Source organism: Antennarius striatus, chromosome 16 (assembly GCF_040054535.1).
Source record: "Antennarius striatus isolate MH-2024 chromosome 16, ASM4005453v1, whole genome shotgun sequence".
Lineage (NCBI taxonomy): Eukaryota > Metazoa > Chordata > Actinopteri > Lophiiformes > Antennariidae > Antennarius > Antennarius striatus.
The window spans coordinates 9,977,607-10,049,695 of record NC_090791.1 but is presented as its reverse complement, the minus strand read 5'-3'; the positions used below and the strand labels follow the sequence as shown (position 1 = coordinate 10,049,695).

Here is a 72,089-nt window from a genome sequence, read left to right as displayed (position 1 = left end):
GACAGCGGCATCAATGACAGTAGGATATGCAAGATATGAGTTAGCACAAAGAAGGCTTTGAGATATCATTTAGACTGCTCTGCACATCAGAAGCACATGTAATAATAACCCTTTAAAACCAGGGATTGTGATTATTTATAGTACCTGCGTAAAATCCTCATAAAAGACCTTATTTCCTGTTGTAACCCCAAAGTTTATGTTTTGAATTCTTGGGACAGAAGTCCAGATTTAATGTATTGGGATCTCATGTGCATGTGTAGGAATCTGTATGTAGAAAGAGTACACGGGTACATACATTTGTAGAAACGTTATCTGATCAAAAGGTATGTGCTAACGCCACTTTACGTTGAAAGATGAAGATAAATTTCCTGTAAAACTAATCCTGTTTGTGATGTTTGTTGACAGGATCTCAAGACCTTTTTGGGTGGAGGAGTGATTCTGGTACGGGACCCTCAGACGAACATGGTCCTGTTGGCTTCATCAGTCCTCTATCTTCATCTTGCACTGGAGTGGGTTTCAGCTGAGTGTGAATACCACATAAAGGTCTGATGGTCATATTGATGAGCAGCGTCAGCAGTAATGAAGGCACTGTTTCTGACCACTGTGATGAAGAGGGAGCTGAACCTGATGGGAAAGCTCTCCATTTACAACAAAAGAAGCCAGTTGAGGTAGTTTACCATCTTGTTAGTACGCCTCTTTGGGTCCTACCTGTGGTGTTTTTATGGGAAGAGTGTGGTAGAGCCAGACCTTATTGGGTGAATCTTCTGGTCTGTGAATGCATCAGTATGCTGGAGATGGAAGTCTGAAATACCGTGCTTAGTGGATGGATGGATGGATGGATGGATGGATGGATGGATGGATGGATGGATGGATGGACGGATAGATGGATGGATGGATGGATGGATGTTGGATGGATGGGTGGATGGATGAACCAAGAATATGCCCATTAAAAATTACACTGATGTGGGAATATTCCTGTCAGGATTCTCATCTGGATTGTTGTTTTTGCCTCCCTCTATCTGCTCTAGTGTGACAATTCTGGACTTTGTTTGTTTTAGTGTATTTCATGTGCCAGGAGTCACGCCCGTGTCCTTTTTTGGGCAACTTCCTGTCTCTTCACTGTTCCCTTCATTTTCTTTGTTGTCGTGTCTGCAATTCTATGTTGATTGGTTGAGTATTTAAATCCTGCCTTTTGAGTTCACCTTGTCAGACTGTCATGTTGTGAACTGTTTGCGACCTGAGTGCCACTTGAATGAGACTAGCATGTAATTCTTTTGTGAGGATTAGGCGTTTATTGCTTTTCACAGTTTTGATGAAGTCTTCTGCCTGTCGGATTTGAATTTTCTGCCCGTACTTGTCCAGGTTAGCTAAAGAGTAAAGAGTACAATTATTTGCTTAGTTTCTGTTACTTGAGAAAAAATAAATGTAATATCAGGTAGTGCATTCTGGGTAGTGAATTCTGGGTATTTTACATTTCCCATCAATCTGCACAAATCAAATTACATTAAAATTGGTCAGAATGTTCTACAATATATCCCTCAAAACTGAAAACACTTTAATCACAAAAGCAGGAGAAGCAAATTAGAGGGAGAAGACAGCCTGGTTAAGATTTTGGGTGATGATTGGCAGCTGAACATGTGACTGTTTTGCTATAAGGCTTAAATCCAAGTCAATGCGAGGTTGTGTAAGTGAAAAAAGTGCGTGTGTGAGTGTGGATACAGATGCATCATGAAGCTGGCCAGCCCAAGAGTCTCATTTCTTTGTCTTTCACCTCCCGGTGTGTAAACACCCTAACCCTAAGTCTGTGTAGTTATCAGCTAACAGTTGCAAGCTGGAGATAGGCCAATAAATTATTTAGATTCTGCAGTGAATTTTATTGTGTTGTTGTGAGCTGTATTGTGAACTTATATCACTGACTCTCTCCATCTACGCTAAACCTCCCTAGTCCCTCTCCATCACTTTCTGCCTTTTCTGTTTTTAACATCCCCACATAAATTAATGTGTCCCTTGACCTGACGCACATATTTGTAAAGGCGGGGCCAGATCTCATTATTCTCCATGGTGACCTGCTCAAATGTTGGGCACATTTTGCAAACATCACAAATTTCCAATGTGTGTTTTAGTTTTTCCTGCAAAATAAATGAAGGCATTGATGAGAACGGAGAGGAAGGTTTACTGCTCAGTGACACCGCTCAGCAAAGAGATTAAGTACACTGTTCTTGATCAGTTATTTGATATCTCATTGATTCTGGGTCATGTGGGATCAGATATAGAAGTAGAAGATGAAAGCAATACTACTCAGAAGTACACACAATACAAACAACATAAAACCTATAGTAGAGGGGGAAAAAACAATACCTGCCCACATGCTCAAAGATGAACTCCTTTATTCATCCTGGTTTACTACAGACACATTACTTGTACTATATTTCAAATTGAACTGATTGTTGCTATAGATATCCAGATGATGTACGACACTGCTTGCTTCTGTATTTACAACAGCAGGAGGAGACACGTTTGCTGATGACGCAGACATTACCCTATGGTGTGTGTTGTGTATGAGGGACTGGGTGAATATGGGTACATGTCTTTTTGTATTTATATATTCTCACTGGTGCCGAATATAGTGCCTTATAAAGATGTGTAATGCACAACTGTAAAAAGCAGATACGTAAGACTTTGCTATAAGTCCAACACAACATCTGATATGGAATAGACAAAGTCAAATGGCCATTTAAGGTCAAAGGTTAGTATGACTGCTCATGACGATTTTATTAATAAGCTGAGTATGTAACAAGGTGTGCTATTTCTGAGCACATCAGAATTGTAATGGTGGCATCATTGTAATGGTCACATGGTGCATCTGAATTCTTCTTCAGAATGCAAGGTTAAGTAACCGACTGCTAACTTTAATATGAATCTTTTCAAATTGCATTCAGAGCTTTATTTCATTGGATAACAAAATCCCATAATGGGCAGCAGAAGCAGTTTTCAAACAAAAGATGGATATTATGTTTGTGGAGCTAATTCACTATTGGGATAAGGCAAACATCATACATAATCCCAGTAGAACTAATTGATAATTAAAAATTTTGGAATGTTATTTTGGGAACGGAAACATGTCAAATCATTCTACTCCAAAGTAGATCCCTACTTGCTTTACATTTTTTCACATTTATGCAAGTACAACAACATTATCGCTATTTATGTTGCATAATATACAGTATCTTCTGCGCAGTAGTTCTTGAGTTGAACTCATAGCACAGTATATTTTTTCCTCTTATATTTATTTGCCCCTGATTTTTTTCAGGGGCAGAACGGGTGGCACAGTGGGTCACGCTGTTTCCTCAAAACAAGAACAACAGTTCCTAGGTTCAATTCCACCTGGGACATTTCTGTGCAGAGTTTGGTTGCTCTGCCATGTCTGTGTAGGTTCTAAAGAAACAGAAATTTTAATCCAATTAATGAATTTCAACTGCAGACTGTGAGTTCTAATGAATCCCTTACACTTATGACCTTTTGCAATTAAAGACAGCTGTTCAAACGTTATACTTTGAAGGAACATCTAATTTCCAGATTCAAAATCTACCTTCACTCATGCGGATATACATTTTCTCTCATTACGATCTGTCGGTTTCATTAACAACTACCTTACTACATTTGACTTCTGTTGTTTTTTTGGTCTGGCATTGATTAAACATGCATGAGAGCACATCAGCTGATGAGATGCCGGGCATCTTGACACAGTCAACAGTGATGCAGTGGAGTATGGAGTTACCTGAGATGAACTTAGGATTGATAATGGCATTGTCACTCCACCTCCTTCCTCGGCTATCTAAAATATTAGAAACTGGATCATTTGAACTATAATCCAGTAAAAGAACAATACACATATATAATGGAGAAGCTGGTGTACTTAAACCTTAAGAAATACATGTCTTAATATCTGATTATTGATGAAATTTATTGCTGAAAGTGCTTTGACTGACTTCAAGACTGAGGCTTATGAAAATCTTGACGTGACATTTTAGTCTCATTAGCCTCAGCTTGGTTAGCTTTCCTTCATTAAGCTACACAAAATCATTTCTGCCTCAAAGCTAGCATTCTCTCGAGAGAAGCATATAATGCTTCACTACATAGACCTCACGATTTATAACAATCCAATAAACACCAAAACCCTAAAGCCGAGCTTCACAAATACCAGTAAATTGAAACAACACCCGTACACAATCTCAACAAATATTGAACATTATAAGATTGACAAAGGTGTGTGACAGTACAGATATGCTGTGCTAGATTACAGTAGATTGTACGATTCATTTTGTGCCTCCATGCTTTTTTGGGGAGACAATGCAAATATGCTGTAGCAGGTTTTGAAGCATCACAGACTGAGCTACTTGAAAAACAACTCACAAGAATTGGCAGAGCACAGACACCGTAGTATCACATAAAAATGATCAACCTCACAAGTTTTGTGAAACGGAAAGTTCAGATAACAAGGTGTGAGGATACTTTTATCTAAACATTTAGAAAAAAACCCCAAAATATTTAGAGCTCTGAGACGATTTAAGAATTAATTAACCTTAGACTTTAGGGTTTCTAAATACAAAACACATTGTGGTACTTGCATGTATACAGTTATGATAGCCTGCATTTCTATTTAGAGCACTTCAACCCTATTAATTAGGTTTTCTTTCATCCACCAGAATCATCTTTACCACCTCCATCATGCAATGTGACTGCATCCAATATTGGAAATAGGAAAAAATATCTGTAATGAGGACAAAATTGTGCACTCATTAAAAGATGTTTAAAGCTATGAGAGACCAGGTACAGGAAGTCTGTGCAGTGAAGCACAGCCCTTTCTCCTGACCAGACTTCTGTTGACCGTATGGAAACCAGGTGATGACATCAGCAATAGCTGTAAGTTATTCATGTGTTCCAGTAAGCCATCAGTGTGACAATGAGTCTACACACACATCACCAAGACCTTGAAGCAGCTAAAGGGAATTATGTGCTATTTCTACAGTGACATGTCGAGACGTCTTCTGAAAAATGGTCCACAGCAAATGGCCATTTACTAAAAAGTCACTGTGAACTTTAACTTAATGAGATCCTGTTTAGTCTCTTTTTTTAAAATGAGAGTAAAATGAAAACCTAAGAACTAGACATCCTAGATCAAGTCAAAGTTATAATCTGTGAAAATATTTTTTCGCAGTCAATACAAAGTTTAGTTTCTTTTTTCTTTGTAGATATTTATGGTCAGCATCTTTTTACAAAATGAGACGTTGATCCCATGTCTTCAACAGTCAAACTGTTCCTTGTATGTAAGGAACACAAGTGGCTGCAGTGGCTCAGTGGTAGAGCAGATGTCTTGTAGACAGATCGCCCCAGCCATCCCGCTCGGATCCCGCCCCTGCCAGGATATCACTGGAGTATGAGCTGACGGTGGGAGGTGTCAGCTCACCTCCCAGCCACTGCCGAGGCGCCCTTGAGCATGGCGCCGTCCCCCCTACAAGCTGCTCAATTGGGGTGCGTTCCGAAAGCCGCTGCCCATCACTCTGCCTCCCGATGTGTGTAGTTTGATGTTGTATATTAACTGCATGCTTACAGGCCCCCTTGTGTGCTGTGTTTCACGGGCCTGTATACAATGACTGATAAACTAACACAAAAATGTATATACCTGAGTGAATATGTAATTTCCCCTTGCGGGGATTAATAAAGTATACCTCTTCTTCTACAATTACCTAACTACTGTTCTTAAGTAGATTTTTCAGACACCTTGTCCTTACTTGAGTATTTCGTTTTCCATGCATAATGCATATAAATATTTCCTGATATTATTTTCTGACCTGGAAATCCACTACCCCATCAAGTTTCAAACAATGGTTTACAGACATGTTCCCTATCACACAAATGGAAAAACTGCAATGACACAAACCCAACAAGAAGAGGGAATCTGAGCAACTCTGGGGACCATTTTTTGGATTACTGCCAAATCATTCATCTGTCATAGGTTACTGCCACACTAATGAATGTTGTGTTTAATTATTATATGTAAAGGACTACACTAATTCCAGCGATGTTGGTACAGAGATGATTCTTTTGCGTCTTTGATTACTTTTGCTTCAGGCACTATAATAATTCTGGTGGGCAGTCTTCACTGAGTATTCATATTAATACTTTACTTATTTATTGAGTTGATTATTTATTTTTTTGGCAGGGTCTCCACTGTTGCTTGTCAACTTGTTTATGCTGTGACAGGAACAAAAACTCATTCACTTTGCTTATTTACACACACACACACACACACACACACACACACACACACACACACACACACACACACACACTAAAACTATTGCTATTGATGCATTAATATATTTAAATGACATGAGATTCAGTTGGATTTTACTAAACCAGCAAAAAGAAAAATGACTCCTATTTACTTTTACTGTATATTTCAGGTACTCCTCAAAGTACTTTTGTACTTGGGTAAGGGTATTGATAGAATGCATTATTTTCACAAGAAACTATTTTAACTTGAGTGACAAATAAGTATACAAGTACCTAAAGTACAAGTGACTAGTTTCAAGCAAACAATGATTTCCTGCACACACACCTGTCTTGTTCACCAACACACATATCTGTCACTTTGATGGTGAATAGATGTGATACATAAGCCGTGTGAGTAGATCCTGCATATCACTAGTTAGTGTGTGTCCAATTAGTGTGTGTAGTTATGTCATGGCTCAAACATCAGCCTGGATCAATGCAATCATTACTCCAATTTCCCTTCTTGCCTCGACCTCAGAAACGTTATTTCGGATTTAAATTATAACATAACATACAATATATACAGTATTTGTTTTATACCTTATTAGATATTATCATACCTGCAAGTCAACATACACATAAACAAATGCTGAAAATTAAAATGGTAACTGCTCATTTTTCTCTTTCGAATGGTGCAATATACTATATGCTGCTTTCTTAAAAGATGGAAATGCTGGAAATTTAACACCGTCACACTCCAATGGGTGTAGTACAAACACAGTCACAGACACACATCACACACATGCACAATTTAAAATTGTGATAACCATTTAGTTACACCTGCTAAATTAATAACCTTCTACCTTTCTCGATCTCTCGCCTTCTCTCTCTCTCTCTCTCTCTCTCTCTCTCTCTCTCTCTCTCTCTCACACACACACACACACACACACACACACGTACACACACATTACCTAGAAAGACACCTGCATCTTGCTGATACTAGAGCTTAGGTGCGCATCAATGTAAACACAAACACACACACACACACACACACACACACACACACACACACACACACACACACACACACACACACACACACACACAGTCATAGCTGCTTATTTCCATGTCTCTTCAACCATTCTCCGGCACATGCTGACATCAGCAATCAGCAGCGCCCCCTAGACACCCCCACTCCTCCATCCACACACGCGCGCGCGCGCGCGTACACACACACACACACACTCACTCACACACACACACACACACACACACACACACACACACACACACACACACACACACACACACACACACACACACACACACTTTAAGAGAGAATCATACATCAGCCAAGTCCCGCGCTTCTCCTACTGCTATAACAAATGTGATTGGTCGTGATCAGCAGCATCATACACGGAGCATGCCCTCGCTTCCTTATTAAATAACGAAATACCCGCAATTTAATTTGTCTACCTGTCAAAAACTCGTGTTGATTTATTTACCTGCTACACGTTGTCGTTAAAAGTCTGCAACTCGTGGAATGATAAAAACGTGAGCCATCCCCTCCCACAGATGTCTGCGCTCTGGCCTACCTGGCTCTGGGAAAAGGCCTCGGTGGCACTTTTTACTCACTGTACACAGCAGCGGGAAAGGATATGGCCATTCGGTGATCTTTTTGGCGTACTTTCTGACGAAGTTATCCTCACTGAAAATGAACAACGAACGATTGACTGTGAAGCAGTTCTGGCGCACTGGAATGGGGTTATAGAGAGCCATAGTCCGGGCTCTCTGCGCCATAGACTGCTTATACATTCTCTGGGCCCCGGGCCCTCCAGGTGGACCGTGGCCGTGTCCGTGTCCATGTCCATGTCCGTGCCCGTGACCGTGTCCGTGGGGTCCTCCTTGCCTGCTACCACCGCGGCCACCCATTCCACCTCCGCCGGGCCCCCCACCATACCTGCCCGGTGCCTCATCTCCGAACCGCGCCATTCTACGGACACCGAAAGCCAATCTTCACGAAGCAGCGGAGAAGGAGACCAATGCTCAGCTGTGCAGCCACACAACATTACATCCCATCTGGATCAAAACGTCTCATATGCACAACGGGTTGTCTTGTAAGCGTCTGCTGAGCACCTGCAGCGGGCCAGCGGTTCTATGCTGGTTTCAGCAGACGGGGCTGCCCATCCACAGTCTCTTCTCTATGCGTCTCTGCTGTCTCTGTGAGGAGATTAAATGTGTGGTGGTTCTGCTGAATGGTTACACCGTGGGGTCGAGCTGTGGGGTGTCTCCGTCTTCGTTCTCGTGTCCATTTAAAGCAGGTTTCTCCCCCAACATGAAATCCTGGGTAGACTGTAGCGAGTTAGCGTTTCGTGTTCTCCATGGTTCATGCCTACATCAGAGCGCACCACAAGCCTAATGCACCTTTCCGGGCCATTTATTTCTTTACTTTCACCAGAGCATGCATGATCATCTAAAACGCCTCCTATTTCACACAGGCCTCAGCGAAACAGATTGTGAAAAATAAATCTGAAAGCAATTAACAAGCCAATACTACGGGTGTCAGCGGCGATCAACATGGCATTTTGGAGAAGCTTGTGCTCTCGATTTTAAATTTCATTGAAAATGGAAAAGCCATTATTTATTTATTTTATTTTTGAAACATCCGCAATATTTGGCACAGTGTATGGCAAATATATGGCTCCAATTTTTTTTTTTTTTACCAGTGCGCCCTGACAAGCCTCTAGACCAGGGAAATTGTGGCATTTGTATCAATGCGCATTAATTGAGAGTTCACAAGAAATACAGAAAAAAATACCGTTTTCCTTTGAAATGTCGGCGTCATTGCTGTCGAGCGTTGTAGATGAAGCAATTTTCTCGAACGAATCCGAATGAATCTTCCCTCGTTGGAACAACCATTTTCTCTCTTGTCACCTGCGAGACCATTCGGGGACTGAGTAAGGGACGCAAGGACGGTGTCGTCAAAGACAAGGGTATGACGGCCGCTTCTCCGCCGTCTTGCACCCTCTCATGATCTTGGTTCGGCTGGTCGTGGTACAGCAATGCCGAGAAAGTCCCTCACCATCCCCGCCCCGATAAGTCTACCGTCGTCCGCACTGATAACCCCAAATGTCCAGGCAGAACGTCCGTTCTCTCTCTCTCTCTCTCTCTCTCTCTGCCTCACATTGGAGTAGAGCGTCCCTCACTGCCTCCTCTCTCCTTCCCCAGCAGCCCCGAGGGAGGAGACAGACGGATGGATAGATGGATCGATGAATGGAAGGAGACGTGTATCAGAATGCTCAGACCCGCTGGCCCTTTGTGGTATTCAGGGGAATAGTGAATTAAATAAATCACTGGCGCGGGAAATCGTTGCGTTTTAATATGTGGGAACGAGATGCTTGGCTCTGCAGCCGCAGCACATGACGCACGTAGCGCGCCCAACTTTCATACATATGCCACGGACATAGTGATAGCTTTTCGTCATTTCTATGGTGCTGCGAAGTAGTCCTGTTGGATTGGAATTAATTCAACCTCGAATCATTTCCAAATAATGTGTAACACAGCCTGGTGGCTTAGATGATCAGATGACTGTGTTTCGCACTTTTTTTCATCCGTGTGTGTATATTTCATAATAGCACTGCGAGGATATGTGTACAGTCATGCGAACGAGTGTGTTTGTGTGTGTGTTTGTGTGGCGGGGAGGCAGGGAGGTGGCATCGTGCAAAGGTACAGCCGCAACACAAGCTGACAATGACTGCGCGCACACGACAGCACGAGTAGAGTAAATGCGCGTCAGAGTGTGCGTGTGAGTCCGTGAGTGTTTGGTAGAGAAGGTGGAGGAAGAGGCTATTCTTAGCACCAGATATTCGAAAATTAATGGACGAAGAGAGCCGCTTTCCTCCCTCCCTGTCCGCACAGAATTCAGGATGATCTCCCCTCCCCTCCCCTCCTCTCCCCTCCTCTCCTCTCCCCTCCTCTCCTCTCCCCTCCTCTCCTCTCCCCTCCCCTCCTCTCCTCTCCTCTCCTCTCCTCTCCTCTCCTCTCCTCTCCTCTCCTCTCCTCTCCTCTCCTCTCCTCTCCTCTCATATGCTCAAGCTCACGTAGATTTTAAATGACAATACACAAAGCAATAAAGGGAGATGTGCATGAACAAATTAGAAATATTTTCTTGGAATAGAATATATATCCGCACTCAGTAAAAAAAAGAAGAAAAAGATTTCAAACTGAAATTCAAGATGGAATTTCTCCAGTTCATTCCCATCACTGGGAATGATGCCATCACACCTTCATCGAGATTGGAAAATGATGAAGAGTGATCTCATGTCCAACCACAAAGTGATCTATCGTTTGTATGTTGGAGGTCTGACGAAGATGAGCGGAAGGGTGTACCCCCCCGCATCACAGGACAAGATTCTCTTAATCTATTATGTGACCTAATTGATTGACTCCAGGAATAGCGTCCTCTGTGAGTGGGAAATGATCGACCATGTACAGACTTAAGGGTGACCGAAAGAATTCTTTCACCTCAGGAATCGGGAGAGAAATTTGCACGTTTGCAAAGCAGTCAATAACAAGCGCGACCTTAAACATCCATCCGATATGTCAGAAATGGATCATTTTGCTTTGTGTCCACCTAAGGCAAGAGACTGACCCTAACAGCAAGGACATGCAAGAAGACACTGGTAGTAGTCAGTGGTACAGACACAAAGACAGACAGACAAACAGACAGACCGACCGACCGACAGAAAGATCATGGTTAGTTTATATGTGAAGTTCAATGACACAAAAATAATAGACCTCAGAATAAGTTTCTGACAAAAATATTTCCATGTAAACATCAAACAAATAACAGTAAAATTATGGTCAACACAAGTAAAGTCAGAGTGTACAGAAAAAAAATGTTCTTGTTGTCAGAAGGACACTCCAGAGATTATTTTTAAAAAAAATTTAAAAAAAAGGTAAATCAAAGCAATTTGCATTCATGATGCATTAAACACATTTGATCCTTGCTTTGAGAAAAAGTATCATATTCCAATTCTATCAGCTGATGTGTGATGTTAGTGAGTGTGTTCACATCGGGTGTGTTTTCATTGGGGAGTGATGATCTGTAAAATTATCCATTGCTTTCCAGAGCTGGAGCCTTTGAGGAGCAGCAGCCAATGGTCCTAACCTGTTTTTCCACAGCTGGCATGAGAAGCCCTGAAGAGCAACATGCAGCTCCAAGGCCACTCATGCATAAAACATTGTTACCCCACACACAGGAACACAATAGTGTCTCTGTAGAAGAGATGCAGTGCATTATAAGCAATGTCTATGTATGTTTATGTATGTTTCCCTAAGAGAGGAGTCCAAACAAATAATGAAAGACCCATTTTTGAGTTTCCAAGCTGTGAGTGGTATCAAGTTAATAATCTTTTTCCATAAGAAGGCAGATAGGACAAGTTGTTTGGACTGTAAATGAGAAATCTAAGATTATATAATAACTTTTGGACTTTTCAACAAAATGTACAGGATGAGGATTTCAGCTTCCTAGAAATAGTTTGTGATCAATTTCAGGTATTGTATTGGTTTGTGTTTGGATGTTGAAAATCTATGAATGTAATGAATCAGCACAACTGGATATAAAAAGTAATTAAACATTTGTTAAAAGGTGGATGGCCTGACATGAACAGTACTGAGAATGATTTGGAGCATGCTATAAGCTAAAGTTTGTTTAGAACTGAATATGAATAAATTCTGTACATCAAAAAAACACTGTAGTATGGAATCATTTTCTGTTATGCTTAAATTCATTCATTCAATCTGAACAGTTAAACAGTGGCTGGATTGTTTTTTGTTCTTTTTCTTTCTCTGTCAGATGTTCAACTAGAAGATAGCTGTGAAGCTGGTGCTCTGGGGCGAAGGCCTAAAAAGGAGTATCGTGACTCAATGATTCATAAGGCTGAATAATTCAATGGCTGGATGCATGTAGAGCACTCCGCCCCTGCTGAACCTGGTCCTCCAACGATCCATAGCAGACTCACATCTAAACCGGGTGCACATAATGCACAAGAATTAACAGTAAAAACATCCTATGGTATGTGTCAAATGTCTTATTTGGACATTTTCTCATAACCAAAAACAAAAATAAGACATTATGGAAGTTTAAGTTTCCAACCAGGAGATTGGGTCAGATTAAGTTTGGTTTAATTTATCACTTAGTTCATGTCAAACAGCACAGAAACAGTGTAACAGATGTTTTTGTGATAAATATGCTCCACTAGATACCAGTCCCAAGGGATATTAAGCTAATCTGGGGAACTAAAAGAGCACTTTCATGTAACACACACAAATATTGGAGGGCTGGCAGCTCACTCAGTTTAGGCCCATGGACAGAGACATTCATGGAGAACACAGAACATCTGGGAAGCTACGACACAGCTACATACAGCCTGTTCTCTCTGTTCACCTCGTGGCTGTGATCCACGTAGAGAACACTGACCAGAATGTCCTAAATCAATTTTTACCTATCTTGAGCCAAAAAAGCTCAAATTTTATTTTAATTTGTGCTACTGTCGATTAAATATCAGATTAGATCCAAACAAAATCAATTTATTTTGTCTTTCTTGTAAAGGAGACTATTTTAACTAGTATTTTGCCAATGAACATAGATTGGTCAATTGAGGATTTACGACTACTGGAGATTAAACGGCCTGTCTCAAATACCGGCGTACTACAGATGTGTTTCAAGTTAAATCGAATGAACATCCAAAGGAGGACCTTTATTTTTGTCTGTACACTGTATAGAAGTTGGTAATTTAATAGCAGAGATATTCCACTGAATACTAATGCCGTAAAGTGCAGTGTCGTGAAGTGGCTACCAGATGGTATTAATGCATCGACTTCAATAGCAGCATTTCACAACAATTAAAAAAATCTAAGTGGCTGATATTTATTACATTAACCAATTATATCAAAAACAGTGAGCGTTGACAAATAAAACATTTTTTTCCACAAATGATGCACCTTCATGAGCACACACACACACACACACACACACACACACACACACACACACACACACACACACACACACACACACACACACACACACACACACACACACGTGTGTTGTAATATGTTTAAGTATCGTGATTTTGCAATGAAGTTTTCAGCTTACACTTAGACGAGTGGAGTGATGTGCTGTAACCCATCGTCGCATGTAGCCATCAATTCTCTTCGCTTCCTCCAGCAAAGGACATTCAGAATTAGTATTTCAATCTTGTAACATTGTTGGACTTAAAGAGGAAAAACAGGCAATATTTGAGACAATTCATCTGGTTTTTAACAGAATTCTAAAATCAGTGAAGTTTTATATCAGCAAACACCATTTCTCCTCTAATTCACCATACATTCTTGTTGTTTTTTTGACTAAAAATGTTTGTACCCTGCACCACCAGTGGTGAGTAGTTCATTCATGTCTTTGATTCAACAGTAATTATCTTATTTCATTTTTTCCAGGACTTACATTATAAAGATCTCTTTAGATTTCCTATGAAATTCTTTATTGTTGTCATTGTTGGTGGACAGGTTCAACAAATTGAACATCCAAACTCACCACTGCCAAATATCTCCCTGATTATTTCCAGTTTATTTGCATAAATCAGGAGTGGATGTTTTCATGCCTTTGGGACAGACTAACCAATGATAATGCATTGAATCATAGAAGCTTTAAATTAGTGCAACAACTGGGAATTAGAGTAAGAACCCAAAACACTCATCATGGATGGATGAATACGTTGCTGTGGGCAGGAACATAGTAACCAACTGTGTGTGTGTGTGGTGTGTGTGTGTGTGTGTGTGTGTGTGTGTGTGTGTGTGTGTGTGTGTGTGTGTGTGTGTGTGTGTGTGTGTGTGTGAATAGCTTTATTGTGGATGCTCACTGACCGAGACCAACAGACGTTTCACAGAGGGAGCACTAGTAATGCTAATACATATGCAGGCATATTTTTCGATGTGCATGTTGCATACAAAGCCTCATCCATGTATTTTAGTATTCAATGTGCAAAATAACGCAACACAAGATGTTTTCAACCTATACTAATAATAATAAATGCATTGCATTTGAAATGTATTGACTTATTAACCTTATTGAAAAAACTGAAGAAGTCTCTTGGATGAGAGATGAAACGTCTTCAAGAACTTTCTTAACGTCCAGTGGATTGACTTAAACAGCTTTTGGATAACCATGACCTGGATAACTGAGAACCTACACAGACATCTTATTGAAAATAAGGCTAGACAGCTGTCACTCCACAAGCAATGTCTTCTCTCTATATTTATTTTCAGTCTCTTCCTGAGTTTTCAACGATAAAAAGCAAAAGGAACAATAGAAGGGGTGAGTACCTGTCCTGACCAAAATACAGGCCAATGTTTGTTTATATTTCACATGAATTTCTATTGAGGATGAATTCAGTTTTTTATGTGATTCTCCTCTTAATTTATTACAACAGGGCAGCAGAAAAAACCTGAAAAAAGCCCCATGCAACAAAGTTAAGGGGAAGAAAAATAAGAAAAGTAAACGAATGCAAAAAAAAATCCTGGGCGAAGCCCTTAAATTCCATTGCAGATGGACACAGTTGTCACTGCCATCCAGTGGTCAGAATGACGAACTGCAACATCTGAATTGACGCGTTTTCTCTTGATATCATTTCACAAAGCAATGAGAGAGCGAAGAGAGGGCTTCCAGTCAGTAAGCTTCCTTTGTGGTTTAGCAATTCATGCCTGCAACATTAAGATAATATACAAAGTTAGACACTGAAGCAAGCCGTTGGAACAGGGATTTCTCTGGCATGTTCTTAATATTCCCATCAATGTTCATTGTCTGCTTCTCTGGTATACAGCGAATGACCAATATCATATCACCAATTTAAGAATGAATGAGTTGACATGACTAAATTAGCTGTAAAGAAAGCATTTCTATGACTTGTCAATGTGTAAAGCTGATAGTAATATATTACAAATTTTACTTGTCACATTTCTAAGACTACTTTCTAAAAAAACATTCTATCAACGTCTCCAAAGATAACGCCTTATATGTGTGATAACAATCTTTGAAAACCACTGATGATACTGAATATTTCTGGAATGATTTGATTTTTAACTTTTATTGTTAAAACAAGATCTTTACTTAGCGTGATGTCTAGAGAGGCAAAGGAATCTTGAAGGTTCAAGATTCCTTTCTGGCGCATCTATGGAAGAGAAATTCTGTCGACGGGCTTTTCATATGAAAACCACGATCCCCATAATGCATTGCGTTTCCAACATGGCGTCTCACGAGGAAGGTTCCGAAAGCGACTATTAATGTAAACAAAAGTATTTAGAGAGGTTGCTGGCTTTATTTCAGACCAGATAATGAACCTGTTGCTTTATTTAGTAAAGCGGATCCATAAACCAGCGGGTTGTGTTCGGTACCGCTGCTCTCTGAGCCCCGGGGGCCGCGGCGGCCCGACACCGGTCCCAGATCAGGCTCTGATAACCGGGTCAAGTCAGGCGCTAATAGACAGAATGGGCTCTCAGGTGGAGGTGAGGACGGGCTTCATCACTGACGAAGAAGAGCAGAGTCTTCTGCGAGAGCTGGAACCAGGTCTGAAGAAGAAACGCTACGAGTTCGACCACTGGGATGATGTGAGTCCAGCTTTTAAGCACAAGGTTGAAAATTTTAATAGTCTGAATCGATTTAAAGAATGTTAATTCTACAAAAGATGCACGTAGGATGACAGAATCGCAGTCCAAAAGCACAACTCTGTTCTAGTTTTATTGATACACCCTATTGGCTGTGTCATTTTTTAAAATTAATAGATAAACGGTCACTCACAGAAATTCATTTTATTCCAAAATCGTTTGGGTCATGCCAGAGAAAATCTTGTTTTCTTTTGTCGCTCTGTAGAGTTTGCTTTAGCTTTTTGTAATTTCCTCTAACAATTTGTAAATTAATCCAGAAATTAATCAATAATTTCTGGATTAATGTGCTGGCATAAGTCACATGCCAGCACGTTTACTTATGTCACACACTTGTGAATATCACCATCTCAAGGTGATTAAGGTAAACTAAATGGTAATTTCAAAGTAATACTTAAAATACTTTTTACAAACGCATTTTTTGGGACTATTTAAAATGTATTTTCATGAATTCATTTGCAGTGACAGTGACTTTGTGCTGTGTTTGCTCCATGACAAATACTGTAGGCTATTCACGGCTACCGGGAGACTGAGCGTGCGAGTTGGGGCGCAGCGTGTCAGGAGGTCCTGAATCGTGTCCGATTGGTGGCGTTTCCTGAGGGTAGTGCACTCCTTGGCCCCGTGCACGTCCTTGATCTGGACAAGACGGGCTACATCAAGCCTCATATTGACAGTGTCAAGGTAGATTTCTCTATTTTCTTTTTGTGCAGTTGTCCGCATACGATTAAAGTTAACCACAAATTTCAGATCAATCCATGGATGATATTGTCCGTTCTGCTCTGCTGTTACCATCGTCTCACTCTTATGGTTATTTTCACTTTTTCTTTCTCACCCTCTAACTGTTCAGTTCTGTGGCAGCACCATTGCTGGATTAAGCCTTCTGTCTGATAGTATCATGCGCTTGGTGAAGGAGGATGACACCAACGAATGGGTGGACCTGCTACTGCCCCGACACTCCCTCTACATACTCAGGTTTGTGATACAACACTACAACCAGAGGAAGACATTTTATGGAATGGACGTTCCTTCAATTGTTTAATAAAGCCTTCACCATTGTTCATAATGGCAAGCTATTTTCTCTAAGAATCAAAAGAGGAAGAAAGACAAAAGTCCAATTTATTAATCCCCAATGGGGAAATTACTTTTAATTACTTAAATAAAAGAAGAAAATTCTTGTTGTCTGTTACAACAGATTTTTTTTAAACTCAAGCAGAAGAAAAAAAATATAGAAACACTCAACTCTGAGCAAAATTTGATGGAATCATGGTGAAGATGAAGAATACTTTAATAATCTCAAAGGGAAATTATTTATAACAAGTTGAATTCTCTGAGGCATGGACATAACTGCTAACAGTGTTATCCATCAGTCTGGTTTCAACTGTCTCTTACTGCTGTTACCAGGTCTGCTTTGCAGGTTTGAGCCTTGTCATGAATCATTTTCTTCAATTTATGGACTATTTTCAGGCCATGCCTTTGACATTACAGTACAGTACATGTCTTATATGTTTTTGTCTCGAAGGAAAGTGTTCTTCACCTAACCTGATGTAGAGTCGTCACTGAATATGACTCATCCACAGTCCATAATACAGTAGTTTTATTTTTGGTCCACTGTAACCTTGTTTTCTTTCTCAGAATTGAGTACAGTAATTTCATATTTCGTCCCTCTGATCTAAAAAAAAACCCCCAGTTAAATGTAACAGATTATAACATTTTTCTTTCTTTTTTATTTGTTTCTCAAATCCAAATAAAGGTTGGCATTATTGGTAATAGTTTTGTGGCATGTGTGTGATTTTTTTAAACAGTCAAATGAGTATCCTGCAGAAGCAGAGATTCATAATTTTTGTTGATGTATATACTTATGTGTTGAAGTTGTGCTTTACAACCATGCAACATCAAGCTTTTAAACCCTGCTCTTTTATCCTGTACTCTTCACAACCATGCAGGGACCAGGCCAGGTATAACTTCACTCATGAGATCCTGAAAGATGAGGAGTCTGTGTTCAATGGACAGAAGGTGCCTCGCCTGCGTCGAATCTCCGTCATCTGTCGAAACCTTCCCAGCTAACACTAACAGCTCAGCTCAGATGTTAGAGGAACGTAACAGGAAGTGTCAGTGACCTCCATTAAAATATTGAAGCCAACATTGCAAAAAGTGGTCTGACAATATATTGTTATTATATTCCTATAATATTTGTGTTATTTCAGGGATTGCAATCAACCAGATAAGCCCATATGATTGAAATCATTTCACCTGAGACTCTTTCAGGTTTTGTAAAAGGTCTCCTCAGCAACCATCTGCAGCTACTGTGTTAGCTTGTAGTTTGGGCGTCCTTTCATTTTCCAGTCACTGTGGAAAATGAATTAAATGTAGAACATATCATCTGTGACCCGCGATGGTGGCAGAAGTGGGTCTAGAAAATGAATGAACATATCTCCTGTGCATACTGAATGTTGGTTCAACATCTAAGAAACCTTTGAGTCAAACACATTTTTAAGTGTCAGTATCACTTTTTGTTCTACATCTGTTAGATTGTGAATAATATTTTCAATAAATCAAGTAAACTCAGATGCAGTCATGATTCTTGATTGTAACAAATGGACAATATTTGCTGATTTTGTATTTTAAATAACTTTTAAAAAGGCAAGTAAAAATGTTTCCTGCTGCAACATCTTTCTGAAGCTGCAGGACATGATATAGGTCACTTTAAGGCAGAACTGGAGTTTGAAGTGTTGTGAGCCACTACTATTTTAATGTATCTTACACCACTGCTCTGTAATCAAATTACCATTCTACCAAAAACAAAAAAAAAATGCACATACCGTGCCATTTTGACCACTAGATGATAGCTCATTCTCAAGACGGACATTGGAGACATCACAAATAAGTCTGGACACCTGAACCCTGTTCATTATTTTAAGGTGAAGAAACAAGATGAAACAATGCCTCTAACACTGGTATGCTAGACAGGACAGCCTACAAATTGGAAACTGCAGCTTAGACAAACACATTATTCATCCTCAAAGACAGGTAAGGAGTGTGAAACTCTTACCTTTCCTGTGTTAAGTCAGGTATGACTCCCCCCCCCTTTTTTTTTTTAGATTTGGTGTCTTAAGTTTCTGGTTTTATCAGAGCTCATTTATTTATTCCCATCTGAACAATATGATAATGCAAATAAAATGAGGGACATATGAGTTTAAATTAGAAAACTTGTTTTCTATAATTTCAAGGGTTGATACAGAAGATGGCATCAGAGGTCAAAATGTGTGTGCTGGTGGGTGGATGGGTTGGTAGGCGAAACCATCAAGTATATGGAATATGATTTAGGTCAATTCAAAGTAGAATTGGAGTTTGAAGTGCTTTATAGGTCACCACTATTGAAATTTATCTTACACCAGTGCACCATTAGCATATTAGCATTTTACCAAACTTCACAATTGCTATTTGTATTATATTACATGCATGTTACATGCATGTATTATACATGCATATTCCAAAAAAAATGCAAATGCAAAACATGCTAAATATAACATTTTGATATATAAAATATAACATGCAAAATATAAGATATACAAAAATATGCAAATATATGCATATTTCAAAAATACATTGACCATACAGTTTGAGCAGCTCATTCTCCAAGACAAAGCCATTGGAAACAAATGGCCCCACACACCTTAACCCTGTTCGTCATTCAAAGTGAAAGCACAAGATGAAGCGATGCCTGTTACACAATCTTCGACTGGACAGCCTATGAATTGGCAACCACAGTGCAGACAACCACTGTCATCAGCCCTCTAAGACAGGTAAGGAGCATGACGGCACTGTTACTTTTCCTGTGTGAAGTATCACAAGGGTCTCTTTATGCAAATACAATTAAGAACGTATGAATGTAAATGAGAAAACCGTCCTGTATGATTTGAACAGCAAAGATATAGAGAATGGCATCAGAGGTCAAAATGCGTGTGTTGGTGACTGGTGGATCTGGGCTGGTGGGCAAAGCCATTGAATATGTGGTGCATCAAGAAGCTGGGAAACTGGAGGGAGAGGAATGGATCTTCCTCTCTTCAAAGGACGCTGATCTTGTGTAAGTTGTTTTAATTTTTTTTTTCACCCTAGTATGTTTGATAAAAAAACATGTCATTATACCTTTCTAAAAAAAACAAATATATTAAATAAAACCCTCCTTTAATAGTAATAATGAAAAATATGTGGGATAAAGAGTTTTGTTTTTTTAAATCCTGCAAAGTGGTGATGTATTGTAATTGTAAGTGTTATTCGTCCATCTGTCCGTTCGTCCACCAAATATCTTCACAACCGTTGCAGATAGAAAGATGGAAAAAAAGCACATTACTCGGGCGGCAAAGGGGATGAAAATGAGATGATTGACTTTAAGAAAAGTAGGTCAAATTTCAACTTTTGTAGTCATTGCAGATTTTTGGAAAGCAGTCATGTGATACCGTACGCGCATTGTATTGGCTGACGGCAGCCAGAAGTGTGGTACATTCTGTGAGTCTCGGACTTCCGTGAGACACAAAAGTGCTTTAAACAGTCGATAGGAGTGTGGGAAAAGGTAATATAGATATAAGGTGGTTTAATATCAGTATGGGGAGGGTTCATAAACTTTTAATTACCGTAAATAATAAGATAAATAGTTTGTCTTTCTATCCTGGAATTCGGTAATCGTGTGTGGTTCCTGGAACGCATTAACCACAAGGAACAACGGTGCAATGTATACCTTTTTCGGTGCACATCTCTGAAACCTGATCGATTATAATCACAGAACAAAAAGCATCATTTTCAGGAAGCCAGAGGTACAAAAAATGTGATGATGTCACGGGACTGCTATGTTGAATTCTGTGTTTGTTGTTCCACCTAATTTAAAATAAACCTGTCTCTAAATCATGGACAGTGATGTAGTGCAGACCAGGGCTGTGTTTGAGAAGTACCGTCCCACTCATGTCATCCACTTGGCTGCAAAGGTCGGAGGTCTCTACCTTCACATGATGGAGAACCTGCAATTTTTGGTGAGGTAATGTTGCCATACTATGAATCAATGATCTATCACTATTGTCGGAAAAGCAATTTCAAAATGGCAGGAAAGTCATGTTTAATATTAAAGTAAAAGCGATGTGTTGGAGTCATGTCAGTGTTTTTGAACCATTCACCTTCACAGAGGGACAACATCCGAATCAACGACAACGTGCTTCAGACTGCCCATGAGATGGGTGTCACCAAAGTCGTGTCTTGCCTGTCCAGCTGCATTTTCCCTGACAAAACCACATATCCCATTGACGAAACCATGGTGATCATTCTTTAAACTCTTTATTTACACATAAACATGTCTAAAATTCTTTTCAGAGAGACTTATTGGCCAAAACAAACAAGAGCTCTTTTGTTATGACAAAAGAACAATCCTAGTTCTCAATCCTGGGTCTCAATCCTGGGTTCTTTCACTGACACATGAAGTTCAATGCAAATAGCTCCACTATCTTTTCTGTTTCAACATTCTTAGATACACAATGGACCACCTCATGACTCCAATTTTGGATACTCACATGCTAAAAGGATGATTGATGTTCAGAACAGGTAAGCAGTGGCGCAGTGCAAACAGAGGTGTGTGATGAATCTGACATGCATTCATTCACAACAAAGGGTAGTAAAAGCAGCAATTGAACAGGTAAGTAGTTCATGTTCTCTCTTTTATAGCTTTTCTTTGAGCTGCCACGGTGCCTCTCTGTGATTGTACAATCCACCAGTGTTTGACTAGAACACATCAATATTGATATTGTAAACCAGGTGCATGGTTTCTGGCCAGATCTTTCTTTGTGAATGTCAAAAAGAAAAATTGGGTTGGGAGAAACAGAAGTTTCACTGCAGAACACTGTGTTTCGTTTGTTTGTCTGTGTGTGCGTGTGTGTGTGTGTGTGTGTGTGTGTTTGTGTGTGTGTGTGCGTGTGTGTGTGTGTTGGCAGAGCGTACTTCAAGCAGTATGGTCACCACTACACTGCAATCATTCCAACCAATGTGTTTGGTCCCCATGACAACTTCAGCATGGAAAATGGTCATGTGCTATCAGCACTCATCAACAAGACATACACAGCCAAAAGTGATTACATCAAACACACAAATTCATGTTCACACACACAGACTGTCAGCAGTGATACCGACACACAAGAAGGCAATGGAGTTCATTTTCTCATGTCTCTCGATTAGAGGAAGGAACTCCTGTAAAGGTGTGTGGCTCTGGAGCACCAAGAAGACAGTTCATCTATGCTCTGGTATTGCATTTCTGTACCACACACAGGACTAGATTTAAGAACACAAAATGATCAAGATTAAATAAAACATTGTCATGTCAAATAAGAAAGTGTATATTTTCAAATTTGATTATCTGTGTTTATGCTCAGGATTTGGGCCGTCTAATCCTTTGGGTCCTGAGAGAATATAAAGAAATTGATCCAATTATCCTCACTGGTGAGTTGGGATCCATGCTTAACCTTAGTGCACTTGTGCACTTAAGGGCATCTTTTGTGTGATTGTGTGAAACACTACAGAAAGTAGGGAAAATGGTTGCATCAAAATAAAAGCGTGAGACATTCATTCACTGTTTCCTGTTAGTTGGTGAAGAGGAAGAAGTCTCAATCAAAGAGGCCATGCACATGGTAGCAAAAGCTCTGGACTTCACTGGTGAAGTACTTGCATCCTTCTAATGAGTGATGAATAATTTTACCTTCATTTTTACTTTGCGATGCTGCATTGTGCTATAAATAAATGATCTGTCTTGAAAAAGTAGTCAAAAGCCTTGACCCCCTGACAGTTTGACACCACTAAGTCTGATGGCCAAATGAAGAAGACAGCCAGCAATGTTAAGCTAAGACGCTACCTACCTGACTTCACCTTCACACCACTTGAAGAAGGTCAGAATTCACCACACATTTCAATGACATACATGCAGAAAATACTAAATAGTCCTCATATTTCATTGAAGAAAGATGAACAATTTTAAAGGCAAATTTGAAAATATCCCCCAGATAACCCCAAATTTCAAAAGGCACCTTTCTAATAAATGGGAGATGTGTCAGTTATAGTTTAGTGAAAAAAATATTTAAATTGATTTAGATAATTATGGAAAAAACAATAGAGTCCCCAAGCAGCAAAACTGCACCTGCAATGATATTTGCAGTCAAGTCACATTTATTTGTTAAGTGATAAATCAGAAGTTTATTCAAGTTACTTTCCAGGAAGAGTAGATTTGTTACTCTCCAGAGACCAAACAATCCCCATTGAGCATCACAGGGCAACAGAGGTGTGAAAAAACTGCCTTTTAATAGGCAGAAACCTTGAGCAGATCCAAGACACAATGGGGCTCCATTTACTTTGGCTGGATGAGAGGGAGGAGGGAAGTTATGGTTAGGGTGTTTTATTTTAACAGAAATATTACACTTTAAATTTCCCACTTTGGGATAAATAAAGTATATCTATCTTGTAGTATTTATAATAACTACTACAATAACATTACTGGTAACAGTTACTAGAAATACTAATGGTAATAATGATGCGAGTGGGTCTCAACCATTATAGATAACTGGCGATGAGAGCTGCTCTATCGAATGCGGAATGAGTGCCATTATTCTCATAAATCAGTATTTTAAGGGCTTCTCAACATACAGCTGAGATTTAACAAATAAGTACAGTACTTCACACAGTTCGCCTGCTGGAAATAACCTGATTCTTGTTTTTTTTGTGTCTGCTTTCTAGCTATAAAAACCACTTGTGATTGGTTCGTGGCCAACTATGACATTGCCCGGAAGTGACAAGCTGAAAAGGATCCAGCATTCCTTGTATCATGTTAGAGCAATGAGCAATTTGGTGGCACAATAAACAATATTATAAAAACAAACTATACCAAAGAAGTCTTTTAATCAAGTATTAGGTAATACATTTTTTTATGGAGGTATAATTAATTTTAGCTTGATGTTTTCAAATATGTATTGCAACTAGCGTCTGTACGAAAAATAATTATTACAAGGATTCAGTTCTGTTGAAGACTCAACAAGATCACCCTAGGAGTTTCACCCACACAACTTCAGAACGTAATTCAGGTCAGGGTGAAGGACACAAAGGTACATCACATTAATGAAGAGATGTGGCTCAGCATTGAACAATTAAAGATTTTTTAGATTCATAATCCAAAATCAAAAGAACCCAAAAGTAAATTGGGTAATCACCCCTGTAGGGGAGAATGCAGAGGGTTTGCACCACTCTGGTGGCAAACAGAACACCCAAATTCCCCTAGGATGTTATTTAGTCTGCTGTGTTCATTTATTGCAAATGACAAACAAGATCAGCTGTGATGCAACTTTGGTCTGGTCTGCTGAATACACAGGGATGTTATTCAACTCGGAATTTCCTTTGGGATTAATGAAGTATCAACTATCTATTGGGGCTATTGAGGAACGAACAAAACAATGCTGCACGAGGGAACAGAACAAGGGGACAGAGTGGGTGGCCAAGAGGTAAAAGACTGATGCATTATGCATCAGTGGCCTATCATAGTCCAGCAAAACTTTGGGACAAGTATCTTCTTCATATCATGGAAACAAACAAAAATCCTTTGACATCATGAGGTTTTAAATTTTATTAGAAATAATTCCGAATAAGTCAACAAAGCTATTCATCAAATGAAAGTTAATAGCTGTTCACAGCTTACATTTACCTGACTTACTGTGAGATTTCAACTACTAAATTCATACTGCAAATGCTTACAAAACATTTGAGACAGAAGCCACCTGTGAAAACCATATCAACCTATGACACCTGGTTTATTTTCACTCTTCCAGTGAAAATACAATGTTGTCTTTTCAGAGAAAATATGACATTTTGAACACTTTCAGCACATGCTTCTTTTCTACATCCCCTCCAACCCTGGCAGTCTATCCCCTTCTTTCCATCAGTTATTCCGTGAGGTAAAAATGCATTTTGTCGTTCACACGTTTGCGCTCTGGATTGAGTCGTTTCAGGATCTGTGCCAGCACGTTGACTGTCTGCTCACTGCTTAAACCTGTGCGTTTGGTCTGGAACTTCTTCAACAGGTCTTTGGTGGTCATGGGTTTACGGATCAGGTACCGCCGGACAGCTTCCTCCGTCAGCTGCACATCGCTGTGAGGGAAAAATGTCAATATCAATATACGCTTTAATGTTTCAAGCTAAACTCAGAAGGAATAATTAACTTGATTAATATTACGCGGCAGTAATGGCATACCTTGAGCTAGGAGTGGATTTGCCTGACATAGGTTGAGGTGTGCTTTTCCCCGAGGGAACAGGGCTCTGGCTGCTGGGCTCCATCTTTAGCCTTTTGGCAGCTGGTGAATCTGTACCGGGAGCCTGAGTCTGTCTTTTACCTGGCACTGAAGATATAGTGGTAGAGTGCAACAACAACAACAAAAATCAGTTTTACTGTAAAGTGTCACTGTCATTTATATTTTTAACTTTATGTGTATTTGTGTCCTATGAGGAAACACCTTGCTCTAGCTTGGTGGCCGCAGCGCGGAGTGTGTTCGACGTGGAGGCGGAGTCTATGGACGGTGTTCCTGGGCGGCTGCCAGTCCTGGAGCTCCCTGCTGAGCCCCGTCCACCTGCACGTTTAGGGGGTGTGCGCTTCTTCTAAGTGATGAAAGGAAACACATATATTTGATGAGAACAAAAAGAAAACACTATATAAAATTGAACATTCATCTGCAAAAAATCAGCTGCTAATAAATCAACAGTCACAAAATTCACTGCTACTTAAACCGTGGTCAGCAGCTTACTGCGTATGTGATAAAGCCATATTATGAAATTAGGAGGAAAAAACGTATCCGTAGTCATCTATTGAGTCACATGCACATGCGCGCACACAAACACACATTACCATGAACAGAGCCGAGGCTGTCTCTCCCTCGATGTCACTGTCGTCGGAGCTGTCTGATTCTCCACTGCTGTCTATGATACAAAAAAGTTCAACTTTTCAATCAGGTGTATCATTTAACCCTTTTCAAGTACTTATACGGTCAATTTAAGATTGGCATTAGATTTCAAACCTTTTTTTTTCTTCTTTTCCAACTGAACTGGGGTTTTCTTTCCTTCCTCCTCCTCTTCTTCCTCTTTTGCTTCCTCTTCATTCTGCTTCTCCTCTTCACTTTCTTCCTCACTTTCAGATGCTTCGTCAATTCCTGAATATACAAATAATTGGAAAGAAAACCAACTAAATACCAGTGTCTTTCAGCAAAGCACATAAGTATAAAATGAAGAAATATACATCTGCTATAGTGATTAACAGATCAGCAAAGGTCGGTAATGCTTCAGGATAAATGACCTGACCTTTCGGGAGGTCTTCGCCTTTGCTGACTTTTCCCTTCTCTGGCTCTTCATCTGAACTGTTTTCAGAATAGGGAATTACATTACTTTTAGGAGTACCAAACACAAACACATTAAAACAAATTTCAAAGATCAACCTGACCTGCTTTCATCTGACATGTAATCCACCTCTAGACCCTCGTAGTCTCCATCATCGCTGTCCTCCATAGCCTCATCACTGCCCTTCTTCTTTTTTTTCCCTTTTTGCTTCCCTGTGATGTTTTTGGTCTTTATCTTGTTCTCTCCATCTGTCCATAAAAGTGAAAATAACATGTTATAGTTCACTCAGAAGTCATGATATCCATTCATGTGGGATGCCTCAGGTTTGGTGTTGAATCACTATCCCTTTTCTGTCCCATCTCATGTCTCCTCACCATCTCCCATACTGCTGTCGCTGTCATCACTGCTCATCTCCAGGTCGTCTTCAAGGTCGTGAATGCGCAGGTCGCCCCCTCTCCCACCACCCTTCTTTTTCTTCTTTCCTGACTTTTCTGCCTCATCTTCATCATCCTCACCACACTCCTGGTCCCGCAGACGTTTCTGAACCATGATGCTAAAGTAATTGTCCACTTTGTTCCTTCTGAAAGGAGCAAAATGTGTTATATTAAGTTGGATAAAATATTCACATTTTTTAAAATTAGTTTATTTTTGACATGTTAATATAACAAACTTCACAACTTCATCCCATTTGAAACATCTGGTTACAAAAAAAGAAGGGCTGACGGGTAGAAACTAGTTGGCTTGTGAAATTTCTGTCCCTTTGGTTTCCTTCTCACCTTCCCCATTCCTCCTCAGCCTCCTCGGCAGTGAGAGTTCGGTGTTCTGCCACTGGTATGAAGTTGTACCAGCTGTGGACAGGGAAGGCCTCAAAGGCCCCATCAGGACACTGTGTAAATATGTAGTAGGATGCATTTTCTGTAACGCCGCCCTTCTTTTGACCTTTGAATCTGACAAACACAGAGTAGGGATATTGCATGATGTCTGCATACACTGTCTCATGGAGATGATCTGACATTATTACTGATGTAAAATAATATATTGTGAAATTACTTTGAATTGTACAAAAGAATATCCTAGCAACAACTGGGTTTTTAGAATATAAGAACTTTTATCTTAGCTGCAGCATATTTTAAAGAAAAACTATAATTGTTCATAAAAACATGTCAACTTGTAGCGCCTCATTTGGTGTGTATGTGCTCTCTTAAAAAATAGATTCATTTAAAAGGAGATATCTTAGAGGTGAATGTAAAAAGAGGTGCTTTTCTTTATACCTTTTGTCAGTCTTGCCATTGACCTTGAGAATCCATGGCTGGTCCTCCGCTTTGAATTCACGTGTCACAATACCAAACTTCTTCCGGCGTGCCTCTTCACGCTGCTTTTTTCCAAACTCACTGCCCGCTGCACCATCCGGAGTCTCTTCCTCCCCATATATCCGCCGAGCACTCATGTCTCTTTCCATACGAGCCTGTGAAGAAGGGTGAGGGTGTGTGTTCCGCTTTAAAAGTTTTAAAATAAAATATTTGTAGAGTGAAATGATGTATTAAGTGTCTTGGGGATAATTGGTCACCAGGTAGAAATAGGAACCAGTTGTTGGTCGGATTAGGTTTCTGCCTGGAAGCAATAGTTTTTCACCATTGATTGTTGAACACGGAATGCTGATATTTGAAAGCTAAATGCTGTGGTAGTTGAAGTAACGATTGGATGAGTTAAGAGAGACGTTAAACGGAAATAAACGGAGTACAGGTATTCAAGTGAAAATGTTGGCATGTTGGACGGAAGCTCATCAATGCATTAATCACAGAAGTACAGTAGAAAACTCAGTGGCTTAAAGCTCAGCTTAGCCTCTACAATATTGGTATTGGCCCCAAATTAAATTCTATGCAAGATGATGTCAGATTACTTGAGCACAAACAATACAAGAATGTTTTTCATCCTAGGGTTTTTAAAGTGTCCAAAATGTTTGGAAAAGTTCCTGTTTTCAATAAGGGCTCAGTGTCGACCATGCAGGGACTTAGTCTTCAACAATAGGATAGAATTACATTGTATGTCTCTAGTAATCATATTTCCTCATGTACCCCCGGTTAAATCCTGTTTTACATACAGTGCACACATTTTCATTACATTACTATTCCTTATTTTCTCATACTTTGTTGTCAAATAGGGCATGTACGACTTCCTGATTCAATTTCAAAAGGAGACTTATTACTTACACTCCCATGAAAAATAGATTCACTTTTTTTGTTTTGTTTTTAACCCAAAAAATGTCTATTTGTTCCTTCATGGGTCATTCTAAGTACAACATCCTCTCCTTCTCTGCTTCATGTCATCATACTGTGGTAGTAGACACTTATCACACCATGAATTTCTCATAACATTGCAACCTTTGTCATATGCATTATGAATCCTACCTGTGTCCAGGTTGAACAGTTGACTCTGTCTCCAACGTTGAAAGCCATTATATTGTACTTTTTACTGGTGTTTCTAAGAGACAGGCAAATTCAAAAAAAGAGTTCACAATTTCATCTGATTATTCTCATTAAAGATCATTTATTCCTGATAAACTAACAACACAAGTTAACTATAGAGTAAAATGAAACTTAATTATCATTTGTGAAGGCAGCTATATTTACTGGTATACATACAGACGCTCCAATATAACACTTGATATGATTACATTTTAAAACAAACCATATCATCCAGACCACAAAACAGTAAAACTTGACAAAAGCCTTGTTAATTTTAATGTTTCCACAATAATTAGTTTCCCTGTTACTTACTTAGGGACTCGCACAGTGTATTCTGTGGTCGAGGAACTGCTGCTGCTCTGTATGACAAACAGAATCAGAGAATTTGGTTTAGACAACTATTTACCAGTGCTGTGTTTCTCCCATAAACACTCAGAGGATGTAAAACACCATTTTAAATTTTACATGAGGAAGACTGAGCACCATTTGGGACGTAGCCAGGTGCGGGAGGTCTGGAGCCCATGACAACCATCACTTGTCACGGCAAAAGTGCCAAGTGATGGTTAGACTTTGCAATGGAAAAGGCCGGGTCCAATGAAATGAATCGTGGTAGATGAAAGTTACTAATATGGCCTTTGATTGTTGTATATTCACACCAGCAAACAAGTATAAGTCTAGTGATTTCATAAAGTTTCTTCTTCAAATTAAATTCGGTATTAGAGACAAAATGTACCAGTGAAGTCATGGTTGGGAGTCTCTGAGATTTCTCAGCACATCAATGGATTCTTCGGGCACTAGAAAAAAAACCGAGAAGCTCCATTAACAACAAAAATACAGTAGGAAAGACAGACAAGAGAAAACTGTCAAGGGCGATGAAACAGTTTCCCGTTCAAAGGATCAGAGACGAACAGAGCCAAAAACGTCTTGCATCCAGTGATATAGTAGCTAACGTTAGCACCCGAAAAGCAAAAGATGCAACAAACAATTTTATCTAGTTACAACTTCAATTTACCAAAATGATTTAAAATAACGGTAGCCACTAACATACTCACGTTGCGTTTAAGTGAAATTAAATTATACAAAAAAAATGTTGAACGAAAATTGTACCGTCCACTAAATGACCGGTACGCACACTTCTACCTAACTGTTACGTCGGTACATGTTGTCGATGAGAAACTTGTCTTCTAAATAATAGTTCCTAGCAATGTCCGCCACGATCAACAATCCGTCTGTTGTCTTCCGGTCAAATGTCATCGTCAAAGAATTTGACATGACCGAAAAAAAGTCCGCAAAAATAGTATTGTAAACTATGTCCGATCCGATGCCTTACTGGGCCATAAAAATAGCAGATTTACTTTCTAACATAGGAGCATTCTGTGAAGCCTCCTCTAGCGTGATTATCTTATGCTGTACGTTAAGCATGTACGGTCAAAGCTCTGAGAAAGCAAGTTTGACAGGGTTTGCTGCGTTGAACCGCCTCATCGGGAAGATCTGTGAAGATTCAGCTTGGTTGCCTTTCCCAAAATATTAGACACAGTTATATAGAGTCACAATGCCACACTGACAGTCCATCAGAATGTGAAAATAGATAAATGAGACCTCCTACATTGACTTTCAGACTGTACAATCTGTTTGTACACCTGGAAAGTCACACACAGACCTTCATACTGTGATACCTGTGTAGACTAGACTGTGATTGTAGACATGCAGCAAAAAGACAAGACACCTTATACTTTTCAATATGGCAACATGTCCCTGTTTGTGGCCACTAGCCAGCAGTGTTGGCTCAGCCATTTGTTTCCACAAGCAGTAGGTGAGGATGCTCATGGTCGATGCAATCCGTGTTTCTTCGCCGGTCACTTCTGTCCAAAGTCATTCCGTCATGACTGATCGAACAAATAAATGAAAATTTCAGATGAAAACATCTTTATCTGACAAACTGTGATGTTATAAGCATATATATTTCTGCACTTCAGTACAAAAACATCAGATTGAATAAAACATTTTTTGATGATTTATTATGAAGTGTTTCTGAATATGAGTACCACTAATACAAACAGTAACAAGGTTTTGTCCTTACATTACTAATGACATCACTGAAAGATTGTCAGGATGCTAACTCTTCATTTTCATTCCTTCTTTTTGCATCAACTATATTGCAGTATTCACAATAAATTCAAAACCAAATTAACATTAGAAATATATTTGGATTGCTACAGTCATTTCAACATCAGCCTGCCAGCATCTTTTCTGAATTTGTATTTGCCAGGATTTGTAAGTTATTTACATACTGCCATAGGTGCTTCACCATGTTACAGTTTTACAAGACAAATTGTCTTGTCAGATGAGGTATTCACACTCACTCTCCAGAGGTGTTTCACACCTTATGTACCATGTCAACTAGATAGATAGATAGATAGATAGATATATACTTTAATGATCCCAAGGGAAATTCAGGAAATTCAACTATAAAAGATACTTTTTTCACTGTAGCTTTCAGTGTTCAATTCAATTGGAAACCACTATCACATCAACACCTGAAGACAGCATCAACAAGAATTTCCTCACTATTACCTCCTGGCAATAGAAAGGCTTTCATTCCATCTTTAAACCACCGAATCAGTGTTCCGCCTACATGTCTTGAGAACCATTTCCCCAATTTACTTCCCATTATGTAGGTAGGAAGTACATTGGATGAATTTTTGAATGAAACCAGAAACAGCAGTTTGTGCAGCAGCGAGGTGGGGGCTCAGGGCTTGAATCAGCGTGAGACGCAAAGATAGAAGACCAGAAAGAAGTCAGAAAAAATGTGTGAGTCAGAGAAAAACATTTTTTATGGTATATTATAAAGACAAAAAGTAGATGGTAAAAGCAAAACCTTGAGTAGACACAAACTCCTGCTGCTTGTCCAAAGCAGCAGGAGTACCTGTGGAGAAGGAAGCTTATCGATAAATGTGCTGTCGTGGACCAAGGCAGCAGCATGACATTTCAGCCTGAAAGCACACATCAAAAAAATCTTCATGAATTAAGGTGTATGTTATATCATTCTCCCCATGCTAAAAGTAATTTCTGCACAGCAGTTGTTATTTTTTTACAGGTATTGATTGTACTACCTCTATCTGGAGTTACACCCAAATTCAACATTTAGACTGTATGGACGGTAAAAGCATTTCTTGGTAGTTGTAATTGTTGTTTAATATACTGTAAATACAGGATACAGACAAAATTAATTATAAAGGGGTTTCCTTAAAATTCGATCATTTTAATAACAAAATAAATCTCTGATTATTGTTGCACCAGCAGAGATACCCAGTCTTCTGAAAAGTGAGATGATTATATCTATTAAATACTATAAAATGTGCACATGGTGGTGAAGCTTTTGCACCACGAGTAAGTCCATTTGCATTGTCTTTTGCATTGTCTCATACGTTGTGAAAACAATGTTTGGACCCTGTGCAAATTTCAATAATTTCAGATGTACAGTGCAAAGAGTGAGTAGTTGTTTTGTGGACTTGGACTTTGATTTGTCACAATGAACTGCTGCTTCTTTTCATTTTTGCTGGGTGAGTTATTTAATCTTTCAGTTGATGTGAAAATGAAGATTTTCTTCAAATTAGACAACAATGTATACATTTGATTGTTACAACCCACTTCTTTAAAGTTTAGGAGATTATTTCTTTAAAACAAATTGGGAGTATCGAATTTTCTCCAAAATACATTCTGAAGACATTTTAAGTCTAAATTCTGCATAATATTTGATCAAAAAGTGTCATTTTAAAAAATTTGACAAATAACGTCCTTTAAGAAATCACAAACATTGGGTTGATATGCAAATTTAGACAATCCCTCACCTTCAACAGCATAGCATACTTTTTAATAACTGTCAGTTTTTCTTGGAATCATTGACTCTCCTGTGGTTTTGTCTACATGTTCTAAATAGGTTCACTTTTCATACTTGGCCATTGCGTTTTTCCCCCTGGTGAGGATGACATTGACTGATAAACATCAAGCTCAACAATTGTCATTCATGGCTAATGATACACAGATTTGCTTCTCCATGACAGGTTCATGTGATGGATACAAGAACGTAACCGAACCATGGCGTAACTATTTATTTCGATCAACCTCCTTCCCTGGTTACCCACTCGATGATGGTTGGCTTGTTGGGAAGTGGTGGCGCTTCACAGGGATTGGTGGTGACAGAATTCTGACAGACTGTCATGGTGGCCCTATTGGTGGCTTCTCGCAATCCATGTATTTGTCCTTTACATATCAAACAACTGAATCTGAAGCTGCAGTATTAACAACTGTTCACTGTGCTGTTGGTTACTGTAAATCTTGCTCTGCTACAATGAGTGTGTCTTTGTGTCCTGGAGGATTCTACGTATTCAACCCATCATATCATCCACAGAGCAACTTGGGTTACATAACCTGTAAGGACTACTAATTATCATCCTTGTGTTATTAAATGTACAGACATCATGAATAATGTTTGTTTGATTATTTCTGTAAATGAAATCTCTGTCTAGACCATTCTGAGTGTACCTCAGACTCCTGTGGACCACTTGCTCAGTGTTCAAATGTTGGAGGCTGTGTTTGTGTACCAGGTTATGAAATCCCCCCAGAACACAAACCCACTCAAGATTCATATGGTTGTGTTGGTAAGTACATTTGTTTCATTTGAATTTAATTGTGATATATTGTGACCAAGCACTGTTTCCCATCTTAAACTACTGTTTATAACATTTCCGCCCAGACATAGATGAGTGCCAGAAGACTGCAGGCATTTGTGGTCCTCATTCATATTGTAATAACACCATTGGAGTGTACATCTGTACCTGTTTTCAGGGATACAATGCAACAAATCCAGCATTACCAGCTGGAAATTCCAACGAATGCACAGGTATTTAAACAAAAATCCAACCCCTTTTCCCTCTTTTTGATGCAATGATATCAAATTGTGAAATGTGTGTATAGACTGACTGGAGTAAATTGTCACTTGCTGTCCATAGATATCAATGAATGTCTTGACAATGACTGTGGCAATTCTGGGACATGCATCAACAATGAGGGAAGTTTCGAGTGTGAATGCTATGAAGGATACACACTTGTATTTGATGTAACTTTACTTTGCCAAGGTATGATTGCAATGCTCTTACACATCACCAGATAATGACTAGAATACTATTTCCAAAGAATATAATTTTTTCTATGCAAGCAATTATGTTCTAAACATCACAATTTCATAACACTATTTCTTCCAAATTGTTCCTCAGATATTAATGAGTGTTTCAACTCCACTGTCTGCGGCCCTGCCTCTGTTTGTACTAACACACCTGGAGCTCATACCTGTGCGTGCCAAACAGGGTTCACATCAACTCAAGAAGACCAGGAACCCAGTGAGACCAACGTCTGCACTGGTATTTTAATGCATGCTTTTTAAATGTAAGATGTTATTTTCAACAAACTTGCAGACTACAAATTCAGTTGTTACTGAGCTTCTTTTTTGGATAATTTTCATGGAGAGGTCGACAATTAAGGCCCCACCTCCAAAACATGGAAGTTATGTGAATTGGACACAATAAATTGTCCGTAGGTCAGTAAGACAGAGTACATGTGTGTGAATGAGAGGGACCCAAGTGGAAGAGTGAGGTTACAGGGAGAAGAGATCAAGAAGGTGGAGGATTTTAAGTACTTAGGCTCAACAGTCCAGAGCAATGGAGAGTGTGGAAAAGAGGTGAAGAAGCGTGTACAGGCAGGATGGAACGGGTGGAGGAAAGTGTCAGGTGTGATGTGTGATAGAAGAGTTTCAGCTAAAATGAAAGGAAAGGTGTACAAAACTGTGGTGAGACCAGCGATGTTGTTTGGCCTAGAGACAGTGTCACTGAGGAAAAGACAGGAGACAGAGCTGGAGGTAGCAGAGATGAAGATGCTGAGGTTCTCTCTGGGAGTGACCAGGATGGATAGGATCAGGAATGAGTACATCAGAGGGACAGCACATGTTAGAGGTTTTGGAGATAAAGTCAGAGAGACCAGACTGAGATGGTTTGGACATGTCCAGAGGAGAGATAGTGAATATATTGGTAGAAGGATGCTGAGTTTTGAACTGCCAGGCAGGAGGCCTAGAGGAAGACCAAAGAGGAGGTTTATGGATGTAATGAGGGAAGACATGAAGGTAGTTGGTGTGAGAGAAGAGGATTCAAATGACAGGGCTAGATGGAGGAAATTGATTAGTTGTGGCGACCCCTGAAGGGAAAAGCCGAAAGGAAAAGAAGAAGAAGAAATTGTCCGTAGGTAGTGAGTGAAAGTGAGTGTGAAATTTTGTTCACTTATGTGGGGCGAGTGACTCCCTCACTCAGTGAACCGTACCGCTTCCCTGACATCAGCTGGGATAGGCTCCAGCATAAAACACAACCCGTATTTCAGATAAGCCACTGAATACAAGATGGTTATGATCGTCTCATCTTCAAGAAGATGCATGAATGACGTTGTGGCAGTATTTTTTTTTTTTGGGTTGATACCGTGTGTTGCATTTACTTCAAATGTTTGGTACTGCTTTAATGATTAATAATACAATATTGTATTACCTTCCTTGAGTGGTCACCTTATCGTGGTGGAGGGGTTTGTGTGTCCCAATGATCCTAGGAGCTAAGTTGTCTGGGGCTTTCTGCCCCTGGTAGGGTCACCCATGGCAAACAGGTCCTAGGTGAGGGACCAGACAAAGTACTGCTCAAAGACCCCATATGATGACAAAAAACACTGACACACGTTTTCCCTTGCCCGGATGCGGGTCACCGGGGCCCCCCTCTGGAGCCAGGCCTGGAGGTGGGGCTCGAAGGCGAGCGCCTGGTGGCCGGGCCTGCACCCATGGGGCCCGGTCGGGCGCAGCCCGAAAGGACAACGTGGGTCCCTCTTCCCATGGGCTCACCACCTGTGGGAGGGGCCATAGGGGTCGGGTGCATTGTGAGCTGGGCGGTGGCCGAAGGCAGGGACCTTGGCGATCCGATCCCCGGCTACAGAAGCTGGCTCTTGGGACGTGGAATGTCACCTCTCTGGCAGGGAAGGAGCCTGAGCTGGTGTGTGAGGTTGAGAAGTTCCGACTAGATATAGTCGGGCTCACCTCCACACACAGTTTGGGCTCTGGTACCAGTCCTCTCCAGAGGGGTTGGACTCTCTTCCACTCTGGAGTTGCCCATGGTGAGAGACGCCGAGCAGGTGTGGGTATACTTGTAGCCCCCCGGCTTGGTGCCTATACATTGGGGTTCACCCCGGTGGACGAGAGGGTAGCCTCCCTCCGCCTTCGGGTGGGGGGCCGGGTCCTGACTGTTGTTTGTGCGTATGCACCAAACAGCAGTTCAGAGTATCCACCCTTTTTGGAGTCCTTGGAGGGGGTGCTGGAGAGCGCTCCCACTGGGGACTCCATCGTTCTGCTGGGGGACTTCAATGCTCACGTGGGCAATGACAGTGAGACCTGGAAGGGTGTGATTGGGAGGAACGGCCTCCCCGATCAGAACCCGAGCGGTGTTCAGTTGTTGGACTTCTGTGCTTGTCACGGACTGTCCATAACGAACACCATGTTCAGACATAAGGGTGTCCATATGTGCACTTGGCACCAGGACACCCTAGGCCGCAGTTCGATGATCGACTTTGTGGTCGTGTCATCGGACTTGCGGCCGCATGTCTTGGACACTCGGGTGAAGAGAGGGGCGGAGCTGTCAACCGATCACCACCTGGTGGTGTGTTGGCTCCGATGGTGGGGGAAGATGCCGGTCCGACCTGGCAGACCCAAACGTATTGTGAGGGTCTGCTGGGAACGCCTGGCGGAATCCCCTGTCAGAAGGAGTTTCAACTCCCACCTCCGGCAGAACTTCACTCACGTTCCGGGGGAGGCGGGGGACATTGAGTCTGAGTGGACCATGTTCCACGCCTCCATTGTCGAGGCGGCCGACCGCAGCTGCGGCCGTAAGGTGGTCGGTGCCTGTCGTGGCGGCAACCCCAGAACCCGTTGGTGGACATCAGCGGTAAGGGATGCCGTCAAGCTGAAGAAGGAGTCCTATCGGGCCTTTTTGGCCTGTGGGACTCCTGAAGCAGCTGATAGGTACCGGCAGGCCAAGCGGAATGCGGCTTTGGTGGTTGCTGAGGCAAAAACCCGGGCGTGGGAGGAGTTCGGTGAGGCCTTGGAGGACGACTTCAAGACGGCTTCGAAGAGATTCTGGTCCACCATCAGGCGTCTCGGGAGGGGGAAGCAGTGCAGCATCCACACTGTATATAGTGGGGATGGGGAGCTGCTGACCTCAACTCGGGACGTTGTGACTCGGTGGGGAGAATACTTCGAAGACCTCCTCAATCCCGCAGACACGCCTTCCCATGAGGAAGCAGAGTCTGGGTTCTCTGAGGCGGGCTCTCCTATCTCTGGGGTTGAGGTCACCGAGGTAGTTAAAAAGCTCCTCGGCGGCAGGGCCCCGGGGGTGGATGAGATCCGCCCGGAGTTCCTAAAGGCTCTGGATGTTGTGGGGCTGTCCTGGTTGACACGCCTCTGCAACATCGCGTGGACTTCGGGGACAGTGCCTCTGGATTGGCAGACTGGGGTGGTGGTCCCCCTTTTTAAGAAGGGGGACAGGAGGGTGTGCTCCAACTACAGGGGCATCACACTCCTCAGCCTCCCTGGTAAGGTCTATTCAGGGGTTCTGGAGAGGAGGGTCCGTCGGGAAGTCGAATCTCGGATTCAGGAGGAGCAGTGTGGTTTTCGTCCTGGCCGTGGAACAGTGGACCAGCTCTACACCCTCCGCAGGGTCCTTGAGGGGGCATGGGAGTTCGCCCAACCAGTCTACATGTGTTTTGTGGACTTGGAGAAGGCGTTCGACCGTGTTCCTCGGGGGGTTCTGTGGGGGGTGCTTCGGGAGTATGGGGTACCGGACCCCTTGATAAGGGCTGTTCGGTCCCTGTACGACCAATGTCAGAGTTTGGTCCGCGTTGCCGGCAGTAAGTCGGATTCGTTTCCAGTGAGGGTTGGACTCCGCCAAGGCTGCCCTTTGTCACCGATTCTGTTCATAACTTTTATGGACAGAATTTCTAGGCGCAGCCAAGGCGTTGAGGGTGTTCGGTTTGGTGGCCTCAGTATCGCGTCTCTGCTTTTTGCAGACGACGTGGTGCTGTTGGCTTCATCAAGCCGTGATCTCCAACTCTCACTGGAACGGTTCGCAGCCGAGTGTGAAGCGGTTGGGATGAGAATCAGCACCTCCAAATCTGAGACCATGGTCCTCAGTCGGAAAAGGGTGGAGTGCCCTCTCCAGGTTGGGGATGAGATCCTGCCCCAAGTGGAGGAGTTCAAGTATCTTGGGGTCTCGTTCACGAGTGAGGGTACAATGGAACGGGAGATCGACAGGCGGATCGGTGCAGCGTCTGCAGTGATGCGGACTCTGTATCGGTCTGTCGTGGTGAAGAAGGAGCTGAGCCGAAAGGCAAAGCTCTCGATTTACCGGTCGATCTACGTTCCTACCCTCACCTATGGTCACGAGCTATGGGTCGTGACCGAAAGAACGAGATCCCGGATACAAGCGGCCGAAATGAGTTTCCTCCGTAGGGTGTCCGGACTCTCCCTTAGAGATAGGGTGAGGAGTTCGGCCATCCGGGAGGGACTCAGAGTCGAGCCGCTGCTCCTCCGCATCGAGAGGAGCCAGATGAGGTGGCTCGGGCATCTGGTCAGGATGCCTCCTGGACGCCTCCCTGGTGAGGTGTTCCGGGCACGTCCTACCGGGAGGAGGCCCCGGGGACGACCCAGGACACGCTGGAGAGACTATGTCTCCCGGCTGGCCTGGGAACGCCTTGGGATTCTCCCGGAGGAGCTGGATGAAGTGGCTAGGGAGAGGGAAGTCTGGGCTTCCCTGCTTAAGCTGCTGCCCCCGCGACCCGACCCCGGATAAGCGGAAGAGAATGGATGGATGGATGGATGGATAATTAAATATTAATAAAGAAATCATTTGAGGATGACCATATGATAATACATGCAGTTACTTGATACTGTTTTTAAAATTTAGATTTTCTGTCAAGCATTCCTGCTGCTCAGTCACCCTCATTCTTAATTTACCATAGTAACCTTAGAGTCTCTCATTTCTTTGGCTTTTAGTTTGCTTTAGCCAAGATTTATGAGATATGAGATGATTATATGGTGACAATAGGTAATTTTTAACAGTAATGTCAACCCTGGAAAAAAAATTAAGAAAAGATCAATTCAAGAGATATTCACAAAGTTTCCTTGTTTGTTGTTTTATCTGTGGGTCATGTTTTGGGCAGATATTGATGAGTGTGTTGAAGATGCTACAATCTGTGGTCCCAATGCCAACTGCACAAATTCAGTTGGATCATACATCTGCAGCTGTTTCCCTGGTTTTCAGCCTAGCAATCCAGAAGTTATAGCTAGTGTTGCAAACCCATGCACAGGTGTGTAGCTCCACTAACTACTGGTGTGACTTATATTAATGGTTATATATTTTATTACTGTGCCTTTTCTCTTTTTCAGATATAGATGAGTGCAGCGAGACAACAGAAATATGTGGTAAACATACTGTGTGTACTAATGTACCAGGTACATATTATTGTTCTTGTCCTGATGGTTTCTACCCATCAACTGGAATTTTGTGGAAGCTAGGGATCTCATTTTGTCAAAGTAAGCTGAGGATGCAATTGGTTGCAGTATTTACAGTTGCCAGCAACAGCGTGATGTAATAATTGACTCATGTTTGTTCCTGTTTTTTTTTTTTTTTTGTGGTCATTTTCTATACACTGACCCAACAGGACTTCAGCAGATCTTAGATGAAATAAAGCCCCCCGAGGTAAACATGACTGGCAATGTCAAATTTTCTATTTAAAAACCCCCGATTTTTTTCATCCTGCTTGCATTACTCACATTCAGATAATTTCTTTTATTTAAATACGACTTTGAAACCTGTTCTTTGTCAATAATGGACCTTTTTTTGTCTTCAGCGAGCAAAAATGTGTTGGATAAAATTTATAATCTAAATCTGAAGTGTTGAGGCAGAAGTTAAACTGTTTGATATTCCATGTTGCATAAGTATTAATATGGTTTATATAGCAAAGCTTAAATTTACAGCAAAATGACAAATTCTGCATGTTTACTTGCTACAGGGGCAGACAAAGGAAAGAATTTTCCTCAACCAAATGGACCAGCAACTGATAAACAATACAGGCATCAGTTTACCAGAAGCGGTGAGTAGAAAAAAACTTTTAAAAATAATATAACTTTTATATATTTTTCAAGATTCTTGCTGTATTAAGGGTTAGTACAGACAGGTATGATAGTATATACATACTGGACTGGTCCCTTGAAGTTGAGGAACTTCATTGTCATGCACTCATCTGCTAAGTAATTTCTAACCTTTCTGTCTTTATTTTGTCTACAGACTGTAGCAAACAGCTTCTCAGCATCCATGGTACATGTTGTTATTCAGAAAATCTGCACATTGTGCATTATGCAGTAATTTGAGGACAATTTAATCCCACTTTACGTTTGTATCATTCTGCTTGATCCTTGCAGCAAGTTTCAGGTGTTGGTCCAAATGTCATTTCATCGAAGGTGAGTAGCGAAGGAGATGGGGAGACTGGCAGTGTGATCCTGGGTATCTCAGACCGCCTAGTGTCTACATTAGTACAGCCAGGACAGAATGGCACCAAGAAAACCGTGAAGAGTCAAACAGTGGGTAAGAGATGCCTGCCTTGGCTTATCGCTGACATTTACTGACAAAAGGGTGCGTGTAAATTCAAAATGTAATATCTGTATTAGATTTAAGTCTCAAAACTATTGGACCTGGAAGTAACAGTGCAGAGGACTACCCTCTCACAGCGAATGGAAATATCATGGACATCAACCTGAAAAATCTAGCAAAAAACAATAATGGTAAGTCAAAACTTACCATCATGAAAATGATGGTAAATTAAATTGACATTCATACAATGACATAAAAAGTGTGTATTGCAACATTTATGCAATTTGAAATAAACAGAGCTGTGGAACAATAAATGAATGTTGAATTGAAAAACATTAGTGATAACATTATTATTCTACCATTAAGTGTTGGTCACATCCATTTATGGATATCCCAGGTTCTGCAACAGCTGCCTTCATGACACTGAATGGGATGGAGAGTCTTCTTAGCCATCAATACTTTGAAACAGAAAACAGGACGGAGATGTACTCAGACATCATTACTGCTGTCTTACCCTCAGTCACCAACACAAACCTCATGGAGCCTGTTAATTTTACCATCCGTCACAAGAAGGTGACTCCGGTTTGTCTATTGACCGTCTTCGTAACTCTCTCTTGACTCAAGATCTTTCTTTTTTTGGTTCATATTGGTACATTTTTGTAACATCTCTCATCTCTATACAGAGTTAAGTCTGTGTTCAGGTATATAGTCTGGAAATTACATATGTAGGAAATATCTTATACAGAATCCTTTTCAGGTAACATTTAATTTCTGTATCTCTTTGTTTAACCAGGCATTACCGGAATCTGGTTTAGTGACCTGTGTGTACTGGAATGACACAGCCAAAGAAAATGAAATGTCAAAGAGAAGTGAGAATGGTCAACAGGCCATGTATTGGTCAACAGAGGGTTGCTGGGTTGCATCCACCAATGAAAACTACACAGTGTGCAGCTGCTCTCATCTTTCTACATTTGCTCTCATCCTGCAAATAAATGAGGTACTATGGATGTAACTGAGAGTGCAAGTTAATACAAGTCACCACATTCAGCATGAGGTTGATCACATGTGGGTTTTGTCACTTTCTTATGCTTCAGCCTCCGCCAGAGAATAATTTCCTGGAATGGCTGAACCGAACGTGTGTAATTATTGGACTATTCTTCTTTGCCTTGGCCATTGTAACTTTCCTTCTGAGTAGCTGGAACCCCAAGATCAACAACACGGCCCGTCTTCACCTGTGCATAAACCTTGCCTTATCCCACCTGCTGCTGCTGTGGAATGACGAATATCTTGTACATGAGGTATAATAATACTGAGACAGAGATTTTTTACTCTTGACTTCATTTTTACAATATTTTCAATGTTTCAATGCTGAGAAAAGCATTCTATGTCTTCAAATTTGTCTCCGCAGCTTTCCTGCACAGTCATGGCAGGCCTTCTCCACTTCTTAGTGGTTGCCAGTTTTGTGTGGATGTTACTGGAGGCAATGCAGCTCTACCTGTTGGTCAGAAGGCTTACCAAGGTGCAGGTCATTCAGAGAGACGGGCTCCCTAAGCCACTTCTCTACTTGATTGGCTACGGTGTTCCATTTGTGATTGTGGGTGTTTCTGCACTGGTGTATTCTGATGGGTATGGTGCTACTGAGGCAGAGGTGTGAGTTGAACAAACAGTAATACAAGCAGCCAGTCATATTCTGTTGTATTCCCTGTAGAGGCAGGTTATTTGTGTATTTGTTTGTGTTACAGGTGCTGGCTCTCCAGACGACGCAGTTTCAATTGGGCGTTAACGGGCCCTGTGATTGCTGTCCTTGGAGTGAGTATGTTTAATGCTAGTGTTTTATCTGATGCATTAAAATAATACAACTGCTCACCTTGGCCTGGTCACCAACTTTATATTGCATGGACCAGGTTTGAAGGTCGGTTTAAGAACATGCCAGTAAGTACTTTGATAAAAGTTAACTTAATGTTGAAGCTAGGCATGTTTAAGGTGATATCTGCCTCATGATGCTTTCAATTCCCTGCTTTCTAAAATCAATGGAACGGGTTAAATTTCATCCAGAATTCTACAGCATTCAGTTTCTGTATAATATGAGCAGTAGTGACTCTCATATCTTCAACTGAAGATGTGAGAGCGTGTCAGGGTTACCACTTTGTATCAAATTTGTATCATCCACTCAACTGAATGCATAGAATTTGCTGGTCAATCGGTTGGGAGGTAAATTTGATCTCCTTATTAGTTTAGATAGATAGATAGATAGATAGATAGATAGATAGATAGATAGATAGATAGATAGATAGATAGATAGATAGATAGATAGATAGATAGATAGATAGATAGATAGATAGATAGATAGATAGATAGATAGATAGATAGATAGATAGATAGATAGATAGATAGATTGATTGATTGATTGCTTGATAGGCGGACAGACAGACAGACAGACAGACAGAAAGACAGGAATGACTATCACAAAAAACACTAGTTCAAAATAAAACGGTATAATCAAACAGAAAATCCATAGTGATCATCATGTTTCATCTCATAAATAGAATATATGAGATAATTTATCATGTTTTATCTCATAAATAGAATACACGATAGGACACTTTAAACAGAGGCACAAGTGAATTCTGCCATTTGCCTCTACTTTTTCATTCTCCACAAGGACTTTTTTAAGTGAAGGTTTAATTAATTCTTTTCTGAATTTTTTGACGTTTGCATCTCAGTTTAGTCAGTTTTCTTTTTCCTTATCTTTAAGCTTAATTGGATTTTGTTCTGTGTGACTTTGTGGAGTCTGAGACCAACCTTGGCCAACATGAAAAGTGATGTTTCTCAATCAAGAGACACCAGGTATGAACTGCTGCTGCAGATACCTGCATCAAAACGAATGTTTTTTCTGCATTATTTAACTTGTTCAATATATATATTTCTTTTCAGGAAAGTTGATAGGATATTTAATGTATAATTGTACCTGCAGTATTAAAACAAATTCATTTTAATTTATTTATGCCAATGCAAGGAATAATATTCCAACTTTTTGTGCATTTATTCATCTGATAAATGAATTGACTTACAAATGCTTGAAATGTTTTTCACAGGTTGATTATGTTTAAGATCGTGGCCCAGTTTGTCATCCTGGGCTGTGCCTGGATTCTGGGCTTGTACCAGACAAATCTTTTTTTCCAGGTTGTCTTCATAATCATCAACTCCCAGCAGGGTACCTTCCTCTTCATTGTCCACTGTCTACTCAACAAGGAGGTATAAGAAGATTCTAGTCTTGTTAAATTGCTTGAATACCACTAACAAATACAACACAGTCAAGCATCCCTCATTGTGGGAAAGTTAACATATCACTCTAATAGAATTTATCTTTGTACAATTTTCCAGATTAGACAGGAATATATGAAATGGGTGACTTGCTCTTTCAAAAAACATCAACAAGGAGGATCTGTGGTGAGTCAAGACGAAAACAACAAAACCAGAAAAAAACTTCAATAATGATCATGAAATGTTTAAGAAAAGTATCCCTCTTTGGATGACTGGGCATGCAATTGTGCAATTTCCTTCAGGATTAATAAAGTGTATATCTATCTGTGATCTATACCTGCATGTTTCACTGATCTTCAGTTCTCCTTTCAGTACATGTCTTTCTGGAATTATTATTCATACGATGAGTGTATTTGACTTTTATTTTTACGGACCATGAAAAGGATTTTAAAAATGTTTTCTACAGAAGGATGCACCTTCGGTGTCTGAGGACCTGGACAAGACTGAAGAAAAAACAGGAAATGGTGATTAAATGAAGAAATAAAATGAAGACAGAGAAGACAAATACAAGCCTCATCCATTTTGAACCATTAGTCATTACATATAAATGTTATTTTCTGGAGGTGCAAGTCATCATTTCTCCATGTGTATACTTTAATTAATTTGTGATATTTCTACTACTATTACTCATTTTATTTTCTTGCATGGATTAGATTCACTCATTCACTGTGAATCAGTCTGTACTTTGTTGTTACCATGATTCTTTACAACATTCAGTATTTTTGTGATCTTAATTTGTCAATTTTGTTGTAAGGTCTATAATAAACTTCTGTTTTCTGGTTCTTGTAGGTAATGTCACTGTTTATTGAAAAGTACTCACTCACGTCTACTAGGTGTGATGCATTTTGGACTAAATGCGTGTGGAAACATTTTCAGATATGGAGGCTTGAACATATACAAACTTCATGCTATTTACATTATCACATAATCACTTATCACATGCAGTAGCTTTATATACATCTGTAACTATGTCGTATAAAACATATCTATGTTATGACAATCATACTAAATTAAACTAAGGAATGCTTTAACGCAGGATTTGCCCATCTATAAACAACATATGGGGAAATATTGTTATTAGTCAGTAAATCAGCTCAAACAGAACAACCCAAGCTTCTCAAGAATCCTGCCCTGAGCAAATGGCACAATGTAGCAAGAATACAATTTCCTCCGGGATTAATAAAGTATCTATCTATCTATCTATCTATCTATCTATCTATCTATCTATCTATCTATCTATCTATCTATCTATCTATCTATCTATCTATCTATCTATCTATCTATCTATCTATCTATCTATCTATCTATCTATCTATCTATCTATCTATCTATCTATATATCTATCTATCTATCTATCTATCTATCTATCTATCTAAGAACCCCGTTAATCATCTGTTAACTAAATACAGCCAGTGGAAATATGTGGTTTGAGGATAAATATAGTTTGATGGTAAGACTTATTATGACTTTCCTTTTCCAAATACTGCTGCTCCTCCTTTTGTACTCTGCAGTAAGTTGGACTTGTTCCAAGTGGGTGTTGGCCTTCGTCAGGGTTGCGCTTTATCACCAATTCTGTTTGTGATTTTCATGGACAAGGTATTGAGGTGTAGTTGTGGTGAGGAGGGTTTACATTTTGGTGGGCTGAGGATTGCATCACTGCTTTTTGCAGATGATGTAGTCCTGTTTGTGTAGCGTAGTTTGTGTGATGATTCTGATCTCTCTTCACACATGGTTTGTGTGTAGCCATCCACCACCATTATTAATTAAATTAGTTGGGAAAACTTTTATATATTTTTCATTCATTCATGATATTGATTCATTGTATTTTAACTTTGTCAGTCCTTAATGACCGCAACTGAGAGAGGTTATTTGTGTGAAGATTCTGATCGCCGTCCGCGCATGGTTTGTGTGTTACCAGTTATGAATAAACTGCTGGAGGTTGATGACACATGAATGGACTCATCATTCGAAGAGTAAAAAAGAAACACAACGCAAAGTACAACGGCTAAATTTGCATCATTGACCTGTGGTCTGCATTACTCACTTGTCCAGTTTGCAGCCGAGTGTGAAGCGGCGGAGATGAGGATCAGCACCTCCAAATCTGAGGCCATGGACCTTAGCAAGAAGCCGGTGGACTGCCTTCTTCGAGTCGTGAATAAAGTCCTTCCCCAAGTGAAGGAGTTTAAGTATCTCGAGGTCTTGTTCACAAGTGAGAGAACAATGGAACATGAGATTGGATGGAGAATTGGGGCAGCAGGACCGATATTACAGTCACTTTATTGCACTGTTGCAACAAATAGTGAGCTAAGCTGAATGGCAAAGCTCTCCATCTACCGTTCAGTCTGTGTTCAGACCCTCACTTATGGTCATGAGCGATGGGTCATGACCGAAAGAACGAGACTGCCGATACAACCAGCCAAAATGGGTGTTCTCAGGCAGGTAGCTGGTGTCTCCCTTAGAGATAGGGTGAGAAACATTGCTGTTCGCGAGAGGCTCAGAGTAACGTCACTGCACCTTTGCGTAAAAAGTAATCAATTGAGGTGATTTGGGCATCTGATGTGGTTGCCACCAGGGTGTCTCCTCAGGAATGTGTTCCTGGCATGTCCAGCTGGGAGGAGACCTTGGGCAGACCCAGGACCAGGTGAAGGGATTATATCTCAACACTGGCTTGGGAATGCCTTGGGATCCCCCAGTCAGAGCTGGTGGATGTGGCCGGGGAAAGGGAATTTTGGGGTTTCCTGTTGAGGCTGCTGTCCCCGCAACCTGACTCCGGAAAAGCGTATGACGATGGATGGTTGGATGGATGGATGGTTACTCCAGTAGCTCATGACTAAAGACTTGATCTGACTTTCCTTACCCAAATAATGCTCCTCCTCCTTTTGGATGTCTAACAGGGATTTTTCTGTATCAACCATTGGGTCACTTACATGGAGATTAGAGGCATCTGGCTGGTGGAAAGTAAGAAATGGTTCCCATCTTATCCTTTCATTTTTATTATGTCCCTGTCAACAAACAGAAGGTTTCTGCCTTTCTCAATGTACGTTTGAGGGGAACTGACTGCTCCTGTGGTAGCAGTTCTTTTTCTATACCATGGTTGACATTTTATGACTTGGTCCAGCCTCCCTCTGTAGCTTCAGGCATGACTCCACAAACCGAAGTACTACCACATCATGGGGTGGCAATATCTCCCAGACAACACTCAGAGAGCACAAACATCTACTAATTTTTTCCCACTGTTCCATGTCACATAAAAGCAATAGGAACATGATATTTTGACACTTTTTATAAGAACCCATCATATAAGACCGTGAAAACCTGCCCCTAGACTTTGGAATCATATACTGTGGATAGATAGATACTTTATTAATCCCGGAGGAAATTGCACATATCCACTGACATACACAATAAATAAATACTGGAAAAACACCAGGAGAAAAAAGAAACACTGACAAGACATGACAGGACATACCACAAGACATACACTACACTAACAGACATATACAGCACTAAGAGGACATATACTAAACTAAAGAACAAAGAGCATGAATTAGAATAAAATAAAAGTGATAACATCGTCAATTTGATTATTGTGTACCAAACAATGATCATAATCTTTTTTCAGGTTTTATCTCAGTATGCTTTGAAGAAATAAATAAATTCAGTTCTTACTACAGATTGAGTTAGCTGCAGTAGTTGCTTAGCTTCAACTTCAAATTGTCCATAACAATGAAATCCTATTTAAAACTAGAACAACAGACAGGTAGGAAAGCAGCTAATATTAGCATTAACATGAACTCTTTGGCCAATAATGTAAAAAGATAAGTGTTTCTAATCTTGTACAGAACTGCTCTTTGTAACTAAACTACAGAAGAGAAAATTTGACAGGTAAAACAGAAAATCACCAAGTCAAATGATTACATAACATGTCTGTAGTTGTTTATAAAGCACAAACAGATAAACACTGGTTGAACACATCTGTGCAACTACTTTATAGGAAGTTGTCACATCATCATGTCAGTGGAGACATGATATATTCAATTCAAGCAACACAACCTCCATAACGCTCAGGTGCCATAAAAACATTGCTTTACTAAACTTTTTTGCCCACAAATCAGAAATAAATGTTGATTTTGACTGGATAGCTCCTTTGCTCCTAAAGATGCCTTTAAGGATTTTGGAGAAAGTTGAGTTTAGTCCTAGGTTGTCAAATACCCATGCTTTGGATTGTGCAGTCTCATTGGACAACATCAGAATAAGAAATAACGATCAACCTGTCTCCAGAATGACTCAGCCCACGTTCATGGTGTCCAAACATTACAAGGGCCATCAAACAGTGTCAGTGCATTTGCATTGTTTTTTGCATTTGGATTAAACCTTTTAAAAACTATTTTTGGACGTTGCAAATTTTACAATGTAGAATTCGGACAGTCTGACTTGATCTCCACATCTGACATGTCAAGATGACCTTCTGTAAAGTGTCACTTCTTCTTGGTGAGTACATTTCACTACATGTGTGAATCTCCAAACTTAATGTAATGCTGTCAATTCTTTATTGTAGATCAAATGTCTGAGAAAAAAACTTTAATTTCGGTCATATAAAGCGAGTCTGAACCAACTTTTGTTAGAAGCAGTTACATAATCTTTATATCTGTCTACATGTGCTGTTATATTCATGTGTCAGTTGGGAAGTTTGGGAAGGAAAATTTTGTTTTCATCTATAATGTCATTTTCAAGGCACTGACCATTCTTCCTTCTTTCTCTGTTTTTAGGCTTACTCCTCATCCCTGTAACTTACCCTTTTCCTTCTGGTAACGATTATAGTCAATTGCATACTCTTACAGGCCACAAGTGTGTGACATAATAAAATAATCATTATTACCAATTTTTCTGTGTTCCTTGGAGGTTCGTGTGATGGATACACCAACATAACTGACACTTGGCGCAATGGAGGATTCAATATTAGGGATTTCGCTGGTTATCCCAACAATGATGCGGGACTTCTTAATTCTTGGTGGCGTTTCACAGGTTTAGGTGGTGACAGAGTTATGCGAAGCTGCAAAAACAATCGTGGTGGCACATTGTTTGGGCTTTCTGTTCAGTCGGTTTATCCAACAGCTGAGTCAACAAGTCCAACAACTATGACAGTAATTGGTGATGCTGGTGGATGTGGGAACATAATAGAATCAATTAAGGTGGCCTACTGTCCAGGAGGATTCTATGTGTACAGACCATTAAGCCATGATACCGACGACAAAATGGGATACGTGACATGTAAGCAGTTCATGTTGTTGTCCTCATTTTTCAGTTTTACTATCAACATACTGTATATAGCTTGGTTAAATATTAAAGGAGAAACCATTAATTTAAAACCCAAAGTGAGCTATTAATGTAGCAACTCATTAACTTTTACGACAACTGATAAAACAATGTGCAAAGAATTTGACTGCTTATTCTTGATTCTAATCTATTGTAATCTGTTGACCTGTTTAGATCATTATGATTGTAAACCAGACAGCTGTGGACCACTGGCTGAGTGTGATAGTGAGGGATTCTGTAACTGTGTTTCTGGATACAAGTTCCCCGATGGTCAGAAACCAATAGGAGAATCATTTGGATGCGTTGGCAAGAACTTTTTATTTTGTGTGAAATACTCTCTCTCTAGTTGTATTGTTATTAAGTATGTATTGTACAAATGATTGTTGCTAACCAGACTCTTTGCTGTCAGGAGTATGAGAGAGAATGAATGTAATACAATGAGGAGCAGATCTTCAGTTTTAAACTTTCAATCGATCGATTGATTGATTGACTTCATAATCACTCATAATGTCACTCAAAGTACTCCAAGTTCTAGGATTTTATTTCTGTGTAACATAGTCACAAATAATGTTAATTCATTGTTTACAAAGTACACTTTATTGGAATAAAATCATATATACTTTCTGTATATCTTCATAGATGTAAATGAGTGCGATACAACTCAATTCTATTGTGGTCCTCATTCAAATTGCACTAACGCCATTGGATCATACTCCTGTTCATGCCTGAATGGATTCATTGCATCAAATCCAAATGAACCACCTTCAAAAATCAACAACTGCAATGGTATCATCTCTGACTCTCTCTCACTCTATCCCCTTCTCTATTTCTTTCTCTGTCTGTTGTGATTACACCACAGTTTTGCAGGTTTAAAAATTTGTTCACAGGTCCGTTTCCAATTGTTCCCTATAGATATTGATGAATGTATTAACAGTATCTGTGGAGTTAATGGGACCTGCACCAACAGAGAAGGAGGTTTTGATTGTACTTGTGATGAAGGATACGAAGTTGTGACAGATGCAAACCCTGCTTGCCAAGGTCTGTACTACCTTATACACTATAATGTTGGGATATTTGACAGCACACTAACCTCTACTATGCCACACAACACTATTGGGGAAGTTTGTGTCAGGCATTTTAATCTTATGTCTAAACGGATTCATTCAGAAGTAAAACCTTTGCCAATACATTAAAATGTTGGCATATGATAATATGAGGTGGGTTATGATTTGAATTGAATCCTTCTGAATCAAAAAGGGTGTTTTTAATATTGTAAAATACATTCTTGTAGTAGGAAACACAGATTGCAGTTGAAACGACCTCAGAAGGAACCAGTTGTGAGAGTCAAAGTGCCAAAAAATCAAAAGCCTTCATTTGTTACGTTTCACAGCCAAAAAACACAGAGATTTTAGGACCAGAGGGATAACTGAAGCTTTTAGTGATTGGACAAGCAGGGTTCAAAACCAGAGGATCAGAGTCAGGATGGTACATTGGAAGCAGGCAAAAACTGTAATCAAAGAGACAGGGCCAAGGTCATACACAAGGCATTGGAAGACAAAAATCGTGGTCAGAACAGGCCAGGGTCAGAATCCAGAAAAATACTAAACAAGGCTAGGCAATCTTGTGTTTGTACAAAAACGGTCAAGGAAGTAACAATAACGAATGGCAGACACAGCTCTCTGCACAAACGAATACTGATCAACACTGTGATGGGGCTACACTGCAGTGAAGACGTTTTAATACCCAGAACAGGAAGTCACTTGATAAATTGGGTTCAGGTGGAACAACCGAACAACTGAATACGTAGGAGTGAACAACGGGGTGTTCCAGACACCAACTGACTAAACGCCAAATGAGAAGATCAAGGATAATAAGACCAGGTGAATACAGAATATGGCAGTAACAGACAACTAGAAATGTACATGAAATGAAAACCAATAAATGAAAGACAATGCCAGGAAGGTATGAATAAGGCAAAACAGATATGGCAGACACAGATCATCACAGTAGTCACCTCATTGTTTGGAGTCTATTTGTTTAATCATCATAGTTGTTATCTGGTTGCTCTGGCTTCTTGCCACTGTCTACAGACGTTAAAGGACATCACGTTACATCAGTCTGTTATAAGTTTATCTTGTGTGTTTGAAAAGAAACAATTTATATACTACTGAACAGTTATGGTTACTGACACAAAACAATACAAATATATTTTATAACAATAAAGTTGCTTCATACAGGAAACATGAGCAGTACAAACCTGATATTCAAACAACCTAGATAAATGAAAGTGCCAACTTTTGTCCCTTACTCAGATATCGATGAGTGTTTGGACTCAAACTCCTGTATTCCTGATTCTGCTTGCACCAACACACCTGGAGCTCATACCTGTGCTTGTCTACCGGGTTACATACCAACTACACCAGGGCTTGAACTCAGCGACCAGAACATCTGTCTAGGTATTTGCAGAACATCCCAGCAGCAAAACTGAGAGTTGAAATGTGTGATTTTTGACAATGTCTGCCAACACAAAATGTTTCAATCCAACAATAGACTCCTCCTCTCGATATTATACTTTTAAGAATATATTTCAAATCATTAAAATAAGAAATTTGTTTGTGTTCAGTACAGTATGTTTTTATTAAATAAATTCAAGGTACTTTTAATTAAATATATTGTATTCAACAATGATTTGACATGCCAGTAATAATATATTTACGTCTTCTAGTGGTCAATCAATTATACATTTTCTAAAACTAACATAGCTTCATCTCCACAACCTGTTATAATTCAATTCAATTTAAAAAAAAAGAATTAGTCCCCAAGGGGCAATTGAAAATTGTATTGTACCGTTATCTAACAGTAGTAACAGTAGTGAGATATGAAAATAGTAAAATATTCTGCACTTCCAACCAGCATTTCACTCATATCATTCAGTGTTTACAAGGTAAAAATTGATGGATTCTTTGCTGTCTCAAACCATACATGCAGTTTCTTTTGTGTATAAATTCATTCAGTCATTCATTTTCTCAACCGGCTTCATCTGCCTGCGCGGGTCACTGGGAGCTGGAGCCTATCCCAGCTTGTCTTAGGGCGTGAGACGGGGAAACTCCGAGCGCGATGCCAGTGCACCACGGAGCTACACACAGACACTCTAACACGCACACACACTCATTCCTATGGTCAATTGGGGACCGTCCAATTAACCTGAAGCGCATAATTTTGGAGGTGAGAGGAAGCCGAAGAACCCGGAGAGAATCCACACACACACAGGGAGAACATGAAAACTCCACACAGAGCGGGACTTGAACCTTGAACCTTGCTGTGCGGCGACAGCGCTACCCACTGCGCCACCGTGCCGCCCCTTTTGAGCATTAAGTTTTTCATAATTTCTGTATTTGCAGATGTTGACGAATGTTTAGAAGATGCTAATGTGTGTGGACCTAATGTCATCTGTACAAATACACTTGGATCCTACAACTGCACCTGTTTTCCTGGTTATGACCTGAGTAACCCAGACATGATTGCCAGTGTTGCTAACCCATGCACAGGTGTGTTCTCTTGTTAAGCACTGTGTGACACTTTGCTGTGCGACTGCTGTTTGCATTTGGATATATCTATTGATCAATTGATTCTTTAACAAAAGATACTCCTGCTTCCACTCTCATCCACAGACATAGACGAGTGCAGTGTCACAGCGGATTTATGTGGAAAACAGTCTGTGTGTACTAATAGCCTTGGGACCTATTATTGTTCTTGTCCAGATGGATTCTACCCTTCAACTGGAATATTGTGGGAGACAGGGGTCTCGTTTTGTCAAAGTGCGCAAGTTGAATGATAATTATAATTTCTGACTATGGTATAAAAAACATTCATACATAAATTTCTTTAAAACTACTGACAGGTCTTGAAGAAATTCTTAATGAAACAATGCCTCCAGCGGTAAGGCCAGATTATCTTTTTCATTCTGTATTGAGAGTAAACCACATTATGCACAATAATGTTGAAACAAATATCCAAAGTCCACCCTAATAAAGCAGCAGTGTTTTAGGATTTTAATAGAAACTGATGACAGCACATTTGTGACAGCATATTTGTGAAAAATGTTGAACTCAGTGACAAACTTTCCCGATGTCTCACTGAGTTTGAAATACTGTATTTTTAAGATCACAAAAATGATATTGCACTTTTTTTTTGTAGAGTAGCTACGAATTACTCGATCTTTTCTTGCAGAATGTGACAAAAGAAAGAGCTTTCCTTCTAAAAATACTCCAACAAATTAAGGATAATCAAGACATCACTGTACCGGATGTGGTATGTGGAAAGCACTCTGATAAAATCCACAGCTTGCCATTAATGATAAGTAACAGCTATGAATAGTTCTCTGCCTAAAATAATTAATTCTCATAATTATTTTATACTTTTTATTGCTGTGGTGTTAAATATAAAAAAGACACATAGACGTTCAATGTATAGTGTAGAAACTTACAACAAATTCCTGACTGTCAGTCTACAGGTGTGTTGTATTAAAAGTTCCCTCTCTTCTTAATCTTCACAGACAATGACAAACGTTTTTTCGGCAGCTATGGTACTTAACACACATGAAAATTGTTCTTTATATCTCATTAAATATATATTGTATTATATCTGTATTAAAAGATTTTCTAGATTTTTTTGTAATCATTAAAATCACTCAAAGTGACTTGTTGCAGGAAGTGTCGGGTGTTGGACCACATGCCATGCCAGTTACGATGGACAATGAAGGAGACAGGGAGACGGGCAGTTTGATCCTGGAAATTGGAGACCATCTAATTTCTATAATTGAGCCATTAATTCAAAACCAAACCACAAGAACAGTAAATACTTCAACAGTAGGTAAGAGCAGATCTGCAAATTTTGAAGGGATGTCTTTGACCTCTCATCAATCACGACTATAACAGTTGTCATTTTAACCCATTATAAAAGAATTGAGTATGCAAACCATTGGTCCAAGGGATCATAAGAAGAATGTCAACCTTTCTATCAAAGAACAGACCATGGAAATCAACCTACGCAATCTAGGGAAAGACAACAATGGTGGGAGAAAGATCATAAAAACAAGATTTTGACAGCACACTAACCTCTAACCTCTAAGTTTTTATTTTGTTTTTTTATTTTTAATTTGTTTATCCCCAGGCTCTGTTACAGTTGTCCTATTGACACTGAATGGGATGGAGAATCTTCTTCATCCTAAATACCTCATGACAGAGCTCCAAACAGAGATGTTTTCAGACCCTTTTAGTGTAATTTTGCCAAGAGTAAAAAACACCAACCTCACAGAGCCTGTCAACTTTACCATCAACCACATAAAGGTGCAGTATTAATCCAAATTTTTAGATCCTTCCATCCATCCATTCATCCATCCATCCATCCATCCATCCATCCATCCATCCATCCATATATCCATCCATCCTTCCACTAAGGCCTCTTCTTGTCTTAGGATGTACCTAAAACTTCAATAGCGACCTGTGTATTCTGGGAGGACAAAAGCGATATTGGTGAAGATGGGGACATGGATGAGGGAAGAATGGAGACAAACCAGGGGTTCTGGTCAGAAGAGGGTTGCTGGGTATCCTTCTTCGATGAAAACAAGACAGTGTGCAGCTGCTCTCATCTTTCTACTTTTGCTCTCATCATGCAGATTGGAGAGGTATGTCAAACTTTAAATTTATGGTAAAAGATCTCAAAGTCTGAGAGAGAGAGCCTCAAAGACTTGAAAATATAGCACCCTGTCAGCCCAGGTAGTATATGTCCAAGTCCATCAAGTGTGACTTGTGAGCCGTGAGTCCTCAGAAACATTATTGACCCCTGAACAATGCAAAACATTCAATATATTTTGATCATGCCATGTGTATGCATTAACTTTCTGCAGTCAACAAGTAATGTATTACTACCAATAACCTTGTGTCCAGCTAGGAAAGACAACTTCAATATGTGATTGTTTTCTTCCCATTCAGCCTCCACCAGAAAATGGTTTTCTTGAATGGCTGAACCGAGTATGTGTGATTGTCGGACTCTTCTTCTTTGCCTTGGCCATCCTGACCTTCCTTCTAAGTAGTTGGAACCCCAAGATCAACAACACAGCCCGTCTTCACCTGTGCATCAGCCTCGGCTTATCTCACCTGTTGCTGCTGTGGAATGACAAATACGTTGAACATGATGTAAGTTGAATATTTTGGTTAACTCATACATATTAAACATTCCTAAATGTTATGTGTGTGTGTGTGTGTGTGTGTGTGTGTGTGTGTGTGTGTGTGTGTGTGTGTGTGTGTGTGTGTGTGTGTGTGTGTGTGTGTGTGTGTGTGTGTGTGTGTGTGTGTGAGTTTGTGTGTGTGTGTGTGTGTATATATACAGTATATACTATATATATCATGTCATGTTGGGATGCACAAATTTTTCTTGAAGCACATCCCAGGGATACACTACTTTCTTGAGGCAAAATGAACTCTGTATCACTGTATACATCATAATACCTTGGCCCTACTACACTGCAGCACAGGCTAACAACACCCCCCACCCCCCATGCAACTGCATGTTGACCTCGCCCTAACACTCCCTTCCTCCTGAGTGAGTCATTGTACCCCTTGATGGCATGGGGCACGAAGGAGGACCTCAGCCTCTCTGTTGGAGGTGCTGTGTGACAACAGTGTGTATCTGAAGGTACTTCTATGGGGGGAGAAGGTGGTGTGTAGGGGGTGGCTGGTGTTGTTCATGATAATTCTGACTTTGGACATGGTCCTTCTCTTCAGAAGCGTCTTCACAGAGTCCAGGCTCTGTCTGACCACTGAGCCGGCTCTACGGATGAGTCTGTTAAGTTGGTCCATGTCTCTTTTCTTGGCCCCACCACCCCAACACACAATTCCATACAATAGCACAATGGAAACAACGGACTAATAGAACGTGAGAAGGAACTCAGGACAGATGTTGAAGGAGGCCAGCCTCCTAAGGAAGTACATCCTGCTCTGCCCCTTCTTGTACACATAGTCAGAGTTGAATGACCAGTCTAGTTTGCTGTCTAGCTGCAGTCCCAGTATTTTCCAACCACCTCCACCTGACTGCCCATGATGATCAATGGCTGTGGAGCGGGGGGTGCCCGTGGGAAATACAGCATTATCTCCGTCTTGGAGATGTGAGCTGGAGCTGGTTCTGTTGGCACCACTCCACTAAGTCAGCCACCAATGCCCTGTACTCCCCCTCGTCACCCTCCCTGATACATGCCACAATCGCGGTATTATCGGAGTATTTCTTTATGTGGCATGTATCCGAGTTGTTCTTTAAGTAATCATGCTCTGGTTGTGTAGTGATTGAAGGTAAATGTCTTTATGTTTCTAATCATGTTTCTCTGCAGCTTTCCTGCACAGTCATGGCAGGGATTCTCCACTTCTTAGTGGTTGCGAGTTTTGTGTGGATGTTACTGGAGGCAATGCAGCTCTACCTGTTGGTCAGAAGGCTTTCCAAAGTGCAGGTCATCCAGAGAGATGGGCTCCCTAAACCACTTCTCTACTTGATTGGCTACGGTGTTCCATTTGTGATTGTGGGTGTTTCTGCACTGGTATATTCTGATGGGTATGGTGCTACTAAGGCAGACGTGTAAGTAAACAGTAATCCAAGAAGCCATTCATATTCTATTGTATGCACTGTAGAGGCAGGTTATTTGTGTGTTTGTGTAACAGGTGCTGGCTCTCCAGACGGCGCAGTTTCAACTGGGCTTTAACGGGCCCTGTGATTGCTGTCCTTGGAGTGAGTATGTTTAATGTTAACATTTTATCTCATGTATTGTCTATATTCCGCTTCCTCCGCTAATGTTTGTCACAGAGTGCTGAAGCATACCCCAGTTGACTGGGGCTGTGAGGGAGGGGACACTGTACGTGTGACGCAAGTGCACCGCGGAGCCGCATATATGACAGACGGACAATCACATACACACACCTACAGGCAATTTTGGACTGTATAAAGCGCTTGTTTTGGGAGGTGGGAGGAAGCCGGGGAACCCGGAGGAAACCCACGCAGACACTGGGAGAACAATCAAACTCCACTCAGAGCAGGACGCAAACCCAGAACCACCTTGCTGTGCGGCGACAGCGCTACCCTCTGCGCCACCAAGCCGCCAATCTCATGTATTTATTTGACAATTAAATCTTGGCATTTTCTCTAACCTACAATGGTCCCGGCCATTCGCTTCAAGGTTTTCGACTTTTGGTGTTTCAGGTTTTTTAAGCTGGTCGGTGTGGCCAAGCTTTACAATTCATCATCCGGGTTATTGAAACCCAGTCATACAGGTTTCACATATTGGCTTGTAGGCTGGGTCAACCATGCTTCCCACAGAGTATCAAGGATGACAGCCCATAGGTGAAACCAATACAACTGTTAGATAAATAGATAAACAGATAAACAGACAGACAGACTGACAGACAGACAGGCAGACAGATACAAACAAGAGTAAACTGTAAACTGGAGGCCCACATGTTGGGCAAGGCACCTACATCATAAATACCTGGAATTCCTCACCAGTGCTTCAGAGGGAAAATGTCCGAAAGCTTTCCCTACAAGTCCAGATGGCAATGGAATCTATCATGAATCCCACAGACCTGTAATTTGCTTACTTACAGGAAGATTTTCTTGAAGCTTGTGTCACATCTGCAGATAAAGCTGTGATAATGTCTGTCTTTCAGCAGGCCTGTGTTGGCATCAAATACATTCCTATGATAATGCATAATGTTGTACACCATTTAAAGGCATACTGTCAAAAGGGCTAAGCTCTCCTTGTCATGGTTTTGTGGATTGTGTATTTATTTACAAAGAAATATTCCTTTTTAAGTAGCATCGAAGGTTTGTGTAGAGGACATGAACGTATTGTTTTCTTTTCTTTCTATGTGTCTCTAAGCTTAATTGGATTCTGTTCTGTGTAACTCTGTGGAATCTGAGACCCACCTTGGCCAACATGAAAAGTGATGTTTCTCAATCCACAGACACCAGGTATGAATTAGGGTGCTGCAAAGAGTCCAGATTGTTTGTACTGTATTTCAATTATTTGTTTTTTACGTATTCAATAGAATTGCTTCCTTCCACAATGGTTAAAGTCAAGTATATTACAACCTTACATGATGTCCATTTCAATGTATTTTATCTTCTTCTTGATATACTTAATTCAGTCGTGTTGTATGTAGAATGATTAATAGAATATACTGAAGAAATGCATTGAAGGGGTTATAAAGATATGAGGAGTCAAGGTTTAAACTGAAATACATTTAATTTCAAAAATCTATTCACAGGTTGATTGTGTTTAAGATCGTGGCCCAGTTTGTCATCCTGGGCTGTACCTGGGTTCTGGGCTTGTACCAGATAAACCTTTTCTTTCAGGTCCTCTTTATAATCCTCAACTCCCAGCAGGGCACCTTCCTCTTTATTGTCCACTGTGCGCTCAACAAGGAGGTAAATGTTTGTCAGATCAGTCTTTTTCCTTTGTCTTTCACTGTTTTTCTACATGCTCATGCTAAAAAATAATGTGGCGATAATCAAAACGTGACTTTGTCTTTGCCTTTGTTTGTAAGTTTAGATACTTGTGAAACAGTTTTATTTTATTATTATTAGTGAACCATTGATTTATATGCCACAGGTGCGTGAAGACTACATTAGATGGCTGACATGCACTTGTAAAAAAGACATTTCTGAGGTGAGTCAACAAACACAAGACAACACATTTTTTGAAGCAGTTTCTATTAAATCAAATGTAAAAAGTTAAACCTATGCTTACTTATATGCCATTCATATTTATCTATGATAAATCTATTTGAATGAGGTATTGTGGGTGTTTTGTTTTTAAAAAGGATGAGCAATCGTCCTGGCAACAGAGGTGTGAACGTGTGAACAGATTTTAAGCATTTAATAATTACTTGGACTGTCCATGAATGTCAATAGCTCTAATACTGATCCAATTCTGATTATCTGTTTTGACAGAAAGATACAACCTTGGTTTCTGAGGATCAGGATCAGCCTGAGAAAAGGACCAAGGAGTGAAGAAGTGGTGATGACTAACTGTGATGAATTCAACAGAATAAAATGCAAGAAGAGAGGGGGAATCTTATTTATATTGTTATCTTTACTTTTGTTTCTATGAATTGAAATAAGAAGTGTAAGCTTTATAAATGGACTCTTTCATTTCTGTTCTTCTTCTATGACAATACACTTAACTATAAGGGCCATTTAGCTATGGATTAATGTTGCACAGAGGAGGCAATAACAATATCAACATAGTTTTCACTCAGAAATATTTTTTTTTTAAAAGTGGCTTTTATTATTCGATGTTCACACATGCTATACAGCTGAAATTGTCAGCATCTTCTTACCTAATTCATTTGCTTGTATGTGGGAGCTTTCACAAAGTGGTTTCTGCTGACATCTTTACTCAATCACTGCCTGAAAAAACAAATCTGGTAAGAAAGAAAAACTTTCCTTTCTGTTGTTTATTTCTCTCTCTGTTTGTATTGTATTTACATAAGACCTGCGAATGTTCAAGGTGTGTTAAACTTTACAAGACAAATCCACAGAACAGGCAAAGTTAGTATATTTACATAGTGTGTGCAGTATTTAACTTGTATTTACTTCACACATGGGTTCTGATTAACATAGAGTGATCACAGGAGAACAATACAGTCAAGTGTAAGATAAGGATAAAGTCATATTAGGGTGCCCTCCGCTCGTGGAGTCCTTGGAATCATTGTATTTAAAAAAAAAAACTGTTTTCATTACTCCATTGTGCATTACACCTACAAAAATTATGGGTGGGTAATGAGTTTAGTGTAACTAGGGCATTATTTGACAGTTGAAATTTTCCATTTATATTTTTAAATTCTCTTATTGATGCATAAGTTTCTCGCTATTTCCCTTTTCTCATGAGTTGTTCTGTTTGAAGGTTCTCATTCATCTATGTCATCATAACCTGGATAAAGGTAGTTGAAGAAACTTTTGTTTAAGTCCAGCGGATTGATTTAAACACCTCTGGTTAATTGGTTGTTAATTTAATTCATTGAGATATTCTTTTTTAACTGTACCCTTACGATGTTCACTATAATTTATAGAAAAGCTTCTTTTGTAGAGGTGTTATAGTAAATAACAGAGATGCTGTGTAGTGGTATAAAGAGGGTGAGTAGACCATCATTTTATGAAAAATAATTGCAGTGTTACAAAATTTCAAGAGAAATCTTTTTCTCAGGACAGACTGCTGACAAAGCAGTGGAGAAATCATAGGGAATAGCTATTGGCTCCAAAGCCTGTGTGAAATTTCTCAGTTTAATCTATTAGAAAGGATAATAAGGACTGCCAAATCACCCAATAGAACTGCAGCGGTGACTGGGTTCATAGATCACAGAAGCTCTGACAAAAGTGTAGAAATAAATAATATCCTCTATCAGCTGTACGGTCCCACATCACTTGTAAGTTATTCTTGTGATACAGACACTTAATTACATTTAGATGCACATTGTGAAGTCTAATATTACACAATAAGTGTTTTAATGGCTGTGATCATACTTCTGGTCGTGTGTGTGTGTGTGTATGTGTGTATATATATTTAAATACACACACACACACACACACACATGCACACACACACACACACACACACACACACACACACACACACACACACACACACACACACACACACACACACACACACACACACAAAGTCAATAGAGGCAGAAATGCAAGGTGTAATTTGTGTAATGATGGATGGATAAATGCGTAATCGCTAAAGCTGCATATTCAATTGTTTATGATGGTTTTATTTGTGGTGTTCAACAGCATCATGGTTTATCTCTGAAGACCTGCTGCATCTGTTGCATCAGAGAAATTAAGAGTCACACCTAATCAGGATCGAAGACTAGAGCAGGCTTTGATTTGATGTTAGTGTGATTTTCCATGACTACCACTAGATGATACCAAAGGGCCATACAGTTACCGGTACTCAATGAGCCTCATAACACCAATGATCTTTCCTGCAACTGCATCTGATATAAAATCCAAGCAATCCTCATTGAGCGTGTGCTTGGGTTTATTATTTGCTGCCAGTGTTACGGAATAACTTGTATTGGCAGCCAGTAAGTAAAACCTCATTTAGCAGCAGGAAGGAAACCATGATTTTCTTGTTAACAACAACAGAAGCTTTGTGTAGTGCAGTTTTTATCTACTGCATATGACTTGTTTACAGTAACACAACACAACCAGTAAACAGGTTATTTATCCGCTTTATGTGCAAATCTTCCTGATACAGCACAACTGAACACACCAAACATGGTGACATACTTTTGCAACCGTGATGTGTGGATGCCTTAGCTGAGAATAAACACCTTGGAACTTTTTATATCAAACTGAGTATGCATATCAATTTGGGATCATAAATTATGAGCCGGTTTTGTCTGTTGCTCCTTCATTATTGTGTGTTCTTGTTTGTTTGAAATGTAAGAGACGGTTGTGCATTCAAATTCCTGACTAATGATGTGGAGCATCTGGAAGGATCGGCTGGACTCTGCGTTCTGTCTGCTTGAGTGCTGATTGTATCACAGCTGAGTCTTATGATGATACCCTTAACTCTGTCCAGGCATGGGGCCATTGATGACACAGTCACTCATCACAGCTTCAACATCCTCTGTAAAATTCAGAATGAATGAAACACAGAATATATCTGTTAGAAATTCTTACAATATTTGATACGTGTACACCACAATTGCGGAATGCAGACCACTTCAGAAGACACTGATTCTAATATTAACACATTAATGGATCAGAACAAATTGAATGTCAGGTCATTAAATATACTCAACAAGCTCACTTACCAGACAAAAAAAATCTCCCATCTAAATCTCATTATCTTATGTTTCTTGGAGTTCATTTAGAGATCCTTCATTCTAACAGTTGAGAAAATAATATTTACCCCTCTCTAGGTGTCAAAGCATTTCTAACAAACTACAAATCAGTAGTTGTTTTAACACTTTGCAAGATGTGGGAAACTTTGTTGAGTCGCCAAGCTGTCAAAGCCAAAAAAGTTGACATACTGAAAGCAGAGTAGCAAAGGCACAAATCATATCAGTATATTTGTCAAATATTCCAAGCAGTCAAGCTTCCATGGCTCTAACATGATATTCGAGCTACAGCGGGCTCACAGAGAAATAATGGATGGGTAGAGGAGTGAAGCACGAGAGAATACACTGCTCAGGGTTAGCTTCAGTGTCTCTCACTCTTTGCTCCTTTTCTCAATGCTATACTTTGTTACCATGGAAACACACTTGCAGAGCTTGAGTCGTGAGACCAGTCAGCTGAGATACCTCGTCTGGCAAACAATCGTGCAGTCTGAACTGAAACATTTTGGGTGTGTACTCACGTTTCTTGAATGATGTAGACATCAGGCAGGCAGGTGGCAGGACTGGGAAGTGAGATAACAACTGTGACAGCTGTAGATGTTTTACAGTGCAAGCTTTAATATTTTCTGAAGATGGGTAAGCTGAGACGGGTCCCTTCAGCTGTAATAGCTGCCTAATGGTTTTGTTTTGTAGTGGCTAAAGCAAAGTAAAGGTGTGTTGTGCAGTGTGCTTTATGCTTAAATTTTGGAGAATTTCATACCCTCCAGATCGACTTCATCATCCTGTCTGCATAATTAAAATAATCCTCAAAGAAGCCTAGCTAAGATATTTACAGCATAGACCTGCTAACCTTTATTATGTATGAGAACAACTTCATAATACAATTGGTAACATTGTTGTTTCAATTAAATCATTAGCATGAAAAACATTTGTTAATTACATGCAAACCAGAAGAATCCATAAAGCCCACTGGCTTTATGGATGCCTAGAAAAAAGCCTGCATGAAACAAGTGGAGAAGAGTTAGCAGACACTGTTCTGTCAGAGGCTACAAACTGATACACGACACAAACATCATGTTAGCTGTCCCTGCTGAGTGAATGGTCTGACAAACATTCATATGCAAAGATAAGTGTGTTTGACTGCTAGTCTGCATCACATTAAAAAGTACCCAAACATGGTATAAATGTTACCCTTTTAAATGACCGGTTGCTGGAATGCTTAACCCTGAATACTTAGACATAAAGTGGAATGAACACACGGGTTGAGGAAGCTGGCACAGGCACACGAGTGAAGGAAAGATGGTGGAAACATTTTTTTGGAATGGGAATAGTTCTGAAAGTAGGCAAATTGACGGAGCAGCCAGGGTCACCCCTTTTATTCACAAAGTGATGCAAAATAAATGTCCCTGGTAGTAAGAGTTAAATATAAGTATAGCTTTCATGCTTTTATGTGACTTTGTACGTGAGAGTGAAGTTCAGAAAGAGTTTGGAACTAAACAGCTAGATGAAGCTAGAATGAGATGAACCAACATAATTGATGATAAGTACTATACTGAAATATGGCATTCTTAAATCAGAAACAACCATTAAAAAAATTACCAAATGATGATTAAAATCAGCTCTTTATTGTATCATTAATCTCCTGATGACTAAGGACTTCATAATGAATTGCTTTGACACTCTGTGAAGCACAGGTTGTCTAAAAAAAAAAGAATATTCTGTCTGACATGTCATGTCTTTTGCTGAGATTGACTAGATTAGTTGTTTTTTGTGATCACATTTCACCTACAGGCCCAACATTAGGTCATTAGGTCAACATTTTGAATCGCAAACTATTGATCAACATATATGAATAAAATAAAAATATCTCACAACCTAATTGCTTGTCATATGAAAACTATCTAATTGATTTTCAACGCTCATGACCTTCTTTTCCCACACAACATCTTCTCCACTTCACTCCCATAAGTGTCTGTTGCAACCAGCTAACACTGAACTATCAGATGTATCAGATGTGTAAAGACAAAAGGGAATATAAAACATTACGTCACACACTCCCTTTTAAAACTCCCAATCTGGTAATTTACCTGGTTGTGGGATTTCTAGATCAGCGGTGACCAGACAAATTCCAGACCAGATTATTACCGTAGACGTTTCCCAGTTTGGAGGCAGCTCTGAAGATAAGGCTAATGCTAGGTTGAGTAGATCTTTAAAAAATGCTTTGGGGATGCATTATTACCTTTCGTACAATGTGAAATAATGATGTGGTTCTGCAGAGACAAGTTATTTTTGATGCAAGACATCATGATTATAAATGATTGGTTTAGTGGCACAGTAGTACGTGTGCTTACGCTATATATAAATTCTAGGTGAAAGGACAGTCAATAAATAACTCATCACACACCACTACATATCCTTCCAGCAGCATGAGTAGATAACAGATTTGTTAAGCATTGTGCCAAGACAAGCCATTGTGCCATTGCTTAACACTAGAGGCACTGATAAATAGAATATATTAATGAGAGCCTCAGTGCCGCATCAGTCTCTGGAGCTAATAGTCCTCTACAGATGGAGAAAAACAGACAGAGACAGAGAGAGGGGGTTAATGAGATAAAGTGTGCACGTGTGCTTGCATGTGTCTGTGAGCTCGCTTTTGAGAAAAACAAAGAGGGACGAAAAAGCAATAGGCAAACGTGGAATGAATGAGTGTTAATTGAGTTTGATCACACCTCTAACATATTCCTCCATGTGAAACAGGCAGAAAAAAAGCTTCTCCACCCACACACCCATTCCTAGCTTTGGAAAGAATTCATGATCCACGCTGTCTTCACAGCTTGATTCAAACTGTTGGAGTCTTATTCACCTTCCACCCCTCGCTCCAAATTTCTTGAAAACTTCGTAAACGTATGTGAACAATTCACACAATAAATTAAGTAAAAGGGGGTGGTGGTGGTGTGGGGGGAAGCATTGAGGTACCAGGCAGTAGGATAGGCTGTTATCATTTAAATTCAGTTGGACTTATTGGCTAGTTTAAATTAATAGTGCGCTCAGAGCAACTCCATAAATTAATATTTCATTGACCAACAACATGTGATGCTTTTTGTGTGGATGTTTTATTAATTCATCCTTCTGTTTGTTGTTACAAACCTGTTGAAATAGAATCGTTTAAAACATGGAGCTAAACTCTGCTTCCTTCTCTCTTCATTTCCTCTCTCTCACCCCTTCTCACTTTTGTTCTTAGTTTCTTATGATGAAGTGATTAAAATAACGACACAGATTTGCAACGTAATTACTGAGGTAGCAATCAGATGTTACTGAGCCAGACTCAGTGACATCTAAGAAGAAAGCCACTACTATTAAAATATTGTTTTTAATTAAAGTACTTGAGCAGTGATATCAATTTGATTACAAATTCAAGAGAAAGATTTTCATGGTGAATGAGTCACATATCATGGGACCGGATGAGCAGCAGCCTTAACAGACTTTTTTTGTTGTTGTATTTTTCATATTTATAGTGTACATTCGCACATGAGGGTAAGTGGAGCCCCAAAGTTTCTCTGCAGGTGTTCACTTGACTGAAAGAGAAGCCAGCTGTAGAGGCAGATGCACACTGCAGTTCAACTACATTACTCTACGTGGTCTGTGCGTCCACCCCCCACCCCCCTCCATCTCTCTCTCTCTCTCTCTCTCTCTCACACACACACACACACAGACACCCACACACACACACTCTCTCTCAGTCATTCTCTCCCGCCGTGCTGCTGAGCCTGCGACGTTAGTGGATGAAAAAAAAAAATCTCTGTGTGTTTGCCAGCGGATGCACAATCTGGAAGGAAAATAGTGAAGGTACTGTAAAAATTACACGTTTTCACGTTATGATTTAAATACATTTTATTTCAGTGATGTTTTCTCCGTATGAATGATACAAACCGACGGCAGAGCGTTCATGCACCTGCACCGTAGACTCCTCTGCTGGGCTGACTCCTCTTGGTGCAACAGAAGCTCATATGGTTGATTTAACGAAAGCATGAACCCGTGTTTTCATATCTAATCTTGACATCAAATCTAAATTTGGAATTTCGTGTGATAAGATTTTATTGCTCGATGTTAGTTTTCCTTTTCGCTACAGTTATCGTTGTATAACTCAATGCGCTATTTTTTTTCCATGCTTGGTTTTCAGCTGATCTGAATCACAGAGAAGTGATTCGGATCAGATCAGCCGCAGATTTGAAGTGTCACATGAACCTGGTAGTGTTTTTGTTGAGTCCCACGATATGATGGACGGCCGGTGTGCGCGCCATGGACAGATGTGGAAGAAGGGATTTAGTGTCGAGGGAGGAATCACGCAGGGGATAAAAGTGTGTGTGTGTGTGTGTGTGTGTGTGTGTGTGTGTGTGTGTGTGTGTGTGTGTGTGTGTGTGTGTGTGTGTGTGTGTGTGTGTGTGTGTGTGTGTGTGTGTGTGTGTGTGTGTGTGTGTGTGTGTGTGTGTGTGTGTGTGTGTTTTCCAGCCTGGGTGAATGGCCCAGCTTTTCAGCAGTGTTGACCACTCTGGCACGACAGGCGCCAGACTTTACCTGCAACGAGGGGCTTTTTTTTTTTTTTTTTTTTTTTTTTTTTTAAAGCTTGGTGTCCTGCGCTTGAGCGTGCGCGCAGAAGTGTCTCCGTAATGTCTCTCTGTCTCTGTCTCTGTCTCTCTGTGTCTGTGTGTGTGTGTGTGTGAGAGATAGAGAGAGAGAGAGAGAGAGAGAGAGAGAGAGAGAGAGAGAGAGAGAAAAAAAGAGATTTCCTGCCAACAGCAGCAACAGTGTCCGACCGTGGACCACGCAGATTCATTCGCCCACACATTCGCAACGCCAAACACGAGATATCACGTAGCAACTGTGAGCGAAGAATTTTGATGTATCTGTCACTACGCTGGTTTAATTAATGCGCGTTGTGCGCGCGCACTTGGAGGCTTTTGGAGCGTCTGTGGTGGAAGAGGTGCGGCGCTTCAGCACCACGGACAGCGGATTGTGCTGACGTAGCTGCATACCAGGCTCTGGTGGGCTGTACGTGCCACATGCTGGCCAGGATGGAAAGGTTCTACGGTGTGATAAGTTTATGGCTGAACCTGATCTGCATTCATGACCTAAAAATATCGGCTGCTCACTTTGTGTGTGGGGATGATAAGAGAATAACTACACAGAAATAGTTCGGGGTGGATCCAGAACTGAATTGTGCATAGCAGCGAAAGAAAGCAAAATTATTAATTGTATATTTAATAAGAAAAGGGGATTTTTTTTATCTGAAATCAACCTAACTTAAAAAAATTTTTTTTTACAAAGCACCCCAAAAAAGAGCCAACATAGGTCGCTTGCGGCTGAATAATTTAATATGTCGACTTTTCAGTGCAAATTTATACTAATGACAAGACTGATGTGGTTCAATACGGATGTCAAGAAACCTACAACTGTCAATTGATGTAGGTCTTAAACTAGAGATGCAACCGTCAATAAACTGTTTCCGCGCTGATCAATAGTTAATAAGTGCTCCATTGGGTTCTTCTCAGAATGACAGAGGGGTGTATTGGTTTGCTAAGGAGGAGGATTCCCTTTTATGAAGTGTCGCAAATTTGTCTTAACTACTGCCGATAAAGAAAATCTCTCTTCACCTTCTCTACCATCCACACTTCAGCTTGACCCCATCCCTCATTGCCCACACTCATTTGAAAAATATATGGAGAAAATATGTAAATTTGCACGTCCCACAGTATTTCTTTCTATAATGACATCCATTTGGTTTAGATTGTCTCTCTCCATCAACTGCATCCATTTCTCCCCCTCTGCTTATCTCCCTAAAACAGTTTCCTCTTGATGTCGATGATCCCTGATGTTTCCCTTGCAGGAATGATGAGCAGTCTCCGATCAATTGCAATCACAGATCAGTGGTGTACCGGGGAAAAGGAGAGAGGAAATCAGTAGGGAAGACAGGCTCAGGAGACCTGAGTAATGACCACCCACCTACCAAACCCTACTTCCTTGTTGCTATGTAATCTTCAGTTCATCAGAATACTATTGAACTGTGTTATCCATATTTCAGGGAATCCATAGTGCCGTCTGTTGCGGTTGCTCTCAAGGGGTGATGGATGTTATGCTGGAAGAAACCCGACGTGTAATTTTCTTCCTGCTTTCTTCTCTCATATGAAACTCAAAACATGCAAAATCATGTTTTGGATTCCACCGGGTGGACGTTAAAAGTAAAAGTACATCAGACACGAGATGCAGAAAAGCAAACATGGGAAATAAATAGGAAGCGCCTACTAGTGCAGTGCAATCAAAAGTAACACGTCTGTGTGTAAAAGCAACAATTGAGTTGCTGAAGTCTTTTAAATTAGAGGAATTTTCTCTGATGGATGTATTCGCTAGACATCATGGCAATTTAAACCAGGATGAGTGAGAAATATGTTCTACATTTCACAACTAGTGAGTTAACTGTGATTTCCACCTATTGCCTGAGATAGTAAGAAGAGCCGGCTCTTCAATTGTCATTGAATAATTACTAAGAAGAACTATTAGCGTCACGATATTTTCCTAGCCTTGCTGCACAGAGAAGTCAAGACACCGAGGGCTCCTTAGACCTAATTAATTCACATCGCACTTTTATACAGACCAAATGGATGGTGTTTCCGATAGTCAGCAGACATACTAGGATGTCAAATCCACTAACACACATTTATGTATATATAAAACCTGTGTGTGTAAAAGCACAATGTCGGGATAAAAAGAACCAATAGTAACAATCGAATATCTTGGCTGTTTGACAGTGAAGAAAATTCTTTGGAAGGGAACCGACTGCTTATGTAATGGCTCAACTGACTGATTTAGCTATTTAATATCTCTCTAATGGAGTCACCAAGCTAGATGTTAATTCTAGATGTTAATTTTCCATCTTTATTAAATTTCAGAGCTTTGGATTTGTTTTGTTGTTGCCCCCGGTAACTCCACGCTGCGGAGAAAATTGACTTCACAATTTAAGTGTCACAGAAACCATCTTGTCACTATCTTCATTCAAAGCACCTAACTGGAACCTGCTGAGAGTTGACTTTCACTTTCTACTTAGATAACGTTTAATTGATTGAGATCATACTATAAAATATTGAAAACAGCTTAATTTTTCTTTCAATTTCTTAGTATTTGCATTTGAATAGTTGTAGTTCTGAAGATGTTTTTAAATTATCAACCCTATAATTTTATCTTATTATTAAGATAGAATACTATAAGCCAAACTGTAAGTCTATTATAGACCTGAAAACTATAGCATAGAATCCTCCTCATAATGTTATGTAAAAAAAAGATGTGAATAGAAGTATCACATCTACATACAGTATATGCAAGGGTGCTACATTGTGTGGTGTTACATCGTGTGCTCATATGCTTCTGTACAAAAGTGTGACTTTCTGGGAATAAATACGGTATGCTCTCTAATCTGCAGTTGGGAATCTGTTACTTTGCCATCTCTCCAGTTGTCAATGAACTCCTTTTTCCCAGCCACACCCTTACACTGATTTGCCCATCCATCAGGAAGGCTTATGCAAACATCATGAAAGGGATAACCCTCGGGAAGTGTTCACACTTGCTTACTCCTCCACATCACATTTGTGGCCATCACACACTGCTCTCTTCGAGCCTACCAGCTGTTGCAGTGCTATGTGCAATCAATACGACAGTCATGTTTCACAACAGCCATCACTCCTTCACTGCCAAGAACCTGTGGGAGGTCCCCTTGGGTGAAAGACAGAGAGACATGGAAGAGAGTGCTTTACCGACAAGGTTGTTGAAATGAACAGCATCGACAGGTTTGACGTATTCGGATGCGGTTTTGTAAGCCGTGTGTTTGAGAGGCATGAATATGTTGGGGGTGGGGTGGAAGGATTAGTGTTTACATGACAATAGGAATAGACAGATTCAGATAGATTGTAATACTGTACACACAGTATGTAAGAAAGATGAAAAGTTAGTGAACCAAATATCTTCAATACCACCTTTCAGTAAGCAGGTATCCTTGGTTTATCTCTGGCTTTGATTTCACGTTTAATCTCCTGCAAGACGCATGAGTGTTCATGTGAATGTTATCACACCTGATCGACGGGTGCATGTTGCCGACAAGGATGTTTGTGAACAGGTGAACACTCGCCTGAGTTGCAAAGGGTTTTGAGTGGTGGATAAGACCACAGTAAGCAACATTATGTCTATTCTCTCTTTATTATTTACCCTGGTGGGCAGGAGTGGTTATATTTCACGGCAGTTGTTCTAAATGCCGTCTAATGAGAGAAGAAGGTGGTTTTCAGCCCTAGGTTGAGTATGAGGTGACATAAAACAGAAAAGGACACACTCAACACATGCTACCTCAATCCAGTTATAATGGAACATTACTCATGGCAGTTAATTTAGGTTTCAGCATGAACATACTCTTTTGAATTACAATTATAGCCAGGTAGCACCAAGGAAAGGCCTGTAGGCAGTAAAAAATGTGGGAGCTGAAAACCACCTTTACTGGTATCTAGATACTGATGTTCAAGAAGCCCACAGCAGCATTTATGTAAAGACCAATCCCCCGATGATGTTGTACCTCTTCTTGCTTTTCTCATCATGCTAATAGATTCACAGCTTAGCATGTCATGGCTGTAACTGAAGTGACAATATGGTGCGACTTGACCAGAAGTTGACAAAATGTTTTTGACGGGGGAAAAATGTTGAGCACAAAGAAGATGCAGCAACATGTACTTTCCTTTGTGTGTGTGTGTGTGTGTGTGTGTGTGTGTGTCTGTGTGTGTGTGTGTGTGTGTGTGTGTGTGTGTGTTTGTGTGTGAAGGTTGGAGTTGGTTCCCTTGTGTTGACACGCTGAAGTGTCATGAATGAGAGCATAGATATGTGTTTGGACAGCCACAGATCCCCTCGTGACACAGAGGTTTCAATGTCATGTTGAATGATGTCTGAATCTGATACGAAATTTGCTCCGATGGTCTTTAAATCTAACGGTTTTATGTACAGAAGTACAACCTGTTCCTGTTCACCATCAGCAAAAAAATGGAAAATGTATTAACCAATTTCTTTTTCAAAACATTATACTAAAATTATAATCTTGATCCAAGGTTAACCAAAACCAATCCTGTGGTTTAAATTTCAGGACTTCTTTACCAAAAAAAGAATAAACTAACCAGATTGAGATTTTGTGCTCTGACCAGATGCTCCACAACCATATCCTTTCAACTCCAGCGTGGTAAATGCAGTGTTTTAACCAGTCAAAGACATGTAGTGCAGCCACGAACAGACACACACACACACACACACACGCACGCACGCACGCACACACACACACACGCACGCACGCACGCACACACACGCACACACACACACACACACAACACATATACATTATGCACCCTTGTTTGTTCACTGGAGCACAAACATATTAATATTCTTTATTTGCTACACTGACTTAAACCCAACTATTTCTACCAGATGCATTTGCACCATTATTTGAAGTTACTGTATATGATGCTGATGTTAGTTGTTTAAACACATGATGCTGTATTATATGCAAAGATAAGGAAAATAAATAAATGAAACAAATAAATCCCATAAAAGATTTTTGTAACTTAGCACTCTTTTAGTTTGTCCTCTAATAATACTAAACAAGGATCACAGTACAAACAGAACTTTTTTCACAATGATAGGGTGCGATCAACGACTTCCCTTAGGGGGGAAAATTAATTCAACTTTTGATCTTCCATGAAGCCTGGTGTTCAGATGCATTTCAGTTTTAATAATCTCTCTAGGAAGAAAGACTCATACAAAAGGCAGCTGATGGCGTGAGGAGTGCTATTTTCAGGCTGTTATGCCAGTGCACCAATAAAGAATTGATTTATTCATATTTCTAGTGCACAGTTCTTTAACTAACCATTCTTAATCAAAATAACCATCTAACAAAAAAAAAC

General features: G+C 40.2%; 5 protein-coding genes across 5 annotated transcripts in view; 3 read left to right on the top strand and 2 right to left on the bottom strand.

The window, feature by feature from the left end:
* cacna1aa (calcium channel, voltage-dependent, P/Q type, alpha 1A subunit, a) overlaps window positions 1-8,680 on the bottom strand; it is a 68,563-nt gene extending 59,883 nt beyond the window's left edge. The window contains exon 1 of the mRNA XM_068336029.1: window positions 7,937-8,680. Within this exon, the coding sequence (XP_068192130.1) occupies window positions 7,937-8,268 (332 nt within the window). The 5' untranslated portion in view covers window positions 8,269-8,680. The remainder of the gene's footprint in view (window positions 1-7,936) is intronic.
* Window positions 8,681-15,582: 6,902 nt separating this feature from the next.
* On the top strand, window positions 15,583-18,552 carry alkbh7 (alkB homolog 7). Its single transcript, XM_068337354.1, has 4 exons — window positions 15,583-15,942; window positions 16,504-16,677; window positions 16,844-16,968; window positions 17,940-18,552. Exons 1-4 carry the CDS (start codon window positions 15,670-15,672, stop codon window positions 18,058-18,060), a joined length of 693 nt encoding a protein of 230 aa, XP_068193455.1. The 5' UTR covers window positions 15,583-15,669; the 3' UTR covers window positions 18,061-18,552.
* A 1,382-nt stretch (window positions 18,553-19,934) lies between these two features.
* Window positions 19,935-23,862, top strand: LOC137610014 (GDP-L-fucose synthase-like). Its single transcript, XM_068337405.1, has 10 exons — window positions 19,935-20,080; window positions 20,906-21,020; window positions 21,170-21,298; window positions 21,509-21,582; window positions 21,969-22,102; window positions 22,210-22,274; window positions 22,404-22,470; window positions 22,615-22,694; window positions 22,814-22,913; window positions 23,755-23,862. Exons 1-10 carry the CDS (start codon window positions 19,935-19,937, stop codon window positions 23,808-23,810), a joined length of 966 nt encoding a protein of 321 aa, XP_068193506.1. The 3' UTR covers window positions 23,811-23,862.
* Window positions 23,863-24,601: 739 nt separating this feature from the next.
* On the bottom strand, window positions 24,602-30,024 carry gtf2f1 (general transcription factor IIF, polypeptide 1). Its single transcript, XM_068336943.1, has 14 exons — window positions 29,909-30,024; window positions 29,590-29,650; window positions 29,169-29,215; window positions 28,800-28,872; window positions 27,663-27,856; window positions 27,168-27,338; window positions 26,766-26,971; window positions 26,495-26,639; window positions 26,356-26,411; window positions 26,076-26,207; window positions 25,907-25,977; window positions 25,518-25,659; window positions 25,259-25,403; window positions 24,602-25,155 (listed from the first exon to the last, which is right to left on the bottom strand). Exons 2-14 carry the CDS (start codon window positions 29,599-29,601, stop codon window positions 24,951-24,953), a joined length of 1,599 nt encoding a protein of 532 aa, XP_068193044.1. The 5' UTR covers window positions 29,602-29,650; window positions 29,909-30,024; the 3' UTR covers window positions 24,602-24,950.
* Window positions 30,025-32,883: 2,859 nt separating this feature from the next.
* LOC137609349 (uncharacterized) lies at window positions 32,884-59,272 on the top strand. The gene is given in 41 exon segments (XM_068336330.1): window positions 32,884-33,289; window positions 33,386-33,517; window positions 33,613-33,759; window positions 34,133-34,276; window positions 39,150-39,296; window positions 39,376-39,522; window positions 39,651-39,688; window positions 40,002-40,082; window positions 40,277-40,306; window positions 40,411-40,573; window positions 40,657-40,770; window positions 40,977-41,152; window positions 41,373-41,576; window positions 41,674-41,877; window positions 41,988-42,229; window positions 42,322-42,388; window positions 43,335-43,426; window positions 43,675-43,834; window positions 43,964-44,029; window positions 44,310-44,367; window positions 45,963-46,112; window positions 46,245-46,369; window positions 46,476-46,595; window positions 46,798-46,861; window positions 49,394-49,489; window positions 49,859-50,005; window positions 50,132-50,257; window positions 51,532-51,675; window positions 52,621-52,767; window positions 53,800-53,804; window positions 53,929-54,091; window positions 54,182-54,292; window positions 54,392-54,584; window positions 54,710-54,905; window positions 55,213-55,416; window positions 56,604-56,845; window positions 56,929-56,995; window positions 58,140-58,231; window positions 58,528-58,687; window positions 58,872-58,928; window positions 59,213-59,272. Coding segments are annotated over 41 exon segments (5,487 nt in total).
* Window positions 59,273-72,089: the final 12,817 nt, after the last annotated feature.

Bases quoted from the DNA above. Each gene is read 5' to 3' on its own strand.
- gtf2f1 (XM_068336943.1), bottom strand. The intron at 27,339-27,662 runs GTATAAAGAAAA...TGTGTTTGTCAG, and splicing joins AATGGCAAGACTGACAAAAG to ATTCAAAGGTCAAAAGAAGG. The intron at 26,412-26,494 runs GTCAGGTTGATC...TTCTGAAAACAG, and splicing joins TACATGTCAGATGAAAGCAG to TTCAGATGAAGAGCCAGAGA.
- alkbh7 (XM_068337354.1), top strand. From the start codon at position 15,670: ATGAACCTGTTGCTTTATTTAGTAAAGCGGATCCATAAACCAGCGGGT. The intron at 15,943-16,503 runs GTGAGTCCAGCT...CAAATACTGTAG, and splicing joins AGTTCGACCACTGGGATGAT to GCTATTCACGGCTACCGGGA. The intron at 16,969-17,939 runs GTTTGTGATACA...ACAACCATGCAG, and splicing joins CACTCCCTCTACATACTCAG to GGACCAGGCCAGGTATAACT.
- LOC137610014 (XM_068337405.1), top strand. From the start codon at position 19,935: ATGGCATCAGAGGTCAAAATGCGTGTGTTGGTGACTGGTGGATCTGGG. The intron at 22,103-22,209 runs GTGATTACATCA...TCTCTCGATTAG, and splicing joins CAAGACATACACAGCCAAAA to AGGAAGGAACTCCTGTAAAG. The intron at 22,695-22,813 runs GCATCCTTCTAA...ACCCCCTGACAG, and splicing joins ACTTCACTGGTGAAGTACTT to TTTGACACCACTAAGTCTGA.